The 69821-nt window shown below is 49.2% G+C and overlaps 4 protein-coding genes across 5 annotated transcripts in view; 3 read left to right on the top strand and 1 right to left on the bottom strand.

Annotated features, from left to right (window-relative positions):
- Positions 1–2286, top strand: part of LOC124227464 (2'-5'-oligoadenylate synthase-like protein 2) — an 11565-nt gene extending 9279 nt beyond the window's left edge. The window contains exon 6 of the mRNA XM_046641511.1: positions 1608–2286. Coding sequence (XP_046497467.1) covers positions 1608–2123 — 516 coding nt within the window. The 3' untranslated portion in view covers positions 2124–2286. The remainder of the gene's footprint in view (positions 1–1607) is intronic.
- Positions 2287–14350: 12064 nt separating this feature from the next.
- Positions 14351–30896, top strand: OASL (2'-5'-oligoadenylate synthetase like). Its single transcript, XM_046638976.1, has 6 exons — positions 14351–14548; positions 17622–17904; positions 19041–19216; positions 25406–25647; positions 27734–27878; positions 29192–30896. The coding sequence occupies exons 1-6, from the start codon at positions 14351–14353 to the stop codon at positions 29690–29692; spliced, it is 1545 nt and encodes a 514-aa protein (XP_046494932.1). The 3' UTR covers positions 29693–30896.
- Positions 30897–32389: 1493 nt separating this feature from the next.
- Positions 32390–41865, top strand: C15H12orf43 (chromosome 15 C12orf43 homolog). Of its 2 annotated transcripts, none has more exons than XM_046641209.1 (6): positions 32390–32532; positions 36867–36909; positions 37090–37188; positions 39646–39719; positions 40299–40389; positions 40888–41865. In XM_046641209.1, exons 1-6 carry the CDS (start codon positions 32391–32393, stop codon positions 41237–41239), a joined length of 801 nt encoding a protein of 266 aa, XP_046497165.1. In that variant the 5' UTR covers position 32390; the 3' UTR covers positions 41240–41865. The 2 variants fall into 2 exon arrangements, with proteins under 2 accessions (XP_046497165.1, XP_046497164.1); XM_046641208.1 differs by having other exon boundaries at positions 40885–41865.
- A 132-nt stretch (positions 41866–41997) lies between these two features.
- HNF1A (HNF1 homeobox A) lies at positions 41998–65927 on the bottom strand. The gene is made up of 10 exons (XM_046641206.1): positions 63231–65927; positions 56302–56501; positions 49491–49677; positions 48804–49045; positions 47743–47894; positions 47449–47650; positions 46552–46743; positions 45271–45392; positions 45043–45187; positions 41998–43621 (listed from the first exon to the last, which is right to left on the bottom strand). The coding sequence occupies exons 1-10, from the start codon at positions 63554–63556 to the stop codon at positions 43494–43496; spliced, it is 1896 nt and encodes a 631-aa protein (XP_046497162.1). The 5' UTR covers positions 63557–65927; the 3' UTR covers positions 41998–43493.
- Positions 65928–69821: the final 3894 nt, after the last annotated feature.

Here is a 69821-nt window from a genome sequence, read left to right as displayed (position 1 = left end):
CAACCAGGTGTGCATTTCTTCCCCCTCTGCTCCGTCTGCACCTCAGTTCTTTCATCTGTATGATGAGCAAGCAATTTCTGCCCTGCTCTGTAGCCGTTTGAGGGATACAGTCAAAGGATATATTCATATACATACATCCTGTGGGGTAACGTTTCCTCTATTGCGGGTTGTCGAAAGCTCAACTTCTTGCTATGAAAACAAGAGATTTAGCACGTGTCTAAAAACAATCAGTGAGGAGCATAGGATTCCACTGCAATGAGCAAGCCCAGGGGCACAGCCCCCTGCACATGGTGTTTCCCGCACAGATCACAACACTAAATAGGAATCCAGGGTTCAGAGACCAGGACTCTGCTATGAGCTCACTGAGAGATCTGATTTCCCCAGCCCGCTACTCCTGGAGAAATCTTGTCACAGTCCCACTTTTCATTTCCTGCACACAAATTCTCAGTCTGGCACCCAAGGCAACCCTGAAGCAAATAAGGGACAGAACCAACCTATCAGCGGGACCCACCACTTAGCCACGTCCCATTGGCTGGAATATCCAGAAGACTGGGATTCCTGGGAGACAAGAGTCATGGAACAGTCTTCCAACTCTTGCCAGGACCCCTCCCAGTGATTACTATTATCATTTTATGTTTTGTGAAAAGGCAACACACTTTCATAGCCCAAAAAAGCAAACTGTTGGAAAAAAGCACACAATTAAAATCAGTCTCCCTCCCCTCCCAATGCCCAGTCTGTCAGTTCTGCCCCGTTCTTGGCGTCCACTTATCAATTTCTTGCATCTCCTTCCATGGATGTGCCACACAAGCACATGCCTGTGTCTGTACAACCTATTTTTTGCATCTTTACTTTTATTTTCTTAAATTATTAGGTCATTCAGTTACTCAATTAAATTATCTGCAAGACAATCCCATATCCACACATATAGGCCTAAAAGGCATAACCATATAACAAAGTTCAAACCAGGATATTTCTGAACATGCAATGGGGTGATGTTAATTATGCCAGGACAAGGGGCGTACACCAGGACTGCCCTAGACTAACGAGAACATCAAGTCATTCTGAATCAATAGCTAGATCATAATCCAATGAATAAAAGTAACTTAACATATAATCAGTGCCCTACTGATAGATTTTTTAAGATGCTTTCAGACTTTGGCTATTACAGTGAATATCCTTGAACATCCATCTCAGTGCCTGACATACATTGAATCATTTAGCCTACAACAGCCCTATCTATGACGGACTTCTGGAGAAGGTGCTAATGTTATCCCCATGTGACATGTGGGGAATCTGAGTAGGTCCATATAGACGGAGTGGTTATTTGGAGAGCAGTTGCCAGTTGTCACTCTGGTTGGGGTGAGTCAGAGGACAGAGGATGACCCAGTGGTCCTGTAAGCCTAGGATGACCAAATGTTCTGCTTTGCCTGGAACAATCTTGGTTCATACTTGTTGGCTGAGAGAATTATTGACTGCATCTCCTTTTACTTTTAAATGTGCCTCAGTAGGCAACAAATTATATCATCAGTAGCCAGAAGAGGGGGGATTTTGAGACAACAGACAGCCATGCCATCAGATACCTTAATCTGCTCCCTGCTCCCTTCCAGCCAGCAAGGGACGTCCAGGTGATAGTGAAACACACAGGGTGGGAGCCCTGGACACTCTCAGTGGACCCCTACAGCCCCATCTGGAAGATGAAAGTGGAGATCAAGAGTAGGTGTCGCCTCCAGGGACAGCAGCGTCTCTCCTTCCAGGAGCCAGGAGGAGATCGGCAACTGCTCAGTAGCCGGCGGACCCTGGCAGATTACGGGATCTTCTCTAAAGTGAACGTCCGGGTGCTGGAGACCTTCCCTCCTGAGATCCAGGTGTTCGTGAAGGACTCCAGCGGCCACACCAAACCTTATGCCATTGACCCTGATAACTCCATCCGTGACTTGAAAGAGAAGATTGAGGAGGCTGGAGGACCTTGCGTGGAGGATCAGATACTAAGGTTCCAGGGTCGGAAACTGTGGAATCATCGCAGCCTCTCAGACCTGCAGATAGAGGACTGTGACACCATCACGCTCATCAGGAAAGACTACAATTCTCCAGTAGTGCCAGTGGTCTGGCCGTTCACGATGTAGACTTCTCTGTCCTGTCCCCCCAGCCCACCTCTTTCTACCCAAACCACTGTGTTCCTTCTGAACATAAATACCCCTCCCCTGCTTAAATCCTCCAATGGCTCCTATCACCTACAGAATAAAGTTCGAGTTCCTTTGCTTGGCATTCAGGGACCTTGACAATTTAGGCCTTGCCTACTCCTCAATCTCTCCTTACCTCGCTCAAAACACACTAGATGTGGCCCAAGCACTTGCAATCCCAGCACACTGAAGGCCAGGTCATAACTTTATCACTTTGAGTCAACTATCCTTTCCCTGCACGTTTTCATCTTTCAATACTCAAATCTCTAGGTCATCGATTCTCAAAGTATGGATCCTAGACCAGCAGAATTAGCATGACCTGGGAACTTTTTTCTTTTTTTCCAAGTAATTTTCTTGAGATCGTAATGGCTCATAACATTGTGTAATTTCAGATGTACATTATTATTTGTCAATTTCTGAATACACTTCATCGTGCTCACCCCTAGTAGTCTGATTTTTGTCCATCACCATACATATATGTCCCTTTATCCCTTTCACCCACCCCCCAATCCCCTTCCCCTCTGGTAAACACTAATCTCTTCTCTTTATCCATGTATTTGTTATCTTCCACACGTGAGTGAAATCAAGCAGTATTTGTCTTTCTCTGGCTTATTTCGCTTAACATCATACCCTCAAGGTCCATCCATGTTGTTGCAAATGGAACGATTTTGTCTTTTTTATGGCTGAGTAGTCTTCCATTGTAGATATATATACCATATCTTCTTTACCCATTCATCAGTCAACGGGCACTTGGGTTGCCTCCACATCTTGGCTATTGTGAATAATGCTGCAATGAACATAGGAGTGCATAAATCTCTTTGGACTGGGAACTTCTTAGAAATGAAAATTCTCAGCAACTATCCCAGATTTATCTGAGTCAGATTGTCTAGTGGTGGGACTCGGTAATGTGTGTCTTAACAAGCCTTCCAAGTAATTCTGATGCACACTCAAGTTTGAGAACCACTGCCATAAGCCCCATACAGCTGACCAAGTCATCTTCTGCCCCTCCCTTCTCCCCGCCCCCAGGTCAGATTTCTGTGAAAGCACTTGGGCCCCTCATGGTGTCCCTTTGTTAGATCATCTATCTCCCTAGTCTAATAAGACTTGACAAGGATAGTGACAAGAAATGGTTTAGAATGGTGCCTGCCTGACACAAATGCTTGGCACGTTCTTGTTGAATAAATGAGTGAACCAATGAATGGCTTTGAATCCTTCACTACTATCTTCATGAAAGTCTCAGTCCAATGCCATTTTGGAGACCACATTGTTTGGGATACCCCCCAGGCCATGTTTCATTCTTTGAAAATGCCCACACTCACCCATCAAGCCCCATGCTGGAGTGCTAGCCCTATGCCATGCTCATACCCAATAGCTTCACCTCTCTGTCCAAACCTAATTGGACCAAAGTGATCAGCTGACCCATAGGTAGAATCCATTCATGGTTGTACTTAGCCTATCAGATTTTGAGTTCTGGGGGCTGGGACCAGGCACGGAGAGCTCTTGGTACTGTTAACTGTGGGTGAACCTCTAAGTAGAAATGCAATCAGAACTGAACAGCCCAAGCGAGAACCCCACCCGATTCCACACATTAGTAAAGAGAGAGCCCTCTGCATAGATAGTGGAGCCACACCTCTCAAGAGATGGAATCAAAAACCCTCAAGCAGCCCCAGGGAGAGAAGCTGCAGGATGCTATTAGACCTGCCCTTTTTTCTATCAAATTCCCCCTGTATCCTTTCATCAACCTAAATTGAATGAGCAGCCACTCACTGAGTGAATCCGAGTGACTTGGGTGTCTTTCCTGCCCCAAGAGCTTTGACGAAGATCTGCTTCGGCAGCTCAAGAAAATTCTTTGTTTCTTTTCCTTTGTAAATTAATAATCCTATGCATCTACATAGCATTTACACCAAGAGTCTTCCTAGACATGATGTCATTTGATTCTTATCCTCACCACTGCCCCACAAGTTAGATGGATGAATAGAATTAACACCCCTTCCTCCTTTTTACAGATGAGAATACCAAGACTTGGAGGATAGGGACTGATGTTCAGAGGGCAGCTTCTGTGGAAGAGGAACCGGGACAAGCTCAGCAGGGACTTCCTGGGGCTCTCATACGTCACCTAGAAGGCACACCTTTCTCTCTCACTTTCTCTGGGCCTCACCCATAGGCACACTCCCTGAGCTCCAGTTTCATCATCCTACTAACCTTCTCCAATCCCTTCAATAATATTGTCCACAGCAAATAACTTCACCTCTGGCCACAGCTGATTGGACCAGGGATGAATCACCTGACCCAAGATAGAATCGATCCATTGGCTGGGCTAAACCAATCCAATCTGAGTTCTGGGACATTGGAAGCTACTATTTCTTGAGCATTTTCTGTTGTGTCAGGTGTAGCACACAACGCTTGGCATCTATTTATCCTCACAATGAGCTTAGGTTGATAACCATTGCCCCCATTTTGTAGTTGAAACAGAAGCTCAGACAGGTTAAGGGTCTGGATCAAAATCACATAGCCATTAAGTAGCAGAGCTGACATTCAAGGTCGTGTATGTCTGACCAGAGACTATGGTCTTTACTACACAATACCGCCTCACTTAGCAGACCTCAGCTCCGCCACTTCCTAGCAGTGGATCCTTGGGCAGGTTTCTCAGTCTCATTGACCTCAGCTTCCTTGTGTACAGAATGGGACATTGACTGTACCACTTATTTCACAAGGTCATTGTGAGGGACACGTGATGAGTGTGAAAGCACTTTATAAACTGTAAAACTCTGCCAACAGGAGCTGACGTGGCACAGAAACAATGGATGGCTGGGGGCTAAGATAAGAAGAGGAACTTACAAGATAGAAACAGCTGCTGTGTGGAACTGGTAGATCCAGCTTTGTTCTACATTCTAGCGTGAGAGATACACTTTATCTAAAAAAAAAAAAAAACAAACCCAAAAGATAGGCTTTGGCTCAAAAAGAGCATAATTTTGATAAGGACTATAAAAGAAGCAGCTTGAGAAGGGTAGACCTGGAGGGAGTTGGCTCCTGACAACCCAGGAGAGAGGAAAGAGCTTGACATGGTCAAAAACTGATGGAATGGGTTTCAGGGCAGGAGGGCAGGGGGAGAGACTGGCTTTAGAAGCCGGTTGCCAGCATCCAGGGAGAGGTGATGCTGGTTTGGGCTGGGGATGGGAGTGGAGATGGAAAGAAGCAGATAGATTCAAGGTCCATCTTGCTGATGGGTAGAACGTGGGCTCCCAGTTACCTTTACAGGGTTATTGATGGGGAGGGGGCTTAAGGGACCCTGCTGGACTGCTAGAAATGTTCTATTATCTCCATCTGGGTGGTGGTTGCAGGGGCATACGCAAACGCAAAAACTTTATCCAGCCGTGCATTTAGGTGTCTCAGATCAGCTTCCCAGAGAAGCAGATTCTGAGATGGAGATGTATGTACAGGAGGTCGATTAGGGAGTAGTTCTCAGGACCAACATCTGTAAAGAAGTGAAGGCACTGGGACTGAACAGAGAGAAAAGCTGGACTGTGATGCAGTCACTATAAAGACTTCGGCAAACCCCACGGGGAGCTCTGGAGCTGTGATGGCCCCTCAGAGTTGTCCCCAAGTGAAGCAGGGGATCAGGCCTCTGTACAGCGCCCCTCCCCCTCCCCCCACATCAGTCAGTCACTGAATACAAGCAGCCCCACGGAAGAGGGTGGAATCTTGGGCGAAGCCTCCCTCTGTCTGAAGCCAATGCTCAAGCAAGGACTCAGCTGAGAGTTTTCAGCAGCAACACTCCCAGCAGCTGGGGAAATGGGTTCAATGGTCATGAAGGGGCATCTTGGTGGCACACGACAGTATCCACTACACTTCGGGTCTGAGCACTTTATTGTGTGTAAGTTACATCTCGACGGAATAATCAAGGAAAAAGAATGACACTCAGATTTCTAGCCACCTCTGGTGGATGGTGTACCCTGCACTTCTTGCTATTCACATTCATCTCATTAGCAATTATGATTTGAGATTCATCTCCCCCATTATAATAATAGGTAACATTTATTGAGCACCAACTATGTACCAGGCACTGAGCTGAATATTTTTCATCCATCATTTCATTGGAGCATCGTAGTAGCCCTAGGATGTAGGTACTGTCATTATCCCCATTTTACAGGTGGGAAAACTGAGGCGCAGTTAGTTTGAGTGACTTGCACATTTTCTTTTTTTGAGGAAGATTAGCCCTGAGCTAACATCTGCTGTCAATCCTCCCCTCCCTTGTTTTTTTTTTTTTTTTGCTGAGGAAGACTGGCCCTGAGCTAACATCCATGCCCATCTTCCTCTACTTTATACGTGGGATGCCTACCACAGCATGGCTTACCAAGTGGTGCCATGTCCGCACCCAGGATCCAAACCTGCTCACTTAAACACTGCACCACTTGGGCCGGCCCCAAGTGACTTGCACATTCACATGACTAATAAGTTAGGATTTGAACACAGGTATACTGGCTCCAAAGCTTGTGCTGTGACCCCTTTGTTATGTTGTAAACTCAGCAAGACTGGAGGATTCTGTCTTATTCACCATCCTCCCCAGTGCCTAACATAGGGGCTGACACATAATGGGCACTCAGTAAATGTGTGTTGACTGAATGGATGAATCTTGTAGGGATTAACTGCAGTCTTGTACGAGGACTAGAAGGACAGAATGGATGTGAAATGCTTCACCCAGCACCTGAGACACAGTGAGTGCTCAAAAAATGTAGCAGATACCAGCTGTTATTAGTTCCTTCTCCTGCCCCTCCAAGCTCTCTTTCACATCCCAGGGCAGAGGTAGAGGGATTTCTAAAGAGCTGAATCCTCTCTGGCCCTGACAGTTCCCTCACTCCTAGTCCTATACTGGGCCCAAACTGCAAAAACGGAGAATGCATGTTGTAGAAGCAATTGCTGTCTCCTCCAATATCCTTTCTCCTCTTCCTCAACAGCAACAGAATTTTTAGCTAGGCATATGGCCAAAGGCTAAAGACTACATTTCCCAATCTCCTTTGCAGCTGGGTGTGGCCATGTGATTAAATTACAACCGATGGAGTTCATTTGTATTTCATGCACAAATTTGCATGTTCATCCCAGACAACCTTGATTCGTCTATTGAGTTCAGATTTCCCGGGAGTTGTCTCCCCTCTGCTTTATATCCAGGAAAGAGGATGGAGAAAATGTCATAATATTAGGCATTTGGGGACATTTTTGTGAAAATTTCTGTCCTTTGGATAGGCTTAAGACTGGTTGTAGCTTTTTCTTCCATGGTACCCCAGATATCACAAGGAGAAAGCTCCTAAGATCCGCAAGCCCAATTGAGCTCTGTCTTGCTGGAATACAAGACGGATCATGATGACGATCAGGGACGGGGCTCCCTAGTTTGCCTGCCTTTAAATCGGGGGCATTCACAGCTCTGTGGACTTCTGGGGGCCTGTGGGAAACAGGCTGATATGAGGTAATGAAATCAGCCTTACTGAGGGAGACCAGGAGGAAACGATGAATTTGACCCTGTTACAAGAAGAGATTCAGAGAAGGAAACCCTATGGTTTCATGAAGGAAGGACCTTGAACTACTGACCCTTCCACTTCCTCTCCACCCTGGATTTACTTCCTTTTCTATCCAGCCTACCCCCCAAAGTCAAGTCTATCAGTCACTCACTAGTCAATGTCTTCATCTTTCCTGCCCATTTGTCCATACAGTCCATTCAGTCTTGGATCATCAAGGACACTTTTTGCTGCAAGTGACAGAGACACAATTCAAATTAGTTTAAGCAAAAATAAGTGGAATGTAATGGCCCATAAGAGTCCAAGGGTAGCTTATATCAGGCACAGCTGGATCAAGGAATCCAAATGACGCCAGAAGTTATGTCAACTTGTTTACATCATGTAACAAACCATCCCCCAACACCCATTTATTTGCTCGTGGTTCTGTGAATTGGCTGAGCAGTTCTTCTGCTCTGAGCTGGCTCCCTGAAGCTGGAGGTCCACAGCATCCTCACTCACATGTCTGGCAGTTGGCTCAATATCAGCTGGAAAAATAAGAATCCCTTAACCACGTGTTTCTCATTATCCAACAGGCTGGTCTGAGGTTATTCACAGGGTTACTGGGTTCTAAACTTAGCAAGAGGAAGGGCAAGCCCTGATACGCGCTCACTTTTTTAGCCTCTGTTTGCATCATGTTTGCTAAAATCTTATTGGTCAAAACAAGTCACATGGCCCAAGCTGTGTTTCAAGGGAGAAATAGGTTCCACCTCTTGATGGAAGGAACTGCAAAGTCAGCATTGCAGAGGGGCGTGCATATGGGGGATGGGAAAAATTTGAGAGCATTGTTTTAGATTTTCTTGGATAATCTCTCCATGTGGCAGGGAAAATGGCCCTGTCTCTACCAGGGCATTCTCTGCTGCCCCATACAGAACCTTTGTGGTCACCTGCTCAGCCATTATAAAGCATGAGCAAACATGGAAGTTCAAGGGAGTTAACACCCCAGGGGACAACCTTTGACTAATGGAAAGACAGAAACCAGTGGATGGGAACTCTCCTCTTCCACCTTTTGGATGGATAATTTTGAGGGACATTCTACACAGCTCCTCAGAGGGTCCTCAGTGAAATAAGACCCAAGCTGCCCACAGCTGAGGGTCAATTTAATAATCAATTAATAATATTGATCAATTTAATAATATTCATTGAATTGGTTTTCCCTCCTTCTCAATCCACTACACCCGTCCCTTGAGATCATTTCCCATATCAAGTCATCTTCACACAAGCCCTTGTCCCATGCTCTGCTTTTGGGGGAACCCAAGCTAAAGGCAACACCCAACTTAGTGTGTCTTCCTTCTGCCTAAAACCTCACCCACCCCCTTCCTATCCACAGGCTCTTCTCTCTCCCCACAGAAATGTGCTCAACAGGGCAGCATTTTGTCTTCTGCTATTTTGTATGTGGGTCACCACCACAGCATGGCCCCTGATGAGTGGTGTAGGTCCGCACGCAGGAACCAAACCCAGGCCACAAAGCAGAGCACACCAAACTTAACCACTAGGCCACTGAGCCAGCCCCCCTTTTCCCTTTTTAAATCTTCAAATGTCATCCACTGTATTAGTGATCAAATAATTAAAAGTTGCTCAACTGTCAGAGATTTCATGAAGCTGAGTAAGAACTAACATGTAAGGTCTGTTTATTGTTTGAATAACTTTCACATTGTCTTGAAGTTCATTATCCATCATCATGAACATATGGCAAATGTTTAGAGTCTTACTTTATTGTTGACTTAGGTTTGCAAAACTGCCCCTGCTGTTTAAACTGTTATAATATGGGACTATTTAAGAACCAGGCACTACCAAACATTGGAAATATGGGGACTTTTCAAATTTATGTAATTAAAAATGTGATGCTTTCCATCTGGTGTTAGCCAGTTTGAAAGTTTAAACTGAAATGTGTCATGACTGAGGGGTTTTTTCCCCCTAGAATTATACGTAAAATAATAAACACTTTCCACCCTACCACCTCCTCGAGCTCACACCCTGTCTTTCTCCTCCCTTTGACAACAAACTTCTTGAAAGGGTCAGCTACACTGCTGTCTCCATTCTCCTCACCACACTTAGTCCTTGACCCATCCTAATCTGGCTTCTGCTCCCAGCTCTCCCTTACACTGCACCCACCATGGTCACCAGTGGCTTCTTGGGTACTTCTCAGACCTATATTTCCCACTTAGAAGCATTAGGCAATGTGAACAGCTTTTTTTGCTCTCTGCCTTTGTCCCACCTCTTTCACCACCCCATCTAGTACTGTGAGTTTCACTTCCTATGTGCATCATTTAAATTTTGGCATTGGTCATCCTTCTCCAAGGCACCAACAACCATCTCCGTGCTGAGGAAATCAAAATTTGTCTTCACATGGAGCTGCTTACTCCCCTTATTATCTATGGGTAGCTCCAAGTCATCATTCCGGATCTCCACCATTCTCATTCCTCCTTCTGTCTTCCTTTCTTGTTAATAGTGACCCCTCACCAGTTACTCAAGGCCCCATGCCAGAGAGCTGATAACTATCCCTGCCGTCTCCCTCTTCCTCACCTTCTACCTGTAGTCACCAAGTCCTGCCTACCCATCTGCCAAAATAGACCTAGAATCCAGCCCTTTCTCTCTACCTCCACTGCTTGCAGCCTAGTCCAAGCCACCGTTATCTCTCACCACTATGGACACTTCACACTGTCCTGATACATCCTGACACGTCTCCCTGAATCTACTCTTGCCTCCTACAATCCAGCCTCACTACAGAAGTAGCCAGACCAATCTTTCCAGAATGCTAACTTCATCACTGGTCACTCCTCTGATTTGCCCTCAGGACAAAGTCAGAGCAGATTGACCAGGCATTTGACCCAGTGGATCACTTCTTAAAACGATGTCTTCACTTGTCACACCACTCCCAATATTTCTTCCACCTCCCTGGCTACTTCTGATTTTTCTTTGCTGGACTCTTGCAACTCCTCAACCTCTTAATACTATTAATACTATTAAGAGCTTCAGGGCTCAGTCCTTTTCAAAGTTTCTTGCTTTGTACTCACTCCCTTGGTGATCTCATCCAGCTTTAAATATCTCTACACTAGTGATTCCCAAATTTGTATCTCAATCCCACCCAGAATCTTCCCTGAAATCCAGACTCACACATCCATCTCCTTACTGATACTGACCCTGATATTGGTTCCCCCACATTAAACCCAGCTTACATGGAGTTAAAACCAAAATACTCATTCGCTGTTTACTCCCTGGCTTCCTGGCTCCAGAATCCGCTATCCTCCATGGAGACAGACACAGCCAAGGACAAGCACCTGGATTCGCTATCTCCTCCTTGCAAGGAGGTACAGCTGGTGGGAAAGCTGCTGACCAGCAGGGCCATATGTTCCCCCTCCTCTCCCTAAAATCCCAAATAAAAACCCTTCCTTTTAGCTTTTCAGGGAGTTTGGGATTTCAGCGTTAGCTGCCCTTTCTCCTTGCTCAGTGCTGTGCAATAATAAAATTCCTACTTTCTTCCACTACACCCGGTGTCAGAGATTGGCTTGCTGCACAATGGGTAAGCGAACTCACTTCAGGTTCGATATCACTACTCTACTTGGATCTCTATTAGACCCTCAAATTTCAGTTCCCAAACTGAGCTCCTGATCTTCATCCTACACTGCACCCTTCCTCAGTCTCTCCTGTCTCAGTTAAGGACAAGTCCATCCTTCCAGTTGCCAAGGTCAAAAGCCTTGGAATAGTCCTTGGCTCCAATCTTTCTCTCACATCATACATTTATATTCAAAATATATCCAGTGAAATGATATGATGTCTGGTATTCAATTCCAAATAATACAGGAGAGGAGATGTGGATGGGGGTATAACTGAAACAAGATTGTCTTCAGGTTGATAATTGTTGAAGCTAGGTGATGGTACATGGAGGTTCATTATATTATTCCACTTTGGTTTATGTTTGAAATTTTCCATAATAAAAAAAAAATTTATACTACTTCTCCCTACTTTCGCTGCTACCATCCTGATCCAAGCCACCATATCTCTTGTCTGGACTGTCTCGGTAGCTTCTTACCTGGACTTCTGCTTACCCTCTGTGATAAGAAAAACAATTTTTACTTTTCTGAATTGCTGCCTAGGCATTTTACGCTATGACAACCCTACTCACACCCAGAATCTGGACATTTAGACAAGGACTTGAGTTTTAGATGCCCACCATAGATTCCCACTTTGGTTTTTCCCAGGTCACCTTTTAAAATAACGACTTAGAGCTGAGCCCACAGGAAATTATTGACCTCTGCCCCAACCGCCTTCTAGGTAGTGGGTGCTTGCTACCGTGCTCTCTATCTCCTGCTCACTCGTGACCTGGGAGGGAGGACTCCCCCAGCTCAATTGTGCCCCCTCACTTCTGGGATCTGTAAGTAGTAAACCTTGTGACTCTACTTCCTTTGTGTGGGGGTATCGAAACTACACTATGACTGACCACGGGGATTTCACTTCCCCAAAGTGGGAGCTCCAATGCTAAGGGGGCTGTCTGCTGCCGCCATGTGGGTGGCTCGTGCCTCCTCATTCAGCAGATTATAATCTACATATTCTTAATTTAATATACCAGCTCCAACTTCTCAAGACACCCTCACACCTCCACCCCCCACCCCCGCTCTGCCACTCTCTCTGCTTTTAATCTAATCTTCCCCCAGCAGCCAGTGTGATCCTGTTAAAAGAAAAATCAGAGCATGTCTCTCCTCTGCTTAAAAGTCTCCAATGGCTCCCCATTTCCTTCCAGTCAAAGTCTTAGTAGTCTTCAAGATCCCACACCATTTGCCCCTCACGCTTTGCCACTCAAACCTCATCCTCTCCCACTCTCCCTCCTTGATCATTCCATTCCAGTCACACTGCTGCTCCTCAGACACACCAGGTACACTGCCACCTCAGGACCTTTGCACTTGCTATTCCTTCTGTCATGAATGATCCTTCTCCCTCAGACATATATATGGCTCACTCTTCACCTCCTTCGTGTCTTTGCTCAAATGTCTCCTTTTCAGGCCTTTCCAATGGTTATCTGAGACTGAACCCTTAAACATACACACCATGTGGGCACACACAGTACCTCTTAACCTTTTTCCCTGCTTTATTTTTCTGCTTAGCACTTAACCATAACTTTACTTATTTATCCTGTTTATTGTCTGTCTCCACTATCAGAATGTAAGTCCTCTGCAGGCAGAGATTTTTGCCTCTTCACTGCTGTATCTCCAGCACCTGCCCGGCACATAGTGGGCAGCTGACATATTTCTGTTGAATGAATAAGTGAACAGCGCTCCAAGATTCAACCCCAGCTCACCTGTCCAGGTACATCTCTGCCCTCTCCCCTCCTTATCCTCCATGCCAGGGCATATTTGACAACTGAGTCCCTGGCACACACCAGGATGGTCCACACTCCTCAACTTCTACCCATGTTGTGCCCTCTTCCTCCTGGCTGCATCCCCAGTCTTTTAAGACTCATCCCAAGCAGGTGTCCACTGACACCTCAGGTGACCCAAAATAAACTCTTCTGCCCAGCTTTCCACCAGGTTTCTGTGCCCTTTTTTCCACCTAGCACATATCACGCTGGACTCTTGGTGTCTCTTGTCTGTCTGCCCCACTGCTCCAGGAGCCCCGTCGGGCAGGAATCATGTCTTATTTTATCTTCTGAGCACAATGTCTGACACCTAGCAGGCACTCAATAGATGTTTAGTGAACGACTAATAATACTTGCATTTACTGAGTGCTTTCTCTGCTCAATGTTCTCATGCTTAATCCACACACAACCTATGGGGTCGGGTGTTATTATTAAACCCACTTTATGGCAAACTATGGGAGAGTCAGAGAGATTAAGAGTCTGGTGGGGTCAGCCCAGTGGCACAGCGGTTAAGTGAGCATGTTCCGCTTTAGTGGCCCTAGGTTCGCAGGTTCGGATCCCGGGTGCGGACATGGCACCGCTTGGCATGCCATGCTGTGGCAGGCATCCCACATATAAAATAGAGGAAGATGGGCACACATGTTAGCTCAGGGCCCGTCCTTCTCAGCAAAAAGAAGAGGATTGGCAGTAGATGTTAGCTCAGGGCTAATCTTCCTTAAAAAAAAAAAAAAAAAGTCTGGTAAAGGGCCAACTGGAATTCAAAGTCTCTGCTGTTGGACTCTAGAGTTCCCACTGCTCACCCCAACCATGAGCAAGTCCCTTCTCTCTCTGAGCCTCAGTTTCTTACGGCAAGGTAGGGTGACAGGATTGACAGATACCACCCGACCCCGTCCTACTGGGAGATTTGACTCCTCTAGGGTCAATCTCAAACCAATTTCAGTTTCCAAACGTCATAAAAAGGAAACTCTGAAAGCTGAGAATCGAAAGCAAGAGCAGAAAAGTTGGCTGGAAGCCAGGCCTCTTAAGGTGGCCCTAGACCTTCCGGCCTTGGCTCAGCATCCCTCAGTGCCCCTGCCACAGCAAGGGGTCTCCAAGAAGGGGAGCCCCAGGTCTGCCAGTCACCCTTGGTTTCCTCTCCACTCTGGTCCTTTATCCCATATGGTGCTGGAGATCAGCTGAGAAGGAACCCCCTTAAAGAAGGGGGTGTGTCCCAGGAGCTGGGTAGGTGTGTGCTTATATATCTGTCCAGCAGCTATACTCTCAAGACAGAGATGGCACTGACCCCGGAGCTGTATGACACTCCTGCCTCCAGGCTGGACTCCTTTGTGGCCCAGTGGCTACAGCCCAGCCGGGAATGGAAAGAAGAGGTGCTGGAGGCAGTGCGGACCCTGGAGCAGTTCCTGAGGGAGCAGCACTTCTATGGGCAGCGTGGGCTGGACCAGGAGGTGCAGGTGCTGAAGGTGGTCAAGGTGAGACTGGTCCCCTCCATCGCTGGGCCAGGGCTGGGCAGAGCCCAGCACAAGGATCCACGTCCCTAAGGATGCTGGGGACTCCTCACCTCGTTATCTCTAGTCCCCGCTGCTCACATCTCAGGACACCCCACTGCACTGCTGCCTTGAGCACAATGAGTCCGATAAGGGAGCTAATAATAATAGTTCACTTTTTGGGGTACACTGGCCTAACCCCTAATGTATATTATCTCCAATCTGTGCCCCTGTGAGGTAGGCACTATTCTTTTCCCATTTTACAGATGAGCAGAATGGAAGCTCAGAGACTTAAGATTCACAACAACTAAATGCAATGCCAGGTCTGTGATTGGATGTTGGTATGAATAGACCATCTGTAAAATACGGTTTGGGGACAACTTGGGAAATTTTAATATGGTCTGGTTGTCGGAAATGTAAGGGAATCATAGTTGATTTTGTTAGGTGTAATAGTTTTGTGGGTTTTGGGGGAAATGTTCACTTTTCTTGGACACAAATGCTCAAGTATTTCAGGACAAAATTCCTTGGTGTCTGTAGTTTACTTTAAAGTGGTTTAGATGAGGCGAATATGGCAAGGAGTTTAGACTCGTTGAATCTAACTGGTCGGATATATGAGTGTTGTTGTATTCTCTGTTTTTCTAGGTTTTAAATTTTTGTTAATAAAAAGTTTTTTTAATGGAAGCTTGGAGAGGTGGGGTGACTTGCCTAAGGTCACACAACTAGTTGTAGAGCTGGAATTTGAACCAGGATCTACCTGACTCCACAGCCAGTCCTCCAGGCTGCCCCCAATGAGATTTCCCCCCACCCCCAAACCCTTCCTCCAGCTTCCTCATGTCACCTCCTGTACTGGCTAGCATCAAAATTCAAGAGGGTCAAAGATAGTAAGGCCCAGAGAATCTGACAGTCTCAGTCAATCTTTCATTTAAACATTAAGGAAACAGGCACAGAGAGAGTGAGAGATGTCCCCAGCTTATGCAGCAAGCTAGTGGTAAAGGCAAAATCAGAATTAGGATTCCTGACTCCCAGCCCACTGCTCTAGTCCCCGCTCTGGGGGGCAGCTACAGGGAAGGATTTAGCAGTCTCAGGCCCCTATCTGTTCTTTACACCACTCCCCAGCCTCTGGGACCTGAGGCCATGTGATTTGGAAGTGAGAAACCACAAGTTTTGACATCAGACAGACATGGGTTTGACTCTTGTCTCCTTCCCTTCCTGGCTGTGTGACCTTAGGCTTGCTGTCTTATCTCTCAAATCCTCCGTCTTCTCATCTGCAGTTGGGGCAACATCATCATCATCATCTCTCCCTCATCAAGCAAATGGGGCAATGCCGGCTCAATGATTAGTGCATGATAATTGCTCAAAAACAAAAGCGTGGTTATAGATTCTCTCCCAAGCTCTCTTCTGGGTCTGGAGCACCAGTGTGAGTCAGGCAGACCCTCCTGAACTGGCACCCTGACAACCTGAGAATGAAGCAGAAGGAACAGGAAAAGTCGGAGTTCTCCCCTTAAGCCACTAAATAATAGCGATACCGAAAGAGCAATGGCCAATGAGAAATAATACTTTATTCGAGCTCTAAACCCTCCTCCAGCCCTGAAAATCTGGGGAGTTGGGCTGGTCCACAGCTTGAGTGGATGATTGTCCTCCAATGAGTTGGGTTTAAATGGTTCAAACTGAAGCCAAGTCATGAAGTCTATTCTAGAATGTTCTTTCCTCTCTGCCTAGGTCTTACCTCTGGGAAAGGTGGGAAGGGCAGTCTAGGTTCAGCCTTCAAGGGCATGTGACCTTCGTCCACATGCAGGGTGCTATCCCCAACTCTCTCACTGGGGCTGAGGCATTGAGTCTGAATGTAGGTGGAAAAGAGAATGGAAAAGGAGGGCAAAAGATGGCGGGTCTCCTCCTCAGAAGCAGGGTGTGGCTCACAGACTTGAGTCAAGAGGAAGAAAGAGGTAGAAGAACCACGCCTGTGTTCTGACTCTATCTGACTCCTGGCTATGAGTCATGGTAAGTTGGTTAACACCTCACTGCCTCAGTTTTCTCATCTGTACACTGGGGATAATTACACTTCGATCAGTGGGTGTGAAGATTAAAACGTACTGTATGCAGAAAGTGCTTTCAGTGCTGCCAGACACAGTGAGTGCTCAACCCATGATACCCAGATTATAATCAGAGTGCACCAACAATGTGACTCCACCCACAGAAGCGGTAGCCAACCTGAGGTCCGATGCATCCCCAGTAATTCTACTCTCGACCCAGAGAGAGAAAGAGGAAAGGCCAGAGAGTTGTGGGGCTTTGTACACAGAGGCGATATGGGCTAGAGAGCAAATCTAGACTCTTAGAACATCAAAAAGACCCCTTCAAAATCATCCAGCTCAGGCTCCTTCCATCAGATGGGGAAACTGAATCCCAGGCAGCCAAAGGATGATCCAAGTCAACTAGACGAAGAGGAGGAAGAGAAATAAATTGCTGACTACCTGTGTGCCAGGCACCCCGGCAAGCCTTAGCGCACATTATCTCACCTAATCCTCCCAATAACCCCATGACTCTGCTCCATCATCACTCTCATTTTGCAGATGAGGAACTTAAGGCACAGGATAATCACACAGCTAAGAAACAAGGGCAAGATCAAGGTCAAAGTCAGGCTGCCTCATTCCACAGCCCACGGCTCTTAGCCACCAGGCAATTCTGCGACCCCCTTTTTAATGTCACGAAATGACTCAGACCCCCCAGAATTCTCAGACAACCCTGTGGAGTAGACATTACTATTTCCTTGAAGTGGGCATTTCTCTGCAGATGAGAAGATTACGGCTCAGAGCAATGCAGTGCAGTAAATCAGAAGATTGGGCTGGGGAGTGGGGCTGCCGAGTTCAAACCCAGCCTCTACCATGAGTACCCTAGGTGACTCGCTAACCGTCTTGACATCTCAGCTTTCTCACCTGTAAAGAGGAGATATTAATACCACCCACCCTTCCCTCAGTATTGTGTGTGACAATCCACATAAAGAGCCTCAGGGATTGCCCAGCACAGGCAGTGGCCTCCGGGTGACGGGCTCTGTGTTCTGCAGGTGGGCTCCTTCGGGAATGGCACAGTGCTCAGGAACACCACGGAGGTGGAGCTGGTAGTGTTCCTGAGCTGTTTCCACAGCTTCCAGGAGGAGGCCGAGTACCACCGATCCGTTCTAAGCCTGATGCGGAAAAAGCTGTGGAGTTGCCAGGACCTGCTAGACCTCAGGCTCGAGGAGCTGAGGGTGGCCCAGGGAGTCCCCGATGCTCTCGTCTTCACCATCCAGACCTGGGGGACGGCGGAGCCCATCGCTGTCACCATGGTGCCTGCCTACAAAGCCCTGGGTAAGGAGAGGGGAAGCCCACCTGACTCATACCCCTGCCCTCCTGGGAAACTTGCACCTCCCCCACCTCTCATTCATGGCTACACACAGACACCTGCACTTGTCCATTCAATCCACGTCCTGTGCTGGGTGCTGGGCAACCACAGGGTGCCGGACTGAGCCAACTCTAGCTGTCATGTGGCTCAACTTGGGAAACAGATTTATCAAGGAATCACGCAGATAAATATATGATCATGAGAGGAAGGGAGACCCACAGAGAGAAAGAAGTTAGAAGGGTAACCTCAGATGCTTTTGTAGCTCTTACCATGGGTGCAGGGGCCTGTCATTGTTCAGGCTTTTCCAGAAGCAGATGCTGAGATGAGGGTTTGAGGACAAGGAGTCCCAGGAAACGCTGGCAGGGATAGTAGGGAAGTGAGACAGGGAAGGGAGGGGCGTCACAAAGTGCATAGGGAGCAAGTCACCATGGTGAGCAGCTGGGCTTCATGACCCTGGAGAATTCTAGGCAACAGCGTCAAGCACGCCTCAATTGGAGTGTTCATCCCCCAACTTCCCACCAGCCACGGGCTGAGGGCTGCTGCCTGGGAGAATTAACTCACCAGGTTTGTCTCCAGGCAGAGTCCTCGGTGTTTAAAGTAAACAGTATCAGCCACAAGCCCAGACAACACAGGTTTCACCTCGTGTGCCAGCTCCTATCACCTAGAGTGGCTGCAGGGAGTTGCTCTGTGGAGAAGGAGTCAGAAATGGGCTCTCATCTGAGCAACAGAGAGACTGCCCGGCTGCCTTAGGGCTGCGTGCTGGGAAGGACACGCTTCGGCTTTCTTGTCTGGAATCAGTTCTCCTCTTCGGGTGTCAGGAGGTTGAGAAAGAGATCCAAAACAGACAGTAAGGGAGACCAAGGGTGTTGGGGACATCAAAAGAAGACAACAGTCCTTGAGTGGCCTGAGGTCTGGAAATCCCACTTTCAGGTCTCCAGAAAGACAATCAAGCAAGGCAAACCTTTATTCTCTTAGGCTATGAGGTCTCAGGCTCCCCTGGAGAGAGACCCCCAGCGCGTTAGCAGACTCCCTCCCACAGACTACTTATCAATCTGGGGCCTCCTAAATCCCCACTCTCTCCCTTTTCTTCCTCTCACCTCAGGGCCCTCTGGTCCCAACTCTCGGCCACACCCTGAGGTCTACGAGAGCCTGATTGAGGCCAACGGTTACCCTGGAAATTTCTCCCCATCCTTCAGCGAGCTGCAGAGAAACTTCGTGAAGCATCGGCCAACCAAGCTGAAGAGCCTCCTGCGGCTGGTAAAACACTGGTACCTGCAGGTGAGGGGGCTGCCAGGATGGGGACAGGAGTGGGAGACGGAGGGGCGGGGGAAGAAAAGGCAGGAGCCAGATTTGTCATCTCAGGAAACTGTATAAAGGGGAAATGGAGGTCATGGGGACAGAGTGCTGGTCTTTTGAGCTGTAAAGTAAAACGACGACGAAGATGGAGAAGGAGAAGGAGGGAGAGGAGAATGAGAGACGGAGACGGAAGGAAAAAAATAAGGACCAAATAGTATTTCAGTAAACAAGAGCTTGTCATGCTCTGGTTACTGGCTAATGTCAATTTCACCGGGTTCTCTGGATGGTCATCTCAGCTGATTAAGGAATGACAAGAGGGAAGATTAATTTAATTCCACCCTGCACCACTTCCCCCTCCAAATGATCCAGTTCCTGAGTATCAGGACCATTACTGAGTAAATACATTCGTAGTAGCTACTTTTTAGATTTCACACGTAATGTCTGCATGGTACCCAGTATACTTCAAAATATCCGGATGAACAGAGTCATCTAAACTTATGAAAGGAAGGCTCAGAAACAAACACAAAAATTAGAAAGAAAATGCTTTATTTAAAAGGGAAAAAGAGTCAGATTTTAGAAAGATTGGCTCAGTTAAAAAAGAAACAAATATTTAAACATAAAAATCAGAAAATTACCACGGTTATTAAGTTTACAGTTAGTCCGTTTATGGTGGGGAAACAGCAATTTTCTTGCATGACTATCATATCAACCAAGGTCGTCGTATGTCTTCAGACATTAGCATCACCACAGCCAAGAATAAAATTGTTTTTGTTGTAAGTCAGCCGCTTACAGGAAATGATCCAGGTTTTGCGGATTTGGAGAACTAGAACTCAACAGCATGATCCGTTTGCTTGCTTTGTTTGTTTGTTTCAGGGTGCAAAGTGTTTTCCTCCTGCATATGATACGCGCTTTTATTTGTAACGCCCACAGGACAATATTTCAGCTTTACTTATATAGCCATTCCTTTTGTTCAAGTCTCTGCCCCTAAGATAACAATTTGACCACATGTGGCTTTTTGAAACAGTTTTTGATTCAGTATTATTAATTTGATGTTTTCTCTTATTTGACAAGTTGTATTCAGTTATGTGTTACAAGATGTGTTGATCAATACATACGGACATAAAGAGCTCATAGCGTATGGTGAACAAGACGCGAGCCCCATGATGCTAAGAAGGTTAATAGTTCTCTTTTGTCTGGAGGATTTGTCAAGTCCCTGGAGTCATCCTTTACTTTCATGGCTCAGAAGTATTTTCTTGCTCTTATCAGTTCAGCTACTGGGGTCAGGGACCAAGGCACATCGATTTAGCTTCTCCAGGTTTCAGCGGTCAAATTTTAACTGTAAGGATATCACAGAGCACAGAGATGTCCACGTTAGTTAATGCTGTGGCCTGCCAAAGAAGTGTTGTTTTTACTCCCTGTAATGCTGGGTTTTCCTCAGCCTTCCAACAGTATCAGATCAGATTCTAGGAGGGACTTGATAAACGTCATTTCCACGAAAGAAAAGACGTCCTTGATTTTGTTTTTTTATTTACCAACAAATGAATGTTTATTTTTTCTATTTTGGAGTACTTAATTCAATGCACTTCTGGGAATGAGATGGGACTTTCCCCAGTGTTTCGGTTGAGGTTTTGACATAAGTTCTTTGTCTGTTTGTTTTAGGGGTTTTTTTTTTTTTTTTTTTGCCATTTTAACTGTATAATTCAGTAGCATTAATTACTGTCACATTGTTGTGTAAACATCACCACTATCTATTTCCAGAACTATTTCATCATTGCAAACAGAAACTCTGTACCCACTAAACATTAACTCCCCACTCTACCCTCTCCCCAGCCCCAGGCAACCACCATTCTACTTTCTCTCCTGTTTTTAAAAAAGAAATAGGCCCAAAATGGAGTCACTTGTGCTAAGCCCCACCTCAGCAAACCAAGACTTAATACCAACCTAACTGCAGTTTCAGCCGCTTCCAGGAGTCTAACCTTTAACCAGTCAATCTGGAATTATCTGGTCAGTGCTAGTGAGGTCATCTGCCTGATAGACCCAAAAATCCCCCAAAGGAGGGTGACCTTGCCTGAAACAATCCACTCTTTGCTGGAATAACTTCCTTCCTTATTCCTAGAATAACTTTTTAACACTATGAATCTCCCTATTCTAAGTCCCTTGTATGAGCGGAATCATACGATAACTGTCTTTTTGGTTGGTCTTAATCTGTCCTTGATTCTTAACATTGGGATTATCATACCTAACTGAGTGAGATTTCTGGCATGAATACAAATTTTTTTACAAATTTGATTTATTATTACTGATTTGTTGATAAACTAATTTATCTAATTCTATCCTGGTAGGAAGGAGGACGAATTGTTATTGAACTTGTGTAAATATGACATAGTCATGAAAAAGAAATTAACAAATTCACTTTGTGAATGTTTAACTGCCATGCTGAATAGTTTGTAAGCAGGGCCAATTTCTATATGTTATTATTTTACAGAATAATTATCGTTTTTCTGAGGATTTGTTAGTTTATAATCTATAGTAGGAATTTTTTTATTCTGAGGTGTCAGTTAGAATAGTTTAATATTCCAATAAAATATCCAAAAAAAATCATTTAAAGAATGTTTAATCTTAGTTTGCACAATTATAGCCCTATATTGAAGACAGTAGATAGATTAAGAAGAAAGAAAGTGTTTTTTTCTCACATAGACATCAAAAATAGAACATTAACTTGGGAATTAATTCTTGCTTTGTTGATCTTTTTTTAAGCAATCGGCTTTTAGGAAGTCATCTGCTTCTGGAATAAAAGAGTTTGGTGAAATTCTGACTCAGTTCCCTTTGGTGAGGATATGAGCCTTCACCCATGAATTTGTTCCCAGTTACGCTCCATAAATTTCCTATAGTGGAGTGGGGAGAAAGGGATCTGCCCACAGATAGATTATATTGTAATCAGATAATTCTTTTGTAGAATGCTCTTTTCATTTACATACATAAAGACCAAAAGAACTGGCAGCTTTGGATGTATCGCTTTAATTATGGGTCAAAACTAAACACAACGGAAAATCCACCTTTCAGGCAGCTCCTAATCTCATAGGGGTGTTTTCTAGGAGTCGCGGACACACGCTGTTGCCCGTGTGTGTCCATGTATGTGCGTGCTCATGTGCACAAACACACACACAGACAAGTTTATGAGTGACTTAAATTCATAATAGCATGCAAGACAACAGTAGTGAGGCCCCCGGGAGATAGCCCAGAGTTCTCAAGACAAACAGACCAAAAGAGAGAGAGAGAAAAACAAAAAATACGATCAAACTTGGTAATTGACTGTTTGCCACCCAGCAGAGAATAGATTCCTGCGGTTTGTCTGCCAATAGAGACCGCCAGATGTCAAACCATAAAACCAGATTCACGGATTGTTGTCACCAACAGGGACATAAGTGGCCCTCTATAGATAAGAACAAGAACGAGAATTAGACTCGGCTAAGAATCAAATTTAATCCAGAATCAGAAACAGAAGCAGAGTTTGTGGTGGGGGGGAGGAGAGAAACATCAGCAGGAGTCGAAGCTGTTGCCATAAAAGGCTCACCCTCAGAGTTGCACAAGGGGCACATCCGAGTGTAAACAGCCACGCGATGCATTTCTCCAGCAGCACAATTTCGTCAGTTCTGGAAATACGTCCCCCTGGACAATCTCAGTGAGACCTCCAACTGCACTGAGAAACTAAGAGACAAAAACCATTTATTAAATAAGAACTTGCAGAGAAATTGCAAGGGAATCAGACTGCAGAAATTAAGGCTTAATCCATGGGTATTTAAAGAAAAAACGATTACCAAGATTACTGGGTTTAAAGTTAGTCTCTGTTAATGGTGGGAAAATACCAATTTCCTCACACACTTACCTTATCCAGAAAGGTCATGATGCATCTTCAGACAAACAACATTGCAGAGGCAGAGAAATCCAAAATGTGAAGAAATCAGAGCATCCCTGAACATCAGCACTGGAAGGGAACATAAGTCTTTTCTTCTGGGTTTTTTGTTTGTTTGTTTTTCTGTGTGTGTGTGAGGAAGATTGGCCCTGAGCTAACATCTGTTGCCAATCTTCCTCTTTTTGTTTTTTCTCCCCAAAGCCCCAGTACATAGTTGTATATCTTAGTCGTAAGTCATTCTTGTTCTTCTATGTGGGACGCCACCACAGCATGGCTTGGTGAGCAGTATGTAGGCCTGTGCCCAGGATCCCAACAGGCAAGCCCTGGGCCACCAAAGTGGAGCATGTGAACTTAACCCCTCGGCCATGGGGCTGGCCCCCCTGGTTTGTTTCTTTTGTTTATCATTTAGATAGTCTATTGAAGACCCTGAAAGAAATTAAGGGCTCATTTTTCCTAAGGCTTACATCTTAGGATTTATTTTTTTCCTAAAGTTTTTTAGCTTACTAAATTTCATTTCTCTTCTATTCTGATTCATAACTAACATACATACCACCATACTCCCAACTTTATCATCAGTGTACTTATTTTGTTTTTTTTTCTGAGGAGGATCATCCCTGAGCTAACATCTGTGCCAGTCCTCCTCTACTTTGCATGTGGGACGCTTCCACAGCTTGGCTGATGAGTAGAGTAGGTCTACACCCTGGATCTAATCCACCAACCCAAGCCACTGAAGTGGGACGTGCAGACCTTTAACCCCTTGTCCACGGGGCTGGCCCCCAGGATTTATTTTTATCTGCATTTTATGTATCATCTAAGTTTTATGAATCCCACTAATAAAATCCCACTAGTACTGGAGAAAATAAATTGTATTGCTATGAGTTTAAATTCTTGACAAAATTATAATTCTGTTACTTAAGATTTACAGTATGAAATGTGAATTCACAAAATGTTACAAAAACTTGTTATACAATAATTTTTATAAAATTTTATTAAAAATTTATAAATAAATTTGAATTCAATTAAAAAAATCTTGTTAAGTCAAGGATAAATTTGCTTTTAGTGAGTCAATGACTTATAGGAAAGCTCAAAGCTTCATTTATTTTGGGGGCTAGAACTAAACAAGATGACCCTGTTTTTGTTTGTTTCGAGGTCAAAGTGAGTTTTTTTCCCTTTGACTGTGGAGTGTGATATAATACTTATTTATAATGGCCACAGGACAAGATGTCAATTTTGCTTCCACAAACCAAATAGCTGGATATTTGACAGAAATTTTCACTTTCTAGCTGAATAACAGAAAGGTTCCTAAGACAGGAAGTGACTGGCCTCAGTTAAGATGCTTTCTTTTGCAGCTAACAGAAAAACCAACTCAAACTGGTTTAACCAATAAAGAGAATTATCAGCTCATGTGTGAAAACCCGTAACAATGGGGAGGGAGTTTCAGGCACTGTTTGGTGAGGGCTCCGGCTCTGTTTCTCTATAATGCTCTCAGCTTCTCTCAACGCTGTGTTAGCTTTGTCCTCAGGCTGGTTTCCCTCATGGTGGCAAAATGGCCATAGCTGTTCCTGCCTTCACATCCACACATAAGAGAGGACTTTTCTTTCAACCACTGAACAAAAGAACTAGGCTTTCCTCAAATTGAGCCAACTTAGGTCACATGGCTTCTCTTGAACCAATCATTTGGCAAGGGGCATAGGTTTATACTGATGGCCCTGACGAGTCAGGGTCCACCCTGGAGTTGAGGGTGGCGTCAATCCCATCCAAACAGCATGGCTACTATACAATGGAGAAGGAAGAAATGCCTGCTAGAGAGGCAACCCCAGTGATCACCCCAGAATCTCAGCTATTACCTAATCCTATAGTTCCCTGCTCCCATCGCTTTTTTTCTCTTTAGCTAAGAAGCCTTTTCTTTAAAGGAAACTCTTCAGAAGCCCAATACATTAAAATAGATTAAAATGGAGCTGATTGGGCTGGAATGCTGGTGGTGAGCCCATCCTGCTCGCTCCTTGGGACACATCTTCATAACTCCATTCCAGGAATTATGTCAAGCACAGTTTGAAACCCACTGGACTAACGCAGACCTTTAATTCTAAAATGGGAAAACTCATTTAGGGCCAGAGAGGGAAAGTAACTTGGCCAAGATTACACAGCCAGTGGGTGACAGAGCTGAGACAAGAACTTGGACTTTCTGGTTTCTGGTCCATTGCCATCCTTAGAGAGAATCTTGGGGTCTCTCTCTCTCTCCCCATCTCTTTCAACAGTATGTGAAAGCCAGGTGCCCCAGGGCTGCGCTGCCCCCTCTCTATGCTCTGGAGCTACTGACTGTCTACGCCTGGGAACTGGGTACTGAAGAGAATGAGAATTTCAGGTTGGATGAAGGCTTCGCCACTGTGATGGAGCTGCTCCAGGAGTATGAGTTCATCTGCATCTATTGGACCAAGTACTACACGTTCCAGAACCCAATCATCGAGAACTTTGTCAGAAAACAGCTCAAAAAAGAGAGGTACTGGGCCACTGCTTGCCCACCACGTCTCACAGAGAAAAGGAAGAGAATGGAGGGAAAGGTGGGACGGGGTTTTATGGGTGGGCTTTATTAAGGAGTGAAGCTGCACTGAGATCTCATACTGACACAGCTGACGTCCCAAGTTGGCCACCTTTCAAAATCACCAGGGACCTTAGGGGCTCTAAGCCTTTTCCTTATCCCTCAAGCCACACTCCACTCTAGCTTAGCCCTCTGTCCCCAGAAGACTATTGCAGTGCTTTTTAGTGACAGCATGGGAAAATAGAAAGATTCACAGAGACCCGCGTCTAAGCCCAGCTCTGCCGTTTTCTCATCTTTGTGAGCCTCAGTTCCTCATCTGTAAAACAGGAGTAACTGGCACCAACAATGCCAGCCTGTTGTGCGGGGCAGAGAAAATACAGGTGAAGGGCCTGAGGTATCTAGCCCATGGTATATGCTGGAGAAATGCTCACCACTGTAGCACGTGCTGCCAGTGCCCCTCCACATCCCCTGGGCACTTACCATTTCAGTCAAGGCTGGCTCGACCTCCACTGTCTCTACCTGCATCCCTTTGCCTGCGGGTTTTCAGCCTCCCCCAATGACTGGTGGAAGCTGGTGGATAAATACCCCAGCTCCCTCCCATCTCAGATGCAAGGACTCTCTCTGGGTCATGCGAGCTTCACTGTTTCCCAGGTCCCCCCAGCAGGACTAACTCCAGTTGCCCACAATGGTAATCACCCTGGATACACACACTGGCATCCTTCCCTTCCCACCTCACTTTCCCACTCCCTCCTTGGTACTCCTGGCATCTCCTTCTGAATGAACCACTTGCACTCAAATCCTCGTCTTGGGATGTAGGGGAACCCAGCCTGAGACAACTCTTCATGTTAGGAGCTCTAGGTCAGTGCAAACAACATCACAAGAATGGTTCCCTTATGTAAGTGCTGGGTCTTTTTTTACAAGGAAGAAAAACCCGGCCTCCTTATGGAAAGAGTTTTATTATAAGGATGCTCAGAAAAATGAGGTTGGAAAAGCATCGGGACCTGAGGCAAACCTATAGAGATTCACTCTTTCTCTGTCGCTCTTCCTCATTGCCCCCAAGCCCTCTTCCCTCTCACAGCCTCTGCTTCTCTCTCCACATCTGCCCTGCTCCCCTCTTACTCCCAGTTAGCTCCATCATGCTTGGTCCAAATGCCAGAGGGAACCAATCTGATCACCAGGCACATGCCCAGCATATCGGGTCATCTCAAGGGTCATTTTAGGTCAGGTGATCCCATCCCATAGAACAGCTTGGCGCTGCTCCCTAAATATTTCAGACAGGACTATTTCTGGAAGCCAAGGATGTTGGAAGTGGCAAGTATGGATCTTAAAGTGTCCAGTTCATTCCAATAGCTTGTCACATGTTGTCACATAGGTAAGCCGCAGCTGCCTCCTAAGTCAAAAGCTTTTGGAGTGCAAGGGTCAGGTCTTGATCCTGGGCTTGGCATCCAACACACAGGTCACCCCAAGCAACCCAAGGAGGCTATCAGACCCTTTCAAGCCAATATTCTTGAAAATATTCATTTGACATTTATACAGGAGAGACACCTGAAGGCAGCTCAACCTCTGCTCTGTTGAGGCAGAGGAGATGGGCAAGAATCCCATGTGCTGGCTGTGAGAACTTAAAGAGGTCTGTGCCTCAGTTTTCTCATCTGTAAAATGGGGGCAACAACAACAGTAATAATAGCCACCACCTTATAGAAGTGTTATAAGGATTAAAATAAGTTCATTCACATAGCCTTTGGCTCAGTGCCCACCTGAGCGGGCATCTGTTGTTGCTTCAGTATGCCTTTTGGGGTCTCACCACCCCCACCCCCAAAATCCCTTGCCAACACCTAGAGTACTCTCCTAAAGAGGAATTCTTGGAAATATACTCGTTTCCATCTTGCTACTCTCTGGCAATGTTTTTGGGCCCTCCTTGACTGATGGTTCAGGACTCTGGTCATGGCAGATGCTAGTGGCTTGAAGAGATGGCTGCTGAGAGGGCTTTTTTCTGGCTCGCAGGCCTCCAAACCACAAAGGGCCTGGGTACCCTCTCCCTGTGTTGCAGGCCCATCATCCTGGATCCAGCTGACCCCACCCACAACGTGGCGGAAGCGTACAGATGGGACATAGTCGCTCAGAGGGCCTGCCAGTGCCTGAAGCAGGACTGTTGCTATGACAGGGAGAACCCGGTCCCCAGCTGGAACGTGGAGGTAATGGTCCCTCTCCGGGCTGCCAGGGGCTTGCAGCTCAGAACGAGATAACTGCATTGTGTTTCCTTATTTATTTCTGCGTCAGTGGAGTCAACAGGGCATTAAAGTCAGACAGTTGTGTTTTTTTTCTTTTAAAGATTTTATTTTTTTTTCCTTTTTCTCCCCAAAGCCCCCTAGTACATAGTTGTATATTCTTCGTTGTGGGTCCTTCTAGTTGTGAAAGTCAGACAGTTTGAGGCCTGGCTGCACCATCCACCAGCTCTGTGAACTTGGGGAAATTATCCAACTCTCTGAGCCTCATATTCCTTAGCTTCAAATTCTTGTTTCCCTTTTCTTTCATCTTCCTATAACCTACTAGAAAATCAGTTCCGTGCTCTTGCTACTTCTTTGCATGAGCTGAGCCCAGGCAAGTCAGTCCAGCAGCTGTTTTGTGCCAGCACTGGGCTTGGGGCTGGTGAGGTCGCCAAGAGGGCAATAGTGGTACAGAAATAAGACATGCCCCTACCATCAAGAAATTCACCAGATTTCGCTAGGAAGCAAGTCCTTGAAACAAATTTGCACAAAACTGCTAGAAAGAATGACCAGAGAAGATACTCAGAAAACAAAAAATGCTAAATAATAGTATAATGTGATACCAAGCCTATGGTACAGGCAAAGATCACAATAATCAATTTTATTCACATTGTACTTTACAATTTACAAACCGCTCGACTAGGGACAATTCTGTAAAGTAGAACGTTCAAGTATTATTATTATCATGATCTTTATCTTTATCATTATCATCCCCATTTTACAGATGAGGAAATCGAGGCTCAGAGAGGTTAAGTTAATTAACTAAGGTCACACTGCTAAGGGGCAGCAGAATTCACACCCAGGTCTTTGTGGGCTGTGGAAACAGAAAATAAATATTATCTGGAATAAATATTATCTGAAATATTCTCTGGAATATCACCAGAGAAGCCTCCTTGAAAAAGACTGGGTTTGAAGTGGGCCCTAAAAGCCAAGGAGGGATGCAGACACTCAGAACAGAAGGCATTCCATCCAGGTAGAGGGTTGGCTGGGAGATGAGGGGCAAAGGAATGGAGGTGTTCCCTGGAACAAAAGACTGGCCTGCTTGGAGCAGAGACAGACGCAGAATCAGAGGCTCTCTGATAAGGTGCGGAGATTACAAACAGGGAGACCACCAGCCAAATGAAGCCCACAGATGGGCTGAAAAGTATATGCTTCTGGATTTTCCCTGAATGTAAAAACCATCATGCAAAGATTTTTATCTTCGGACTTAATGCAACCCCTCTCTCTCCTCTCCCTTCCAGAGGGCACGAGACATCCAAGTGACAGTGGAGCAATGGGGTTACCCAGACTTGATTCTCACGGTGAACCCTTATGAGCTCATAAGGCAGGTTAAAGAGAAGATCCGGTGGAGAAGAGGCTACTCGGGCGTGCAACGTCTGTCCTTCCAGGAGCCCGACGGCCAGCGGCAGCTCCTCAGCAGCCACTGCTCCCTGGCCTATTACGGGATCTTCTCCAACACTTGCATCTGTCTGCTGGAGACCATCTCCCCCGAGATCCAGGTCTTTGTGATGAATCCTGATGGTGGGAGCCACGCTTATGCCATCGACCCCAACAGCTCCATCCTGGGCCTGAAGCAGCAGATTGAAGACAAGCAGGGGCTGCCCATGAGGCAGCAACAGCTAGAGTTTCGAGGCCAAGTCCTGCAGGATTGGCTAGGTTTGGGGAGCTATGGTGTCCAAGACAGCAACACCCTCGTCCTCTCCAAGAAGAAAGCCAGAGGGACTCCGTTTCTACCCAGTTAGTTTCCTCTGGGAAACCTCTCTATGCATTTCTGCCATCTCATCTGGGACTTATTCTGTCAACCACTCCTTCCAGCTTTCTGCTGTGAGGTCCCATGTCTTCACCAACTTTGTAAATGGTTATCCTAGCCCTGATAGTGGAGGACTAAGGAGGGGTGTGAGAGACTAGACATACAAATGGACAATGGCCAGACCATATATGACAATAGAATACTGACCCACAATCTTTGCAGCCACCAGCCAGGAAGCCAAACCACAACCTGTGCAGCAAGCAACTCAAAACAGTGAGGACTTGGTCAATAACTGGGAGCTTCCCTAACCAAGCCCCTTCCAATTTAGGACCAACCGGAGAAAGCCAAACAAGCTCCCTAACCAATCACATGGGATGCTCTGCTTCTAGGTAGCCCACCTCCAGTTTCTCTGCACCAACAACCTCACAGGCTTCCCTGAAGCCTTCTCTTTTGTCCACCACAAAGCTTCCCCATGACCCTGCCTGCCTCTGAGCCTCTGACAAATGCAACGGATGGTGGCTCACTCCCTTGCTATAGCAAGTGGGAATAAATAATCTTTGTTTGTTCTCTACTGGGTGGTCTTCATGTCTTTCCACAGATGCTAATGCTATCCTTGTGGCTGTTGCTTAATCATTTGAGCCCCTCTCAACTCTGGGAAGTGAGGACTGTAGGGAAACTGAGATGAAGATAGGCAAAGTGTGGGAGAGCAAGAATGACGCAGTGTAAAAACATCCCCTCAATTCCTGAAACACACACACAAACAGTACCTAGTGGTCCAAGGACTTTAGGAAAATGACAGCATCTTTAATTATCAAAGAACATCATATTACCAGGTTTACTCCAACTAACCAATAAAAAGTTTCCTTTTTCCCCTCCCCTCTTGCCCTGCTTTCTGATGGACTACTTACCATAGAATATTCAATGCACTTCATAATTGGTTCTCAACAGCCTCTGGACAATTTATCAATAGTAACCAATTTCCCACCTCTTCTTGCCTTCAGGGGCAGAAAGAGTGCCTCCTTTCCGCAGGAGAGACAGGACAGTCCACCCTACATCTTTTATCCTTTATAATGCTGGATACAGCCAAGTTGTAGGTGGTGGGCAAATTCTTGTTTAGAAAAAGGAATAAGTTGATGTGGATCAAGGCTGCCCCAGGGAAAGAAGCCCAAGGTGTCCTGGCTGACATGCCGATCTATATGACCCAATACATATCTAAAGTTATATGACCACACAATAACCAGACCCCACCTGCACTGATACCATTTAATGACTTTTTACATCATCTTTCCATTGTCTTGTAAAGAAATAACTCACATACCTATGCCTTATAAACTTAGCTTTAACCCTCAACACATTGCAGCTCTTTACTGCCCATGGGTCCTGTCCCCATGCTACTCCATGCTATTCTCTGAATAAAAGAGCACTACCGCCAGACCTTGAGAGTCCAAGAAATCTTTCTTTCAACTCCTCGACTCACCGAGCCGCATCAAAGTCACCCTCCACTCTTTCGTAATAAAAAAGACCAAGGTCAGAGAGTTTATTTTAGTAAAATTTTGACACACTCAGCTTCAAAGATAAAACATGAAGCATTCCAAAAACAAAAGTAATTTTGTTCATCCTTCATGTGAAGCATCTTTTTGTTTGTTTGTTTGTTTGAGGAAGATTAGCCCTGAGCTAACTGCTGCCCATCCTCCTCTTTTTTCTGAGGAAGACTGGCCCTGAGCTAACATAAATGCCCATCTTCCTCTTCTTGATATGTGGGATGCCTATCACATGTGCCAAGCGGTGCCATGTCCGCACCCGGGATCCAGGTCTGTGACCCCCGGGCCGCCGAAGCGGAACGTGTGCACTTAACCGCTGCGCCACTGGGCCGGCCCTCATGTGGAGAATCTTAACCGCAGAGATTCTAATGTGTTGGCCTTGGGCAGTCCTAGGAGTCAGTATTTAAAAGTTCCCCAAACGTTTCCAATGTGCAGGCAGAGAGAAGTCCTGAGCTATAAAAATGCAGAATGTGTCCCATACCAAACCGGGCATCAGAATATCCTAGGATAGTGCCTCTCAAATTTCAATGAGCACGCGAATCACCTGGAGATCTTGTTTAAATGCAGGTTCTGATTGAGTCAGTGTGGACCACAGCCAAGACTCTGCATTTCTAACAAGCTCCCCAGTGTTGTCAGTGCCGCTGATTCACGGTTTTAACCCCGAGTAGTAGCAAGGCCCTAGGATATTGGAGGAAATACAGATTCCTGAGTCCCACCTCTCAGAGATTCCGATTCGGTTAGTTTTCAGTTAAGCCCAACAATCTGCATTTTAACAAGCTCCCTAAGGTGTTTCTGACACCCAGATGGATTTCAGAATTACTGGAATAAATAAACAATATTGAAACCACACTGGATCAAAATTTGGGAACCAATCCTGGTTCTCTCATTAACCCCTTGTGTGATCTTAGGCAATTCCTTCCCCTCTGCAGATTTCATTTTCCTCATCAAGAAAAGGATGGAGAAATTCATCGCTGATGCTTTTCTAGCTCTCGCATTTGAGGAAACCCCCAGGACACCTCAGGGCCCATGGCGGCCTGAGTCCGAGAACTACAATCCCCACAAAGCCCTGCGCTCCCCCGCTCTCACGTGGGGTCGTGGAAGCGGGTCATTAGCGGAGGCGCTCCCCACAAGCCTTCGCGGTGGTTCAAGATGGCGGCGCCCAGTGGCGCCGTGAGCGATGTGGAGAGCAGCAGCAGTAGCGATGCAGAGGAGCTGGCACGGTGCCGCGAGGCGGCGATGCCGGCGTGGGGCTTGGAGCAGCGCCCGAGGGGGCCGGAGAAGCCAAGAGCCGGTAGGGCACTGTGTTAAGGAGTATGGCCGAAGAGCGTGGGATCTTTCCCTGGGGCCTGAGAGAATGGGTGGTGAGGAGGGGGTCACCGGGACGCGACTTCTTACTCCGAAAGAAATCCAGGGACTGGGTGGGGTTCAGATTCAAAGCGCGAGCAAGTGCAGCAGGAAGGGTTCCATTATCCCAGTAAGGGAAACTGAAGCACCTGAATATTTCTTGATTCTGCTTCCTTCGGTCCATCCTCTGTCGCACACTGGGCAGCCCGTCACCTCTCCGAGACGTCTGCGACATGCGCCTTCCTGGATTCTCGCATCCAGCCTGTCCCGCCTCCAACACATTTTCACACCCTGGGGCTGCCAGCGAGCTGTGTCCAACACGTAATTCTGACCGTCACTCCCTAATGCCCTGGGAATAAATCCAAACCCTCTCATCACAGGGGTACGTAATGTTGCATAGAATCCAGAGGGTCTATGAATTTGGAATGGGAAAAATATTTTATCTTTACTTCGGTTAATCTCTATTTGAAATTTAGCATCTCTTTCCATCATGCATGTGAGCAGCAAGCTACAGTAGCTTTGGCAATTCCTGTCACTTTGTCCTGTCAAAAGTGACTGATTTTCACATCCCTTTACAGTCTTTGCAGATCTATCAAAGTATTTTATTCACAACAAAATATTGGGAAAAAATTATTTACATTCATCTCTCCCTTAAAATCACAGTAAATTTTAGATCTGTCAGTATATCTTATTTAATGCATTAATAAGCATATATTGTTAATATCTCAAACTTGGTTTTTTCTATTAATGATTACTGAATTTTGTATGATTAGTTTTCTTTGTAATCCTATATGTTGTATTTTATGCCTTTAAAACATTATTCTGAGAAGGGATCCAGGCTTTACTGGACTGCCAGAGCAGGCCATGGCAAAGCAAAGTTAAAAACCCCTGTTTTTCTTTAGAAGGACTTAGAAGCCCTTTGGTAATCCATTCCCTGCTTGCCTCTCCCTTCCTGCCCTCCTACCACACCGCACTTTCCATAGTAGGCTCCAGCCCATACTATGCCATCTCATCTCTGGGCACCATCTCTGCAGTTTTCTCTTCAGGGTCTATATACAGATCTGCCTTTCCATCTCCATCACTCTCTAGCAGTGAGAATTTGGGCAAGGTTCTTAAATCTCACTGTACCTAAATTTCCTCATCTGTAAAATGGGGATAATGGTAGTACCCACCCCGTAAAGTTGAGAAGTAACTGAGACCATGCATCTACACTGCTTGGCACGTATTACAGTCCCAATGAATGGCAGCAATTACGTGGCTGGTCTCTCTACACAGACTGCTTTCCCCCTCCTGCCTACTCTTCACTCTTCCTTTGATGCAGCTGAGACCCCACCTCTTCAGGAAGGCTGGGTTACATGCCTTGTCTGCGCCGCCATTGTACCTTGTGTGATTCCCTTCATAGAGAGTGCTTTCCTTTCTTCCTTCAGTTGCTTCCTTACTTGCCTTGTCTTTTCCCTTTTCATCCCTGCATCCCAGCACCTTGAGTCAACCCTGGCCCCTCCTTGTTCCACAAATATTTATCGAGTGAGAGGTTCCATGATGTGAACTTCATGAAGGCTGTCATCTGGCCTGTCCCTTCACCGTGGTGTCCCCAGGGCCTAGCACAGTGCTCAGGAAGATAGTTCTTGAATGAATGAACTTGCCAGAAAGTCACCTCTCTGATGAATGTGGGGGCTGAGGCTGCAGCCAGACTCCCAGCGCAGTTGCTTCTGCCTTGGCAGAATGGATTCTTCTGTGGCAGTGGGAGAAGGACTTGATGTGAAGTGCCAGCTCGGATGCTGGTCCTAGACAAGTCACATAGCTTCTGGGAGCCACAGTTTCCTCATCTGGAAAATGCCTGACTCCTAGGCTTGCTGTGAGTCTCAAATATGAACGAGTTTTGCCCAACCTATGAAGAGGTACACATGTGAGAAGTGGCACACACACCCCATTGTTTTGTGACATCATAAAGCCCCTGCTGATCAAAGTAGATGTAGCTGCTGATAATAAATGCTGTCATTTATTGAGTGACTACTGTGTGCCAGGCGAGATACTGGACATTTGATGTACATTCTTGGGCAATTCTAATAATAACGGCCACCAGGAGTTGAGCACTCACTGTGTGCCCTGCGTTCTAAATTCTTTGCATTTGTTTTCTAGAGTAATTTTCCCAGCAATACCACAAAGAGGGAATTTTTAGCCCCATTTTACAGATGAGAAAGCTGATGCTCATAAAGGTGAAGTAACTCGGCTAAGGTCATCCAGCTTGTAAGTGGCAGAACTAGGCATAAATCTGGGTCTCTCTGACTCCAAGTCCATGCTGTTAACTGCTCTTAGCCACTCCCTACTACAGACAAGTGCCTATTGTAGGCAAAACTCCCACCCTTTGGTCCATGACTGTGGGCATGTGGGTCATTATTTTATTAGTGTAACCCGTGATACAGCTCCTGGATCCAGCGATAGGAACTGGTCACTCAGACCCTCAAACGACTTTAATTTTAGGGCAACATACACTTTGACTCCTTTATGCAACATTTATTTCACACCAAGGCACTATGCCAAGAGCTGGAGATAGAAAGACAAAAAGAGGCAGACCATGTTCTCCAGTAGCTTACAAATCCAGGGAGATGACATGCAAACCAAGTGCCCGAACAGTATAAAACTTCATTGTCCTCACTCTGAAAAGTTGATAATCCTATCCCCATTTTATGGGCTTGGGGAGCTAAAGTGACTGCCCAGGGTCACACAGCTTGTCATTGGAAGAGCCAGGGCTCAACTGAACTCTGTCTTCTGGGGCCTGGGGTCTAATACTGCTTCTGTTCCCTGATGGCACCTCCCATGCACTGCTCTGCAGTCATGATGGAGGAAATCCTCCTCTTCCTTGCTGTTGTCTGCTCAACGAGAGGGACCAGGTCTTTCAAGGCTGTCCATCCCGGGCCTCCATGTTACCCAACTCCAGGAGCATCGGGCACTTGGCCTTCTGTGTTGTGCTCCAGAGTACAGTGACACAGACCACAAAGTGAACTGTGTCCCCTGGAGTTGTTTCATGCACAGTGGCCCTGCATTGGGTCCAGAGTCACCAAGCATCCATTTTGTTCAATTGGCCCCTTAAATAGACAGGCACATTTGGTCCCGCGACTTGAGTCAAAAACCTCAGAACCATCTTTCCTTCATCTGTCACACCGTCCATCGGCAGAGTCCTGTTGACTCTGTCTTCAGAACGCACACACCCGGAGTCCTGTCACTTCTCACATGTCAGTGATCGCCACGGTCTCCCTGCTCCTGCCCTTGCCCCACTGCACTCCGTCTCCACACAGCAGCCAGAGAGTCTGTAAAATCCTAAGTCCACTTAAGGTCCCTCCTCCCCTCCCTCAAGGCCCAGGTCCTCACAGTGGCCCATCAGGCCCTTCGTGATCTGGCCCCCACAAGTCCCCCATTTCTACTGCTCCCCCAGCTCACTGGGTCCAGCCGCACTGACCTCCTCACTGGTTCTAAAACGCACCAGACAGGCTTCTGCCTCAGGGCCTTTGCAGATGCTCTTCCCTCTCCCAGGAAGACTCTTCCCCAGATATCCACTTGACCCACTCCCTCACCTCTCACATCTCTGTTCAGATGTCACCTGTCGGTGAAGCCCTCCCTGCCCAACCTTTATGAAATGACCCCCCACCCAGTGCTCCCCACCGCCTTCCCCTGCTTTGCTTTTTCCCCTAAACTTACCATTATCTAATTTTATATTTTAAGTGTGTGTGTTGTCATCTGTCTCCACCAACTAGAATGTAAGCTCCCTGAGGGGTGGGATCTTCGTCTAAATTGTTCAGCACCTAGAATACCACTGGCTAAGGTTAGACCTTGAGTGTGTGGTGGAGTGAGTGCCCGCCAGGCCAGGCATCCCCAGTGTCTTAGCTTGAAAATGTGATCAGCATAAGTGAGCCAACTTCTCTTCTCCAGCAGCACCTAGCGCACAGCCAGTCGCAAGGTAGGGGCTCAGGAAATGCTGGGATCAAGTTACACTGGACTTGCCCATTTGTGGTGGTTAAGTGGGGGGCTCTGGAGCCAGATGGCCTGGGTCTTCATCCCAACCCTGTCACTTATTAACTGTTTGACTCTGGCTAAGGTATCTTACATCTCCTCACTTCAGTTTCCTGTTCTGCAAAATGGAGATAATGGTGACCCCTCTAATGGGGTTATTGGGAAGATTCAATGAGTTGTACATGTAAATTACTGAAAATCGCGCATGACACACAACAGATACTGTTATTGCCGTTCCCTCTATAAATGCTTCAATTCTCATTATTTCCACAGATGCGGCAAATAATCAGTTGCCAGCCACCCAGCCAAGCCTCAGGTACTGTGCACTTTGGGTTCAAGTTTCATCCATTCATTCAACAAATATCGATCCTCTGCTGTGTGCCAGATGCTAGGTCAGACCCCGCGACATCAGAGTGAATGAGACACACGTAGTCCCTGCCCCACAGGGGCTGCGTCCAAGCCAGCAGGAAGTGAGGGCCTTTTGTGTGTGTTGTAGGCATAAGGTGGATGAGCACGACCAAGATGGCAACGAGCTTCAGACCACTCCCGAGTTCCGAGCCCACGTAGCCAAGAAGCTGGGAGCCCTACTGGACAGGTAACCAGAAGTGCCCCTTCTCTTCTCCGCACTCACGAATGCGAACAGTAATGGCCCACATTGGCTGGGGGCTCAGGATGCAGGACGACACCGTGGCAAGCACATGGCGTACGTCACCTCGTTGCATTCAGTCACCCTACCACGTAGGTCGGGTCCTTGTCCTTATTCTCCAGGTGAGGAAACAGGAAGGAGTATTTGCTTGAAGTCACGAGGAGTAAGGAGCAGAGCTGGGGCTCGAACCCAAGTGCGTTTGGCTCCAGAGGCCACGCTCCTAACCGCTGTGCTATCCTGCTGCTGTGAGAATGAGAGGGACCCCGAGAAGCAGGAGCTCATTCCCACCACAAGGGGGCACGAGACAGGCGGGGTTACTATTTCTTGGGAGCTTTCTATGTGCCAGGCACTGTGCCAGTCGCCTTCTTGCATGTAGGGATACAGTCTGTAAAGATCCAGGTCAGCATTGCGAAATTCAGTGCCACGGAGTACTAGTCCAAATGTAGCTCCAGCAAAAAGAGGTCCAACGGCAGAGAAGCTGGGAAACACTGCAGCCTACATACTTCCCCTGAGCCCTTGGAAATTTAGATTCATGATGGTATATTCAAGGCTCTGAGAAGGCCTGCAGTAAACAGACCTTGTGTAACTTTGGTTAGCCCCACATTTCCAAACTTACTTGGCCACAGTGCCTTTGTTTCATAGAAGACTGATAATGTAGCAGGGAATGTGCATTGGCATGCACTGCGCTAGCTCCATTCGTGATTGGCAGAGCCCTAGAAGGTTCTGAAAGGGAGAGAGGGGGTTCGGGCCATAGTCCTTCAATTTGAAGGAGACATCAAAGAGGACAAACAAGCCTTCCCAAAGTGCACCAGCTGCTCCTCTGAGACAGAATGCTGGACCAGACCTCAGCAGCCTGACCCACTGCAGCATTAGTGCCAGACCCCCAACCTGAGAGTGGAGGACGTGTTTGGGGAGGTCAGCTGGCATTTCAGCCTGTGGGAGCAGTTTTTCTTCGTGGCTGTTCAGCTCCAGAGTGAACGAGGCCGCCTGACGCTGCAGTGCTCCACGGTGGACATCTGCCCGGGAGGTTAACCACAGTCGGGTATTCCCTGCAATGTTTCCGTGCTTCTCTCTGAAGAGACTTAAGTGACACTCCAGCTGGTCCCTTGTGTTAGATCAGGGTTTCTCAGCCTTGGCACTGTGGACATGTTGGACTGGATCGTTCTTGGTTGTGGGGGGCTGTCCGGTGTATTGTAGGATGGTTATCAGCATCCCTGGCCTCCACCCATTAGAAGCTTGGGACAGCATCGTCCCCTCCCTCTCCCCAGATTGCTTGCCTGCACAGGGCTGTGAGGGAAGCCTTGGCATATAGGAAGGCAGTGAGGAGAAAGCGCCCAGCGCATCACCAGGTCTGCTGCAAGGATGGTGTTGAGAGTGTTGTTCTCTGTAGGGTATGGTGACTTCTCCATCAGCGTTCACCGGAGTCACACTGCCTGGTCTCGGCAGTTCTCCTTGCTCTCTCTGCTTCTAGAGGGATGTGGTTTATTTTTATGTTAGAGGGCCTGTGAAGTTTGTTGCTTATCTTGATGACAGTAATCATCTTCATCCCCATCGTAGCGTGGGGCCAGCCTCTGTGTGAAGTGCTTCATATCCACTATCTCCTTTAATCCTTGTGATGACCCTCAGAGGCAGGGACTCTTGCCGTTCCCGTTGAGGCTCAGAGAGATGAAGTCACTTGCCAAAGAGGACACAGCTAGGAAGTGACAAAGCCAGCATTCAAAACCCAAGTCTCTGAAATTCTGAATAAAATAAATAAGGTCAATGGATTATATCTCTGTCAGTTTCCTGGTTGTGACATTGGACTATAGTTATGCATAGTGCTACCATAGGGAGAAACTGGGCAAAGGGTTTATGGGATCTCTCTCTATTATTTCTTGCAGCTGCCTATCAGTCTATAATTATCTCAATTTGTTTTTAATTTGAAAAAAAAGATTTGCCCTGCTCTAGAAATGATCTCTGAACAATCTCTGTAGACTGGTCATATTGCCCTTTTCATGCTTGCTACCAGGAAGCTCAGAGAAAACTATGTACCCTCTCTCTAGCAAGTGTATAGGACTTTCTGACCACACTTCTGGCTCTTTCTGTCACTCCTTCCCTTATTTTCTCTTTGTCCTGTTTGAAATTGTATTCATTTTGTTGTACTGTGAATATCTTTAAAACTTCCTCAACACTTTTGGAATAAAGTGGGTTTAAACAAATGAAGCACTGCAGTTGGAGCTGGCAGGGGCCGTTCAGCATGTTATGGCTGTAGGCATTAGCATTCTCATCAGGCCAGTGTGCTGTCTGCTATTGCACTTAAGGTCACATGCCCATACCCCTCCACTTAAAAAAATAATTGTTTTAATTTTGTTGCAGTTGTTGTTACCCAAAATCTTATCGTAAATCAACCATCTCCTCTTCCCTTAGCTCCATTACCATCTCAGAAGTAGTGAAGGAGCCGAGGAAGGCTGAGGTACAGAGGGTCGCCCCAGAGGATGACGGTGAGTGGTTGCACCATTAATATCAACTTCCGTTTTTTAAGTGCCTGCTGTGAGTCTGGGGCTGGGCAATGCAGTTTCGGTGTATCCTCTCCTTTCGTCTGCACAGCCCCGCTCTGAGGCAGGCGTTATGGTGATGCCGCCATTCACAGGGGAACCGGGAGGGAAGCTGGGGCTCTGAGAAACAAAGTCCCCTGCCTGAGGTCGCTCTGTCTGTGTGGCCCTCAGCGGGAGCTCCTTACACCACACTGCACAGCCTCTCCCCTCTGCTCTCTGGCCCACGCCCAAAACATTTGCTGCTTTGGAAGCTGCCTTATGCAGGAGGCTCAACTGCTGACTTCTGGAAGCCGCTGAGGGCTTGCTGACCTGGTGTGGCAGCCGCGTCTCTGCAGCAACCCAGCCTCCGCCTCCAGCAGGCATCAGGCGTGCCCCTCCTCATACAGGCAACATCCTGGAGTTGGACCAGCGATGCCCGGGCCTTTGCCTCTGGACCCGGAGCTCCTTGAGGCGGAGGCAGGGCAGCCTCGGCTCCCAGGAGGAGGGCCGGCCCCGGCAGCGCTGACTCTGCCCTCTGCGTTTTAGGCTTCCGTCTTTTCTTCACCTCCATCCCCGGAGGCCCTGAGAAGAGAGCTGCTCCCCAGCCCCGCCGGAAGCGATCGCCTTCCAGCTCCAGGTGAGATCGCACACCCTCGCCTCAAGTTCCCTCCTTTCCGCCCGTTTTCTGTCTTGGCCAGTCCCAAGGCAGAGCCAAGCAGACTCCAGTCAGGCCCAGGCCAAGAAGGAGCACCGTCAGGTAGCCAGGAAAATAGTGCACTCGTGGGAGGGGGTGAGGTTCTACTGGGAGTGGGCTGTGGACGTTTACTGCTTTTTGAGCACCCATCTTGTGCTGGACACCTCACTCCTAGGACATCACTGTGAGGCCTGGGCTTAGTTAAGATCTCCATTTTATAGATGAAGACACTGAGGGTCAGAGAGGTTAAGTCTCTTAATGAGGTCACACAGCTGGAAGAAGCCAGTATTGGAATGCATGTGAGCCTCGCTCCTAAGCCTGAGCTCTCTGACTGCCTCCCTCTGTGGCCTCTTTCTGGTGGCTTGGACTCAGGCAGCGAGAGGCGGCTTTGGGGCCCCGTCCTGACTCCCGCTGACCCAGGCTGTCCTCCCCTTACAGCAGCGAGGACAGCGACGAGGAGTGGCAACGGTGCCAGGAGGCAGCTGTGTCAGCCTCTGACATTCTCCAGGAGTCTGCCATCCACGGCCCTGTCAGAGTGGAGACGGAGGAAAAGAAGAAGAAAAGGAAGCTGAAAAAGAAAGCCAAGAAGGAGGCCACTGCCGCCTCGGCCACAGCCGCCACCACCACAAGCAAGGCCGCCGTCGGGAAGCGGGAAAAGGAGTCGGCCGAGCTCAATGGAGACCAGGCATCTCTTGGGACCAAAAAGAAGAAAAGGAAGAAAAAGGCAAAGAAAGCCAGCGAGGCTTCCCTGTTCCCACCAGCAAAGAACGCAGCAGCCAGGCCTGCAAACTGACCCCAGCCCCTGGGCATGGGGCCCAACTCACCCTGAGGACGAGGGGCCCATGGGGACAGGGCGTTTCCAAGCCCCGCCTCCCTCTCCAAGTTCAAGGACTTGGCTGGCGAGTCCAGACCCTGCCCCTGATTGGGGCTTGCCCAGGGGCTGGGGTGTCGAAGTGGTTGTGGGGTGAGAAGCCTAAGCAAGGCCTGCCCTTCTGTGCTCCCACTGGGGCTGGAGCAGACCTGTGGTACCAGCACATTCCGCAGCCTCAGGAAGAAGGAGCCTTCAGTTACTCGAGACTGATGGCAGGTGGTAAAGCTTCCATCACCCCAGGACAGTCTGCGGTAAGCAAGTGAAGGGACCTTTCCCTTCCCCTCCGCCGCCTCAGCCTGGTGTGGGAGGCAGTCTTCAGGAAATGAGGGAAGGGGTCCCCCACATGCCAAGGCCCGGGAAGGGTTTTGTACTTCTCCCTCCAGGCCACACAGACTTGATAGAACATTGTCCGAAAAAGAAGGAGAGATTTTTTACCCCCTAGTTTTCCAGAATTTTCTTTCTCTGCATTTGTGAATATACCACACGCAATCACGTCTCTGAGCCAACCAGGTTATCGAAAATAAATTGTCAAGAGACCCAAAACGTAACAAAGTGGTTTGGATGCTGCCTCCCGGTCAGTGCTGAATCTGGATGAGACATTCTACATAAGCATCGCATGGGTGGGGTCCTCCTGCACCCCAACTTCGGGACTTCGGGGAGGGTCACAGCACCTGTGGCCTGGGTTCCGTGCCCCAGGGGGTCTTGTGCAGGAAGGAGCAGAAGCTCAAGGTTAAGGTGAAACTCTGGCTCCACCACCTGGCCTCAGAGATTCAGCAGGGCAGGACAGGCGCTGTGACGTGTGTGCTGGGGCCCATCTCTCCTCAGGCCCCTGGCCCACCTTGGCCTCCCCCTGCCTGCCCAACACCCTCTGGGTGGTGTGTGGACAAGCAAGAAGTGTCCAGTACGTTCCTCATTTACTTTACTGAAAGTTAAATAAATGTACAGGTGCGCCCTTAGCTGGCTGCCAGCTGCAGTGGGTACTGGTTCTCCCCTGGCCGCTTCCTCAATCCCAGGATGGAGGTAGGCCACTGAGGGCCGGGTTATCTGCGGCAGCCCCAGGGAGAAGAGGATACGGGTGCCTTGTCCCTCCCCGTGCTGCTCAGGGCCTCGGGCTCCTCAGGGTGGCTGCAGACCGCCTGGCTCCCCATCCACAGCCAGCTGGGCTCCCAAGCTTCCAGGCGTCACAGGTGGCTCTGCTCCCTCTGGGTCCCTCAGTTCTGTGGCTGCTTAGGCCTTGCTGCCTTCTGAGCTCAGCAGCTTCTCCCCCAAACCAGGGAAGGGTCTGCAGGGCCCCAGAAGCCAGAGGTGCTGCTGCCCCAAGACCTGGGCTCAGCACCAGGCACAGAGTCACGAGGCTCCCGCAGGAGCACGGACAACTTCCTGGCCCTGAGGGGGGGCTTCCCAGTAGAGGCAAGATGCCAGGCTGGCGTAAGAAGGCGTGATGCTCAGGAAGATGAATGTCCAAGAAAACTGGAGGTCGTGGGGGCCGAGAAGAGGGGATGGCTCAGGACGAGGGAAATTGGGAGAGCCCTGCGTGCCCTCCTTGTTAGCCTGAGCTCCCCTGGGGCTGGCATGGGAGCCCAGGTCCTGGCACAGAGGAGCCACGAGGACAGCTTAGGCAAGTGGGGGACGGGTGGGTGTAAATGGGCATGTGGATCAGTAGCTGGAAGGGGGCAGAGTGGAGTGGCCTGGTCGGGGCATAGGTGACAGAACGGTTCACGTTGATCTCGGGCCTCTCTCGGAGCTCAGCGACTCACAGCTACGCAAGCTTGTGTCCTGAGAAGTGTGGCTGCCAGAGTTTCCTTCGGGATGCTGGGCTCTCCACAGATTCAGGCTGGGGCTGCCAGAGTCCAAAGGCTGCCCCTTTCTGCTCCAAGTGACAAGATTTACCTGAGCAGCAGGGACAGTCCCTCCCGTGTCCTGCTAGGAACAAGCTCTGCCTCCCAGCTCTCCACGGTCCCCTCTTGTGCAACGGAAGCAGCCCTCAGGTGCGGGTGCCTCAGAATGCTCCCTTTCTGGCGCCAGCAGACCAGGGTGGGGACCGAGGCACCGTTTTCCAGGGAAAGGCAGCAACCCCGTGGCAGCAAAAGTTTCTTAGGCTCAAATGTCCTCGTCACCCCCCAAGCAGGCCATGCAGGCCCCAGGGCCCAGCCCCTCCGGGAGGCGGTTGCCATGGTTACTGGGAGGAAGAGGCCATCTGCGTGGAGATGAAGGTCTCGATGACGCTGTGGTTCGAGGGCAGCAGATGGCTGTGCCCATTGGAGGAGTCGGAGCTCTGGTACAACACCAGGCTGCTGGAGGACACTGCGGAGGCAAACAAGGCTGCTGGCTGCCTGCCAACCCGCCCCAACCCCACCTGTCCCTAGTGTCCTTGGGACAGGGGCAGTGGGGCCTCGCCACGTCCTGAATCACAGCAGATAACAGGAACCCCAAAGTCAGACCTACCCTCGGGTCGTCTGATCCCCCAGGCAGGCTCCAGGACCAACCAGGGAGTGGCCTCCTCAGGACATTTTGGTGGGAGCGTTAGAGAAGCCGTGGTGAGGGGGTGTGGTGGTGGTTTGCTTTAGGCGCCAACTCGGCTAGGCGGGAGTACCCAGTCACTGAAGCAAACACTGATCTAAGTGTTGCTCTGAAGGTGTGCACATGGTTTACACCTACAGTCAGTTGATTTTAAGTAAAGATTTCCCTCCATAATGTGGGTGGGCCTTATCCAATCAGTTGAAGGCCTTAAGAGCAGAAGCTGAGGTTTCCTAGAGAAGAAGGAATTCCACCTCAAGACTGCAGCATTAATTCCTGCCCTGTCACCAGCCTGCTGGCCTGCCCTACAGCTTTCAGACTTGCCAGTGTACCCCCACAGTCATGTGAGCTCATTCATTAAATATATAAACATTCCTATTGGGTCACCATCTCAGGAGAGCCCTGCCTGAGATGGTGAAGAGAAAGGCCTTTGAGTTTGGACCTAGTAGCTGTCGGAGGCAAGGCCGAGGCCCTCCGCTCCTTGAGTGTCTGCTTTCTCATCTATAAAATGGGCTGATGAAGTGTGCCTCATGGGTAAGCATGGGGCCTGGACCGTGAGCCCTCAGGAACCGTCACTGCAGCCACCAGGGCCGGATGGAGGAAGCTGAGGCCCACAGATGGGGAGCAGCTTGCCTAAAGTCGCACACTTGGCAAGCGGCTGCCCCAGGCCTCAGAGCCCAGCAGCCTGACTCCAGGGTGCCCGCCCTTCACCATGACAAGGTGGGTCACAGACTCAGGTCCTCAGAGAAAGGAAATGAAGGGCTGAGTGGGACGTGGTGGCCTGGAGAGTGCACGCTCCGTTGTTGCTGTGTGGGAACACGAGTCCTTCCAATATTGCAAGAGAAGCCAGAGAGCTGGTCTTTATGCAAGCTCCTGATTTCAACATTGGCACTGAATTCAAAGCGTGCTAAACCCTGAGCAAACCACCGCCTCCGTGAGCCACTTGCGGCCACAACAAGCCCACTTCCCTCATTATTAGCCCCCGCTGCCTCTCGCCATTACTTAATCTTTTTCCTCACCCGAGTCACCGAGATGTTCCTGTAAGATGTGCCCATTTTCCTGTGGTTTCACACCCCGCCTCGCTCAGTTTAGAGGAGCCCAGGGTGCCCTCCAATGCGGGTCTGGGGCCGCCTCCCATTGAGCCCCAGCTGCCGCATACCTTTCCCCCTGACTGGGCAGCGAGCAGGGAGCAGGGAAGGGCTGCTCACCGGTAGGGCTGGTGCTGAGCCGATGGGCAGGCTGCAGGTGCTGGATGCCCGCAGAGTCCTGGCTGGGGATGTGGATGGTGGTGGCCTGTGACACCGGAGGATGAAGCCCGGACTCGCTGGAGGCCTCAGTGTCTGTGGTGAAGACCTGGGAAAACAGCAGCCTCCTGAGCCACCGGCTGTGCTCTGGGGAGGGGCCCGAGGAGGGTCGAGGGCAGGCCTGGGCCTTACCTGCTTGGTGGGTGTGAGGCTGGCGAGGGCGCTCAGGTTGGTGGTGTCGGTGATGAGCATGGTCTGCGGAAGCAGGCCCGTGTGGGTGTACTGGGCCACCTCAGGCTTGTGGCTATAGAGGGCTGGCCAGGAGGGAGGAGAGAGAGGAGGACACGACATGGCACCCTGGGCTGAGCTGGAGCCCTCCCAGGAGGGCCTCAAGGCTGGGTGCTCTGGGGGAAGTGGGGTGTGGGCCTTGGTGAATGGCCCGATGGGGCACTGGCTGAGGACTCAGGGCTGATTCCCAAAACTGGGAGCTCCAGACAGAGGGATTGGACCCTCTCCCCAGCTACAGGAGCCTGCTCAGCCTGGCTTGATGGAGAGAAGCCGGGGGGAGGCCAGCACCCAAACCTAGCTCCTCCCGTCACCTGGAGATGACATGTGAAAGGGAGTAGGAGGCACAGGTGCTGCTGTGCCAAGTACAGGCTCGGGGGGAAGGGCGGTGCCCCTGCTAGGGTGGGCAGGGCAGAGGGCAGCACATCTCCGCCTCCAGGACCCCTCTCCGAAATGTAACCCAGAGTGCCACCTACAGCCCCCACCCCCACAAAAACGCCCACGGACACCAGCAGGAAAACACACCAACCACACATTCTCACGCTGCGTCAGATAAAGCCATAACCACCCACATACACACTCAACCAAATACACACAGTTACACAGATCCACAGCCCCTTCTCCCCAGTTCCAAATGCCAGAAAGGTCTGGAAACCAACAGGTTTTCCTAAGGTTGGCACTGGAGCTCATTGGGTGGCAAAGTGTGACCTGAACCTGACGTGAGGTGATGCAAGTCTGTATTAACCTGCCTTGTGGAATTCTACCTTTTGCCGCAGAGATAGCAGAGCTGCCCCAAACCCTGCTGGGAGTCTTATGTAATCCATGGTCTGGCCACCACGTTACATTTCCAAACCCTGAGAATACTGAATTCGGAAATACGTGTGGCCCCAAGGCTTTCAGAGAAAGGACTGGGACCTGTACTCCCACTCGTGAGCGTGCACACGCAAACACCCGGGTGTGCCCACTCATACAAACCTGCACACACGCGTGGCCACACATATTCACACACTGAAACGTTTTCTGGTCACAGACACTCATCTGAGCACCCGCAGACCACCCCATCACAGAAGCACCTACATTAGTACCAGACACACACGGAGACCACAGTATCTGCTCAGCCGCCCTTCCCCCGTCCACATCACCAGCCAACCTCTCCCCCCACCCCCGGCCTGGGGCCGGGGCGCTCACCGTGGGGGCTCTGCAGCTGGGCCATGGTGGCCATGAAGGGGCTCTGGGCCACGTGGCTCTGCACAGGGGGCATGAGTGGCTGCTGGTAGGAAGGGTGCAGCGGCTGAGAGAACTGGACCGGCTGCAGGGTGGTCAGGCTGCTGCCCATGCTGTTGATGACCGGCACGCTCTGTGCCTGCGTGGAGGCCAGGCCTGGGGCAGGAGGGGCAGGAGTCAGCCAGGCCTCCTGCCATCTCCACTGGCTCCCCAGGCCCAGCCCAGACCCTTGGTGGCACCATCCCTCCCTCCCTGAGCCAGTGAGTTGCAGGAGGGGACAAGGCAGACAGGAAATACCTTTGGGTTAGGACCTGTCACTAACTTACGTGGCCTTGGCAAGTCACTCCCTGTCTCTGAGTCTCTAGCTCATTATATGGGCAAGGAGTATGTCAAACTAGGTTCCCTGGAGCCCTGGGGTTCCACAGCAGTGCAAAGGCCCTGGGGCTTAACTCTCTGTTCCCCTCTCCCAGCAGCTTCCTATCTGTTTCATATATTGAGCTTCTGTACAATAGTTCCTGCAAATAAAGTCTTCCTGGGCTTTAAAAAAAACCCTAAAACCTAGAAAATTGTGACCCCCCCCCTTCCCTGCTCTGTTTTTCCCACAGACTTGTGCCTCCTAAAGCACTATATACTGTCTGCGTTATGTTCACTGTCTGCCTCCCCACTGGGTCGCTGAGATCTTGGTGAGTTTGTTGCGCTTGTATATCCCTGAGGTAGCACAGAGCCTGGCACAGAGGAGGCACTCAACAAAAGCATGAATGAATGAATGAATGAATGAGTCCCAGGGGCTCTTCCAGCTCCTGGATTCTGTAGGAGCCCCATGAACCCCCTACTCAGATGCCCTCCATCCCCACAGCTTACCAATGACCAGGGTGGAGGCACCCGTGTTGGTGAACGTGGGGCCGAGGGAGGCAGGCTCCCCAGGCCCAATGGCCATCACCCCAGGAAGCGAGGCCATGATGAGGTTCTGGGGCTGCTGGTTGAGGCCTGGGGATGTCTGCTCCAAGCTGTGCAGTGCTGTCAGGGTGCTGACAGGAGGCAGGGGGCCCCCAGTTGCTGAGACCTTGGAGGGGAAACCAAGCTGAGTCAAGGTGGGGCCTCAGCCGAAGGAAGATGGGATTGGAAGGGCCTTCCTCCACTGGGGGGAGCACTCACCAGCTTGGCTTCAGTGCTCAGCAGGCTGTGACTGGGCTCCAGGCCTGTAGGGGACACTTGGTGCAGGGGTGCAGACACTGTCACCAAGGGACCGCCGCTGCTTGAGGGCACTTCTGCCCCCTCACTGGTTGCAGGCTGTCCATAGCGCACACCTGGAGTGGGAATAGTGTCCAACCTCAGCACCCCACTTTCCTGCTCACCTCCCAGGTCCTCATCACCCCAAACCACTTCAGTTTGCTTAGGCCACTCGCGCTATCTTTATGCAGCCAGCACATTCTGCTTGAGTGACCACCTCCTGCCAGACCTTGCGTTGGCTGCTTCCAACTCCTTGAACACAAGGGCTAAATTTTATTAGTTCTGCACCCCCACACCCACCCCCACACCCACTGCCTAGTGCTACACCTGATATGCAGTAGGTACACAATAAAAGACAACTGAACCAAACTAAACTGAGGCTAATAAAATTAAACTGCAGTGATCTGAGTTGAATAGAACGAACTTGAATTAGTTGAATGAAACTGAATCTAGTTGAATTGAACCTGAAGTGAATTGAGTTGAATTGAATCAAATTGAATTGGATTGAATGGAACTGAGCTATACAAAATTAGCTGAATTTTCTTGAATTACATCTAATCAAACTGAATCAATTGGGAATTGGATTGGATTAAACTGTACCAAATTTAAATGAACTAAATTGGATTATAATGAGTTGAACAGAATTGAGTTGAGTAGAGTTGAACTAAAATGAATTGAGTTTGTTTGATCTGAAATGAATGGATTGAATTGAAGTAACCCAAATCAAGCTAGGTTGGAGTGGATGGAATGGAGTGGATGGAGTAGAGTAGACGGAGTTGAGTGGGGTGGAAGGAGTGGAGTGGAGTGGATGGAACAGAATGGTCAGTGGAGTGGATGGGGAGTAGTGTAAACAGAGTGGAGCAGAACCAAACTGCTGTGCTAAGAGGCTGGGCAGCTGCAGCCACTGGGGTGCTCCCCAACTTTCCCACCTACCGCCATGTCCCCTCTGCCCACAGTCCCAATCCCCCTGCCCATATAGCACTCACCATGGACCTTACTAGGGGAGAGGGCAGGTGGGGGCAGGCCCGGGGAGCTGTGGGCAGGCAGCGCAGGGCCCGGGCCTGGTCCCGGTGGCGGCCCACTGTATGTGTCCATGGCCAGCTTGTGCCGAAAGGCTTCTTCCTTGCGCCTATTGGCAAACCAGTTGTAGACACGCACCTCCGTGACGAGGTTGGAGCCCAGGCCCTGTGCCTGCGACGGTGACACCCCCCTCTGGATGCACTCCGCCCTGCAGAAATGGCCACTTGTGAGCCTCCAGACCAGGCACAAAGGAGCCCTCTCTTGGGGCTGCGGGGAAGGCTCTGGGAAGTGGGGCTCTACCTGAGCGTTTGAGGAGGCAGACCTGGGTTCCAGTCCCAGTTCTGCTGTGTGACGTTGAGCAAGTGACTTAGCCTCTCTGAGTCCCTCCAATCATAAAGTGAGCAAAATAGCCATAGGGTTTAGTGAGGATGAATGAGATGAGCAGCCACTCAAGGGTTGCTTGGGTTGGAGGGGGCTGAGTGCCAGGAATGGAGCTAGGTTTCAGACACTGAGCAGGAGTTGAGAACTCCTGGGCCAACAACAGGATCTCTCAGGACTGGGGAGTCTCCCCCAGGACCCAGAGCCACCCTCCCCTTCCCCAGCCTGGCCCCAGCCCAGGCCAAACCAGCCCTGCCAACCGCCAGCCGTTCTACCTGTTGCACTCCTCCACCAACGCCTCTCGCTCCTCCTTGCTGGGGTTCTTCTGCCTCTCGTAGGCCTGGAACAGGATCTGCTGGGATGCTGGGCCCCATTTGAAACGATTTCTCCGCCCCTTCTTGGTTGGTAGCTCATCGCCCGTGGGCTCTTCAATCAGCCCCCCCTGCCCTGCGTGGGTGAACTCTGTAGGCACAGAGAGCCATAAGCAGGGCATCAGCCACTCCCACCCTCCCACATCAGTTCATCTGACCATGCCCCTGATTCTTTCTCATTCCCAGGGTGCTGAGCCAGAGGAGCTTCCAGCTAGAACTTAGAATATCATTTAATCCAGTGATGGCAAACACACAGCACACTTGCCACCCCTTTCTTAACATGTGTCCAAGGCAGACATCACTAATCAAGCCCCGCACACTTTTCTACTGAGCCAAGATATAAACTCACAATCCTTCTCAAAACAAGGCTCCAGGTAAGAATCACCATTTGTTCACATTTGACAATATGCCATCCCATTTTACAGATACGGAAGCTGAGGTTTAGAGAGGTTAAATATTTTTCCATGGTCACACAGTAGACCAGAACCTTGAACCATATCCCCTGAGTAGATTCAGAGCTATTTTCAACGTTCCAGACTTGGAAATCCAGGTTAAAGTGCAAGTGTTAGCCAGGAGAGAAGAGACCCACCCAGCCCTTGTCAGCTTCTTCCACTTTAATGGAAACTAGTTTATCATTATCTCTGAGCAGGCCACCAAGCGTATGGGACAGCCAAGTGCCAGGACAGAAGGAAGATTCTGAGTCAGGGGCATAGCAGCAGGAGTGCCCTTGCCATCTGAGTGCCAAGAGCAGAAGCAGGCACCAATGCTCCAGCGGGGTTAGACCCATCAAAAGCCAAACTGAGAAGACACTAGAAGCCCGCTTGGCACAGATTCTATCACTCTCAGCAGCTGTGGCTTGAGCACCTGCTCATGCTGACTCTCAGTTGGCCATCTTGCCCGGCAGGGGGCTGGCCCAAGATCTGGAGTACAGGACACTATGACTTAGCCCAAAAAACTAAAATATTTCAGCTTAAAAAAATTACCCTGTCGTTAATCTCCAAAATATATGATGAACTCACACAACCGAACAACAAAAAACAAACAGCCCAATCAAAAAATGGGCAGAGGATATGAACAGACCTTTTTCCAAAGAAGATATACAGATGGCCAATGAGCACATGAAAAGATGTTCAACATCATTAATCATCAGGGAAATGCAAATCAAAACTACACTAAGATACCACCTTATGCCTGTTAAAAAGGCTATAATCACTAAGACTAAAAATAAGAAATGTTGGAGAGGGTGTGGAGAGAAGGGAACCCTCATACCCTGCTGGTGGGAATGCAAACTGGTGCAGCCACTATGGAAAACAGTATGGAGATTCCTCAAAAAACTAAAAATAGAACTACCATATGATCCAGCTATCCCACTACTGGGTGTCTACCCATCAACTTGAAATCAACAATCCAAAGTAACATATGCACCCCTATGTTTATTGCAGCATTATTCACAATAGCCAAGACGCGGAAGCAACCCAAGTGCCCATCGACTGATTGGATAAAGAAGACGCAGTATATATATATACAATGGAATACTACTCAGCCATAAAAAAAGACAAAATCATCCCATTTGCAACAACATGGATGGGCCTGGAGGGTATTATGCTAAGTGAAATAAGCCAGACTGAGAAAGACAAACACCGTATGATTTCACTCATGTGTGGAATATAAACAAACACTTGGACAAACAGAACAGTTCAGGGGTTACCAGGGGAAAGGGGGGTGGAGAGTGGGCCCAGGGGGTGAAGGGGAGCACTTATATGGTGACAGACAAGAAATAATGTACAACTGAAATCTCACAATGATGTAAACTATTATGAACTCAATAAGAAAAAAGTTACCCTGCCAAGGTCATGAAAAATAAGGAAAATCTGAGAAACTGTCACAACCAAGAAGAGACTAAGAAGGCACAACTAGATGTAATATGTCTACAACTGGATGGGATCCTGGACCAGAAAAAGGACATTAGGGATAAACTGAGGAAATCCGAATAAGGTATGGACTTTACTTAATAATAACGTATCATGTGGGTTTGTTAATTGTGAGAAATGTACCTACTAATGTTAATAATAGGGAAAACTGGGTCTGGGGTATATGGGAATTCTCTGTACCATCTGCCCAGTAGTCCTGAAAATCTAGATTTATTCTAAAATTAAAAGTTTTTTTTTAACTGCCAAACATGCAAAGCAGATAACTTACCCCGTCGGGGATTTGATGGGAGAAGTTCAGAGAACACCTGGCAAGAAAATTACATATAGCAGCAACAGCTAATGCTTTTGCTTTCTCAATGCCAGGCATTTCTACAAATTGCACCTTCAGGGCAGCTCCACAGAGTAGATGCTATTTTATCCCGACTACATGGATGGGGGAACTGAGTCACAGAAAGGATAAACAACTTTTCCAAGGCCACACAGCTGACAAGTGGCAGAGCCAGGATTTGAAGCCAGGCAGCCTGGTTCCAGAACCCTACACTTAGCCACTATACCACACTGCCCCTTCTTGAATAGGGCCCTTCTCATTCAGTTCAACATCTGTTCATTCTCTGAGAATTCCCCAGTGGCAGGCACCTGCTTTGCCCGCATAGCATCGTTTCCTCCTTCTTCAGAAACAGCACCCTGATTCTCTTTGGGGCTCCCTCTCCTCCCTTCCCAGCCCATCTGGGTAAGGTGAGGTGACCTCACTCTGGCCAAGAAGAACACCACATCCCCCTGGCCACTGTGATTGGTTCATGGATCTTCTCAATAAATGGTGCTGGGTAGTCAGTTACACAGGAGAGGAAATGAATTTGGGCACCAGTACCTCCATCTGTAAACTGAATCGAAAGCAACTTGTAAAAAAAAAACCACAGGGGCCAGCCCCTTGGCCGAGTGGTTAAGTTCGCGTGCTCCGCTTCGGCGGCCCAGGGTTTCACCAGTTCAGATCCTGGGCACAGACATGACACTGCTCATCAGGCCATGCTGAGGCAGCATCCCACATGCCACAACTAGAAGGACCCACAACTAAAATATACATCTATGTACTGCGGGGATTTGGGGAGAAAAAGCAGGAAAAAAAAAGAAGATTGGCAACAGTTGTTAGCTCAGGTGTCAATCTTAAAAAAAAAACAACAAAACCATGAATCCCGACTCTACCTCCTGCTGTACACAAAAATCAATTCCAGCTGGACTGCACCTCTAAATGTGGAAAGTAAAACAAAGCTGTTAGGATAAAATATAGGAGACCATGTTCATGACCTTGGGTTAGACAGAGATTTCTTAAACAGGACAGGAAAAGCGCTAACCATAAAGAAAAAAATTAAGAACTTCTGTTCATCAAAAGATATCATTTCAAATATATAAAGCAACCCACAGTGTAGGAGAATATATTTACAATGCATACACTTGAAAAAGAACTTGCAGTGTATTTTTTTAAACTTTTACAAATCAATAAGAAAAAAGTAGACAATCTGAAAGAAAGATGGGTAATCTTGTACAGGCACTTTTTTTTTGGAGGAAGATTAGCCGTGAGCTAACATCTGCCGCCAATCCTCCTCTTTTTGCTGAGGAAGACTGGCCCTGAGCTAACATCCGTGCCCATTTTCCTCTACTTTCTATGTGGGACACCTACCACAGCATGGCTTGCCAAGTGGTGCCATGTCCACACCCGGAATCCGAACCAGCAAACCCCGGGCCACCGCAGCGGGACGTGCGCACTTAACTGCTGCACCACTGGGCCGGCCCCCTAGAATAGGCACTTCTTAAAAAGGCTTTCCAAGTGTCCAATAACCATATGAAAAGATACTCAACATAAGGAGTCATCAAGGAAATGAAAATTAAAACCACCATGCAATAGCACCACACATCCAGCATGGCTAAAATAAAAATGACGTTACCAAGTGTCGGCAAAGCTGTGGAGCTCCTGGAATTCTCAAACACTGCTAGTGGGAGTGCAAATTGATGACCATTTGGCACTACGTACTCAAGCTGAACTTATGTATATTCTTTGATTCAGTGATTCCACACCTAACAGAAATATATATACACATTCAGTGAAAGACGTGTCCTGGAATGTTCACAGCAGCACTGCCGGCAATAGCAAAAACTCAGAAGCCATCCAAGTGTCCATCAAAGAAGAAATAATACGTACATTGTACTCACACAATGGAATATTCACATGCAGCGATGAGAATGGCCGACCTACAATGACATGGAACCGCACAGAGGGATCCCACAAACGTAATGTTGAATGAAAGAAGGCACTGCATGACTATATGACTGAGTTTATATGAACTTCAAAAACAGTCATAGTTAGCCCGCGATGCTAGAAGTCAGGATAGTGATTGTTCCTGCTGGTGGGAGGGGGGCTTCTGGGGGCCTGGTAATAGTCTCTCTCTTACCTGATTGGGAGTTACATCAGTGTGCTCGCTTTGTGAAAATTCATTAATCTGTACCCTTAGGATTTGTGCACTTTTCATATGTTAGACTTTATTTAAACTTTACATTATTAAAAAAAAAACTCATTCAGCTGGAAAGAGCTAAAAAGAGGTGCACATTTCCCCCTGAGGTTGCTAAGCTGGCAGGATGGCAGCCCAGAGCTCCCAGGGCCATCTTTGCCTACGGGAAGAGAGCCTGTCTGAGAATGAGGCCAACATAAAAGACAACAGAGCCTAGAGATGCTGGATCCAGCCATGCCTGAAGAAGCCATGGACTCTTCATATCCAAGAGCCAATAAGTTCCCTTTTTTGCTTATATCAGTTTGAGAAGGGGTTCTGTCCCTTGTTACCAAGAGTCCTAATACTTCAGTCATATCTTGAATGTTCTGCATCTGGAATTTTCCAATGTCTCCTTTAAAGTTAAAAATTCTCAGGGGAAGGCTATTTGGGCCACAGTGTGCTTCTTGATTCCCAGCTCTGGGCTGAATCTTTGATTGCATTTCGAACAGTTCTCTCAGTAACACATATGCGTTTAATTGAACATTGTCAATTTCTTCCAGTGACGGTCTGGGGAGGAGACAACCCCCTCCGAAGCAAAACCTAGTTCTAACGGATTTTCAAAATAAGTCTTTATTGTTCTCAGACAAATTATAACAGTACGAAAGTGAACTTTTTTGGTAAGTTTTTTCTGAGTGTGTATTCCAGCACAGTAGGAGGTGGACATGCCAATCATTGGGGTGAGGGCCAGGCGTGCAGTAAGGATGAGAGATGTCTACGGTGTGCATTATTTTTTTTCCAACAGTGATTTTTACTGTTAGTGGGAGTGTAAATTGTCACCACGGCCTTGTAAGGAACTATGGGAACATCTATCAAAGATTTTAAAGTACCTACTGTGTGACCCAGTTTTCCACCTCCAGGAATTCATCCTGTAGACACACTCTCATGTGAGCGCGAACGTATCCAGAGAAGGATGTTCTTTGAAGCAGTTGTTTCTAATAGAAGATTGGAAAAACCCTAAAAGTCCTTCAGTAGGGAGCCAGTTAAACAAATAATGGCGCCCCCAAGTAACAGAATAGCTAGCAGCCCGCCCAAGAGTAGGGGAAGATTATCTATATTATATATTACTAGCCGATGCTTAAAATATCTCTGAAAGGATCCATGTGACGGTGGGAATGCCAGTGGCTGCTTTAGAAGAAGGACACCTAACTTTTATTGGAAAAGCTTTATTTTTTTCTTTTTTTAACTGAGTATATATTGTCTTTTTATTTTTTATTTATTTATTTTTTTTTTCTAAAGATTGGCACCTGGGCTAACAACTGTTGCCAATCTTTTTTTTTTTTTTCTGCTTTATCTCCCCAAACCCCGCCTGTACACAGTTGTATATCTTAGTTGCAGGTCCTTCTAGTTTTGGGATGTGGGACGCTGCTTCAACGTGGCCTGACGAGCAGTGCCATGTCCGCACCCAGGATCCGAACCCTGGGCCACCGCAGCGGAGCACGAGAACTTAACCACTCAGCCACGGAGCCGGCCCCTATATTGTCTTTTTAAAAACCTGGATAATTAATTTAAAAATTATCAAAAAAATGTTTACACATAGACAAGCTCAAAAGTGTGAACACGTCCTTGGGATTTTGTGGGGTGTGAGGCTTGAGTAAGGAAACCCACCATTCCCTGAATAATAGTGTGCCCAGGTCTTCCCGGGTCTGCAGTGGAGGATTCCCTGAGTGTACACCTCGCCTCTGAGCCTTTACTCATGCTGTTCCTTCTGCCTGAAACACCCTTCCGTGCATCTCCATGGGTCAAAATTCGACTCACACTTTAAGACTTCGTCACTAGGTCATACGTACTTCTAATGTGATCCTCCCTGATGCCCCTCCCTCCCTGAGGAAGAATAGATGACTCTCGCCTCCTGCGCCAGCTCAACACTTTGAAAGGCCTTACGGAGTACGCTGTGCTGGGCCTGCACACAGTGAGTGCTCCCGAGACACTAGCGCTTGTTGTTGTTATCACATTATAACTCACGTCTCACTGTATCATCCTGATTTTTTCTCCTGCTTCCCCTCTACACAGAGGGCTCCTGGAAAAGCCGGGACCCAGTTCGTGCATCTCTGGATGCCCAAGACCAGCCCTCCTCGCCCAGGGGGCCTGGTGCAGAAGAGGTAATAGACGCTGGTGGGGTACCGCTGCCTTCCTCTGTCTGCCAGTCCGAGCGACGGGGCAGGGAAGCTTCTGGCCCCCACCCTCGAGCTGCGGAGAGCCCCGAGCCCTGCCGGGGAAGACGGGCTGCGGTCGGTCATTACTTACGCTGGGCCACCTCTCGCTGCTTGCGGACATACCAGGTGTACAGGGCGGCTCGCTTCTGCGTCTTCATGGGGGTGCCCTTGTTGAGGTGCTGGGACAGGTGGGACTGGTTGAGGCCGGTGGTGTCGACCACCTCCCGCTGTGGGATGTTATGCTGCTGCAGGTAGGACTTGACCATCTTCGCCACGCGCCACGGGTCCTCCCTGGGAAGAGGGCAAGGATAGGGCTGCTCAGGTGGGGCTGGGGTTCCGGGGGCTGGGAGCCCTGTGCTCCTGGGGGTAGGGATTGTGAATGAAAGCGGCCGTGGAGCCCAGGGGCCTGCACCCTCACTCAGGGACAGGGAGGTATGGGCACTCGTGCCAGGACACAGACACACGGATATGGGGATAGAGACTGGCAGACATGTGGTCACAGGCCCCAACTAGTCCCACACAGACATGGGAACAGATAAAAGTTTAGAAACATGGACACGCAGACACATCTGTATGTAGACAGGAACAGACTCCCACTGGAAGCTGCAGAAGCCAGATGGGGAGGGTCCTCGCCTTTGTGCCTCCTTTAAAGATCCTCCCCTCGTCCTACCTGGAAATGTTATTTGTGGCTGTGTCATAGCCACTGGGAGAGCCTGTAAACACCTTGAGGGAAGGAACTTGTGGTTTTCAGCACCCAAAATAGCCCTGACATAGAGAATGCCCTTGATGAATGCATGAACCGATGAGTGGATGGAGGGATGATAAAGTGGATGGGTGGATGGATGGATAAATAGGATGCTGGATGGGTAGGTGGTAGATGATGGATGGGTAGATGGATGGATGGTAAGGTGGATGGATGACAGAGACCTACTGAGTCTGAAAACAAGGAGAGAAACACGATTCTCCCACTTTACCGGGGCCGCTGAGGCAAAGAGCATTTGCGTTGTATCTCTTGCCCAAGGTCACAGGGCCAGCCTAACAGCCCCATCCCACCTGAGGGATTCAGTTCTAAGTTAGCCCATCAGGTAAAAATCACTTAGGGTCAAAATGCCTCCTGAAAATCAGCACTGAACCCTGGGCAGTGGCCCAACCAGCTTCCCCACAGCACTGGGGCAAGTGGCTGGTTTTTCAACAGAGTCCCAGGTGAAGAGTTAGAGGTTGGCATTCAGAGGCCTTGTTGGATGGAATATGGGAGCATCTAAGTACCAGAAGGGCACTTTGGGCTGAGAGTCCCTCACTAGAGAGACTCAGGGACCTGGGGCCATCTATACTCATGGCCTGTCCTCCGCTCAGTGTGGGGGTGAATTGCCTGTACTGTATAAATCCTTCTCTCTCTCCTTCTCTTGCTCTGTCTCAACCCTCTCTTCACCATCCTCTCCTGAGCTTATATTACAAATGTGTGTCCAATAAATGCAGCTCAGGACAAGTGTTGAAACTGGCAGAACCAGGATTTGAACCCACATCTCTGCGATTCCAGAGCCTGTGCTCTCACCCCCTCGACTCAGCAATTTCCTTCTAGAATTTGAGTCTTCTGCTGTTTGCATGTGTGACAAGTGTAGGAGGCGATTCGTGCCACGATGCTTGCCACAGCAAAAGACTGGAAACAACCAAAGTATTCAGCGAAAGGGCGCTGATTAACCAAATCATGGCGCCTCCGGATGATGCAACCGCAGAAACCCACTGAGAAAGCTCTGCGTGCGCCCAGACGGAACGGAGTTTGTCTGGTGGGTTTGCTGTGCTGCTATTTGCATAAAATTTAAAGTGGGATGAAAGAAGATTTCTACATCTTTGCTTGTGTTCACATGAAATGCCGGAAGGACACAGAAAGAACTGGCGAAGCGTCCACAAAAGGGGAATTGGGTGCTGGGGACAGGGGAAGAGGAACGGTGTTCCCTGTTACTCTTCTGTGCTTTTTAATGATGTAGTATAGCATAATATTATGTAATATACTACATATGCATAAATGATACTTAAAACTGAGTTGTAAAACACTGAAAGCAAATAACCCCCCAGCGCTCTGAAGTCCTCGCACACTGCCTGCCCCTGGCCCCTCTCTACCTGCTCAGAGAACCAGCCTCGGGTCACCTGCTGACAGTGCTCTTCTCAGACACCAGCACACGGAGCCTTCATCAGCTTCGGCGCTCTGACTTCCTCCTTTTTTATCAGCACTTCCCATAGAGGCAGGGAGGCTGGAGGGTGGGGACAGATACGTCTAAATGGTCAGCACGCAGCACAGCAAAGTCCCATTGGTGCGAGAATGACAGCCGTGGGGATGAATGTTCCCTGAGTGTTAACTGTGGGCCAGGCACTGTGCTAAGAGCTTGTCACATAAATCTTACAATAATCCTAGGAACTAGGTACTACTTGTATGCCCATTTCACAGGGGAGAAAACTGAGGCTCAGAAAGATGGCCACTTGCAAGGGGACCTGGTTGGGACTCAAGAATACTTCACTTTGCTGGGGCCCCCAGACCTCTCCCGAGTTCCTGTCTCCCCAGCTCTCAGGGGCCCCACGGTTCCTCTCCTCTCTGCCTCCCCCGCTCCCTGGGTGCCAGTCGGAGCTGGGAGGGAAGGGCAGTACAAAGTCCAGCCTTGTGCTTCGTGGCAAACATGTTTATCTGATTCTGGAGCTGGGCTGCCCGATGGCCCCCTCCTCCCCCAACCACAGTCTCACCCTCCTGAGCATTCCTCCCTCCCTCCCGGCTCTCTTCTCCAGAGAGAATAAGCTCCATCTGCCTCTCAGCAGGGCCTCTCCGGGCTCAGACTAAAGATGCACTATCTGTCACTGTCCATCTGACTCCCTGTGTCTGTCTGTCTTTGTGTCTCTTTCTCTGCCTTCTTCTCTCTGTGTCTCTCTTGTTCTGTCTCTGTGTGTGTCTCTCTGTTGTTCGCTCTGTCTCTTTCTCCTCCCCCTATTATTCACACACGCACACGCAGACGCACACACACTCGGTCTCCAAGGACCTGACTCTTTTCAGGACAGTTTCCCCAACTCAGAACTGACAGGCCACGTCTCCAGGTATCTCCTGCTTTCGCTCTCGTGGGTTTGAGAGTCAAGCCAACCTGGGTTCACATCCCACCACTGCAACTTCACACGTGATGTGTGCAAGCCCCACATCTTCCTGGTAATACGGCGGTAAACCCACGCCTGCCTCGCAGTACTCCCGGGAGAACTGAATGGGTTTCAAATAGGAGTGAAACTAGCGCAGGGCCTGGCACACAGGAAAGGCTCAGTAAGTGGAACGATATTGTCATCATCATCATCCAGGATGTAGTCTTGGGACCCCCGGACCCACAGCAGAGGGGAGGGGGCCCAGGAGAGGCGAAGACCTGCCCATATCTCCCTCCTCCCGTCTCCTGCCAGTTCTGGGGTCAATCACAGGTACAATGTTTGGCCTTTTGCTCGCTGGCCCCTGGGGTTTCAGGGAGTCCAAGGGTGTGGAGCTGGGAGACCAGCTTGCAGAGCTTCATCTGCAAGGGGGAGCTGAGTTTGAAGCCCAGCCCTGCCACTCACTGTCCAGGTGGCCTTGGGAACTTGCTTAACCTCCCCGTGCCTCAGCTTCCTCGACTGTGACATGGGCAGATCATATTTGAGAGGTTGTCAGGAGGAGAAAAAGGGTTGCGTGCCTTTGCAGGCCCCCCGCCAGCTCTAGAGCCCTGCATGGAAGTGAGTCGATGGTGACATCAGCAGTGCGAAGGACTGGGGAGGCTGACGGGAGAGAGAAACCTATCAAGGACAGGCCTGCAAACTCAAGGGCACCGTGCAGACTGTGGGCTCAGGAGGACCTGCGTCTTAGTCCTGGTCTTACTACTTTGTAAAGTGCCTCGGGCAAGTCGCTTTGCCTCTCTGAGCCCTCATTTGCTCCTCTGTAAAACGGGACCACTGTTAATAACATCCGTTTATTGCACTTATGTGCTATTCAACCCTGTGGGGCCCTGCAGAGGACACTGGGGCCCAGAAAAGTGAAATCCCTGCCCAAGCTAGGAGGAGGCAGAGCTGGGATTCAAACCAGGATCCCAGAGCCAAGATTCGGCAGGATGGCCTCAGTCAGGGATGTCAGATTGTCCCACCTTGGCCACTGTTTTCCTGGGTCTCAGGGCCCAATGGGGAGGATCAGAGAGCCTCAGGGTTGAAGTTTGAGCTGCTCCGGGACAGGGAGGACCTAGGAGGACCCCCAGGAAGGAGGTACAGATTCCTCCCTTGGCCATAGCCACAAATGTCCCCAGGCCTCAGAGAATCCTAGTCACTCATTCACCCACTGGGCTGGATATCAGGGGTAAGAGTGGTGAACAAGGCCACACGGGCGGGCCCTGCCCTTGAAGAGCTTCTATTTCACAGCAGGAGATAGAAAATAAACAGATAAACTAATAAGATCATCCTAAGTAATGATAAGGGACAGGAGAAAGTAAATGAAAGTAATGGACGAGAGAGTGACTGGAGTGGGCCTACCTTTAAATGGGGTGGTTTAGATGGCCACCCTGAGGAGATGACATTTGAGCAAAAGGAGGAGAAGAAATCAGCCATGGGAAGATCTGGAAAGAGGGTTCCAGGCAGAAGGAACAGCACGGGCAAAGGCCCTGAGGTGGGAATCAGCAAAGTCAATGTGACCGGCAGAAAGAGGGTGACCTCAGGAAGAGGTCAGGAAACAAGGGCAGGGAGTTTGAATTTTATTCATTGTCCAGGTAGGGAAACTGAGGCAGAAGGTGGAGAAGAAACTTGCCCAAGGTCACAGAGTGAACCAAGGATGGCGATCTGAGGGGAGCGCTCAGGTTCCTGCTGTGGCCTCAGGCATAGGGCACCCCAGGGAGGCCTGGGACCCAGACCCACCCCTGCCTCTTCCCAGGCACTGTCTTCTCCAGAGAAGTGGCTTCCACTAGAAGTCCTGCCTGGGCATCATCCTTTCCAGCCTCAACCTCTCTCACGGCCCAGGCCTTCAGCGGGGTCCCCCACCCCTCTCCTTCCGGTGCCCTGAAGCTAGAGGCCCCACTTTTTTCCCTCGGGGCGTTTTCAGATCCCTTTTGTTACCTGAACAATAAGTAACCCAGGTAGTTAGTTATAAACTCCGCAGGAACAAGGAGCTGGTTGATAATTTATAGCAACATCTCAAATTTAAATGGAAAGTAAATAGCATGCTGTTAGCATTAAAGAAAACCCAATCGGGGCAGGCGGGAAGCACTCCAGCCTCCTCTCGGCTTGGGGCGCCTCAGTCTCTCCCGAGCCCCTTCTCCCAGCTGGGTGTGAGCCCCTCTCCCCTCCCGGCCTTCTGCTCAGCTCTGCCGCTCCAGGCCTCTCTCTCCATCTCCCCCGACATCCTCTCTCCTCCTCCTTGTCTCCCCTCTCTCCCTCGGCTTCCAGGTTTCTGCTGGTCCCCAGGGAGCCCTCTGACCTCTGCTCCCCCATCAAGTGCTGTGGATCAAGTCTTCCCCTCACCCACCATCCCACCAAAGGGGCCGCCGATCAAGAGGCCCCGTCCCACCAGGTAAGAAAGGCCCCGGGCTCCCCCTGCCTCCGCTCCCACTAGAAAGCCCCCATCCCTTCTGGGGCCTCAGCAGATCTGGCCCAGCCCCACCCTGCCAGGGTGGCCCTCGTCCTGGGTCTGGCGATGCCTGACACTTTGCCCCTCCCCTGCAGCCAGCGGGGCCCTTTGCCCTCCTCTTCCTGCCAAGTCAGGGGGCCCTGGCTGCTCCCCTGCCCGCTGCCCGGGACCTCACGAGGCCTGGCAGACCCTGAGGGCTCCCTGAGGCAGGATCCAGCCCTCCCCCACCCCAAGCTGGGATCAGGACCTTGGACAGAAAAGACATGGTCCCCTGGAGAGGGGCTCTTTCTCAGACACCTCCCCCAGGCACCCCGGTGGCCCCTGGACCCCAGTCTTGGCAACTGAGGGCACCAGAGTGGGTGTGGAATCCCAGCTGGGTGGCCTTAGTCAAGCTACTTCCCCTCTCTGGGCCTCAGTTTTCTCATCTGTGAAGCAGAGTTATCCATAGCCCTCCCAGGGTTCACCTCGACATTACCTGAAATTATACACGTGAAACCTCAGCACAGAGCCCAGGTGTTAGGATGGAGGTTAGAGAGCCTTTGGGGAGGGGCGGTCCCTGAGCCCCTGGGCCCCCCTTCCTCCATCCCCACATTCCCCATCCCCCACCCTACTGGGTGGGAGGTTGGTTGACCCAGGCCTCCCCAGGCCACCGTCCCTACAAGTTAATGATCACAGGCCTTATCAGAGCCTTTTGCCGTTTATAAATTTATAAAACAAAAGAGAAATAATAAAGCCCGTGGGTAATTAGTAACCAGGTTAGCTCTGCTGAGGAGAGGGGAGGCATTGGGCTCAGACCCACCCAGTTCTGTGGGAGATGGGGAGCCAGCCAACGGATGGGGGTACAGAGCAGAAGGCCTCTAATGGTGCCTGAGGCTGTGCAGGAAAGGGGAGCAGCTCCCGCCCTGAGGTTCCATCCCCCTCAGGTAAGAAAGATCTGGGCTTTCTCCACTGAATGCTTGAGTGCCCAGGTCCCAGGGGAGTCCCTAAAACCCCGGCCTCAGCGCCCCCCCTCCCCAGCAGTGTATCCTGGCCCTTAGCAGAGGAGTTAGGGTTTGGGGACTAGAAGTGGCCGTGGCGGCTAAAACTTCCCACTGGCCTCCATCTCTCCAGGCGCTTACATTGTGGACTCTCTCGCTTTTTCCGATCTTGGAGCTCCCCTGGGGCATGTCCCCACTTCCCAAGCCCTGGGCTGAAAGCCGTGGCTCAGAGGGACTCAGACTCCGCAGAGGGCCAGCTAGGGGGCGGGAGGCTCCAACCTCTGAGCAAGGACCCCCCAACCCCCCACAAGCTCTCATGGGCCCTGTTTCCCTTCCCAACAACTAGGCTCAAGGCCACCTCTCATGGAACTCCAGCCTCAGAAGGGCTGGTCAGGAGCAGAGGGTGGGCGCCTTGGGAGCACGACTCAGGGAAGGGGGGGTCCTTACTGCAGCAGGGTCTCCACCACGGCTTTCTGGTGGGCCGCCTCCTCGGGGCTGAGGTTCTCCAGCTCTTTGAGGATGGGTGGCGTGAAGTCTTCCCCATCGTCGTCCGTCTCGTCCTCGGAGCCCCTCGTCTCCCCAAGCCCATTGGGCAGCTCGGCCAGCTCCCCTCGGCCTCCGCCGCAGGACTCCCCCTTGTCCAGGGGGCCATCTCCAGCCAGCAGGTAGGGCCCTGGCTCACCCAACGCCTGGATCAGCGCCTCCTTGCTCAGGCCAGACTCGAGCAGGGCGGCCAGGAGCTCCGTCTGCAGCTGGCTCAGTTTGGAAACCATGGCTCCACCACCCCTGGACCATGCGGCCCAGGGCCACCGAGCTGGCCGCCTCCCCCACCGTGGGGGCCGTCTCCTCGCCCGGCGGCCAGCAGGCAGGCACCAACCAGGCTCCTTGCACCCACTGTCCCCCCAAACCCCACCAGCCAAGCCCTGTGGGCACCCCCAACCCCCAAGGCTGGCCCCAGCGGCCAGTGAATCAGGGCCCCTGCCCGCTCTGTTTACATTGGAGCTGGGGAAATTCTCCAAGGTTCATATTCATCCGTGTGCTTAGCGAAGGCACTGGACTTTGGACTTCAGCCCTGCAGAGTGCAGGCCTCATGGCAGCGCGCAGGGCCGGGAGCCGCGGCCTGCAGTGGGAGTGGGCAGAGTGGAGGGTGGGGGAGGCGGCGGTGGGGGCCCGGGCAGCTGGGATGGAAGGTGCTGGGAGCCCAGGCGGCCTTCGGGTGAGCAGCTCCAGATCTCACCCCCGGGACCTTGTAGGGGCGTCAGGCCGAGGCAGGAGAGCAGAAACAGCATGTTTACCCGGGGAACAGGAGCAGCAAGGCATTCTAGGCAGGTGGGCCAGCTCTCCTCAAGGGCAAGGCTAGGTCACATCCATCTTGTGACCCACCCTCAGGCCCCGAACCAGGCCTCCCCATCAGAAGAACTGTTGACTGGCACAAGTCTACTGAGTGCCAGGGATGTGCTCATCTGTAACGTGCGTCATGAGCTCATTGTGTCCCCTAACAGCTGTGAGTAGGTACAGGGACTATCCCCATTTCACAGAGGAGGAAACTGAGGCCCTGAGAGGGTAAGCAACTTGCCCAAAATCACACAGCTAGCAAGGGGCAAGAGGCAGGATGGGAACAGGGTGAGGCCAGGTCAGGCACTCGACTCAGGGGTGAATTTTAAGGGGGTGCCAAAAAACTCAGTAATCGAGAAAAATACTTTGATACACTATATTAAAAAATCTAAATGAATGCAAAACCCAAAAGAATTAAAAACATACGCTCCCACAGAAATTTGCACATGAATGTTCATAGCAGCATTATTCACAATAGCCAAAAAGTAGAAAAAACATAAATATCAACAGATGAATGGATAATTAAAATGTGGGCTATCCATGCAATGGTGCCTTATTCGGCCATAAAAAGGAAGGCAGTACTGATCCGTGCTACAACGTGGATGAACCTCGAAGATGTTATGCTGAGGGAAATAAGCCAGACACAAAAGGCCACATATTGTGAGTCCATTTACATGAAATGTCCAGAATGGGCAAGTCCGTAGAGACAGAAAGTAGATGAGTGGCTGTCAGGGGGTGGGGGGCAGGGGGAACGGGGAGTGGCTGCTTAACAGGTATGGGGTGACTTTGGGGATAATGAAAATGTTCCAGAATTGATTAGGTGATGTTACCCAACTCTGTGACTCTACTAAAAAAGACTGAATTGTGCACTTTTAAAGGGTGAATTTTATGATATATCAATCAATAAAAAATATTTTTTAATTAATGCAAAAATTCTGTGATGAACAAAATATCAACATTTTAAATAAAGACAGGCTCCGGCCCTCACTACCCTCCCCCTAATCCCAGCCTAATCCCTGGGTGAGTGCTGGTCCCTCACACCCCCACCCACCCCTTCCCTCCTCCAGAGCCTTGATAAAATTTCTGCACGTGTCCCCTCCGGTGGCCCTAAGCCCCCAGAACAGAGGCCGCACACCACTTCCTGGAGTAGGCAGGGTCATGCTGAGGGGCCGCCCCCCAGGCTGGGGCATGTCCAAAAGTTCCGTATCTGTCAGGAGTCTGTAGAACCAGGGTCACGGCTGGCGACAGAGGAAGGGTGAAGGTGCTATTGGCCAGAAAACTCTCGCACAGCCAGGCAAGTCCAGCAGGGAGGAAAGGGAGCTGGTTGACAATGATAACTGAGCTCTCCGTCAGCTCAAATCCACCTTCTCAGTCTGTCCGCTCCCACACCTGGTGCTCCAGCTCCCCTCACCCCAAATTACATCTTCATTTCTGCACACACCTTCTAACATGCTGGGCAACTGCGCGGCCCAGCACAGCAGCCACTAGCCACGTGTGGCTACCGAGCACTGGAAATGTGGCTAACGCCTTCTGGTTGAAATGATAAAGTTTTGGATATATTGAGGAACATTTAAAAATTTTAAAGTAAAATTTAAAAATTTTTTATGTTAAAAATTAGAAAAATTGATTTCATCCATTTCTTTTTACCTTTGAAATGGTACTTCCAGAAAATTTCAAATTACATACGTGGCTCACATGATATTTCAGGCGGACAGCACTGCTGTATAATGTACTTACATATTATGTTTGTCATTCATGGTTCGTCTCTGTCTGCTAGAAGGTAAGCCCCCTGAGGGCAGGGTTCTTGTCTGTCTCGTTCACTGCTGTATTCCCAATGCCTAGATATTGCCTCGTATGTATATAGTAGGTGCTCAATAAATATTTGTGGAATAAATGAATGAATAGCTCAATTTCATTGCACACTGACCATGTATACTTAACTCTGTGCTAAGCTTTGTCATGTATTAAATTCTCAGAACGACTCTGTGAAGTAGGTAGTTATTCCCATTTTGCGGAAGAGGACACAGAGGCTCAGAGTCCCCCAGGATGATACTGATAGTTGACCCTTGGTAAAGTGGGACCCCCCACTTTTCTTCCAGTGCTTTCTTTTTCCTCCGGTGCGAGTCACTTTGGGGTCAGACGGCTCACTGCTGGGGGCAGACTTCTCAAGTTCAGGCTGAAGGACAGGAGGAAGCTGTGTCCTGTCCCTTTGCAGTTTCCTGGCTCTCCTGCTTGCTGTACCCCGCCAGGAGGCTGTCCCTCGGGTGACTTTTCACCTAGAAGAGGGAACCAGGAGGCGGGAGAAGGGTGGGGCTGGATCCTTTGCACAGCTTTTTAACTCATTAATTGCAAGGTCCTCTGGCAGCCGCGGTGCCTCCGGGACTGAGGGTGGATTTGGTTGGGAAGTGGACCAGCGGTGGGTCGGGGGAGAGCCTCAGTGGGCCCAAGAAGAGAGGCCCCCCCCAGAGCCCAACTCCAGCTCCCAGGACACACAGGGGCTACTGTTCTGGTCCCCCTTAGTGGGGCCCCCTCTGATGAAAGAGAAAGGAAGTCAGGAGCCTGGCCCTGCTTCTCCGCAGACATGGAGGCACACAGGCAGACAGGGCCGCCCTGGCCCACAGTCGGGACAGATCTGAACTGACTCCGGGTCGGGAGAGCAGTTCACCCTCCGAGAATCACGCGGGACCTAGTTTGAATTTCACTGTCCCCACACCCCGCCCCACCCCAACTCCCACTGAGTGGCTTCAGGCAAGTGAGTGAGCCTTTCTGGACCCATCTATAAATAGAGGCGTGGATCTGCTAGGGCTGTAAAGAGCGTGATGGGGAAATTCCAAACTTCCTCCATTGGCGCCACCCTTAACGTCTCCGTAACGTTTCCACCGCACCTCCTGCCTCTGTGAAAAAACTAACAGCTATGTTTACTACGCAGTGAAGTCAAAACAACTAATAAGTATTTATGTGTTAACAACTTAGTAGCCTTTTGAAAACTGCACATAAATTGAAAGGAAAAAATGACATTTCCATTCCTTCCTAAATAATCATCACTAGTGGGTGGGCGGGCTTGTGGGGCTCCACACAACTGCTCGGACCTTGGAGTTAGACTGGACGGCACCGCCCTCACTTTTGGTTCCACGACGATTTGTGCACGATGCTTGCTTTTCCTCAGACCTGCCACAAACCCAGCTTTGCAAAGCGATGACGTCATCTGAAGGAAGGAAGCTCCGTCTGACGCTCAAACCGCGAACCACCTCGAGCTGGTAGTTTACAAGGCGTCCGGCAGATGTCGCTGTGATCCCCTCAAAAATGCTCTGAAACAGTCCGCGGCGCCCAGGGGCACCTCGGCGCACCGTTTGGGACCCGCGGTCCTAATGGGTCTCCTGGGACGCAGCCGATGTCCCGTCACTGGTGGTGCTGAGTTTCGTCCCCATTCTCTCCTACCAGGCGAGCAGCTGTTTGCAAGGCCAAAGTTCAGGCAAGGCGTAAGGCTTCTTGGCCTTGGGAGGCAGCGCAAAGCACCGTGAGCCGGACTCAGACTCTTGGAATTCGATTACCACCACCCCCACCCCACCTCGGGCCCACCTGTGTTCAGACTCGGACTGTGCTTCCTCCCAGTCCCATTGCCCTTTAAACCTGTAGTAAACAGTCGCTGGCATATGCAATTTTCATCCGTCTCATTTAACAGCTCAGCAGCCTCAGGAGGTAGGTAATTCTATCCTATTTTCTTCTGTTTTGTTTTCTTTCTTTCTTTCTTTTTTTTTTTGAGGAAGACTGGCCGTGAGCTAACATCCGTGCCCATCTTCCTCTACTTTCTATGTGGGACGCCTACCACAGCATGGCGTGCCGAGCAGTGCCATGTCCGCACCTGGGATCCGACCCTGCGAACCCCGGACTGCCGAAGCAGAATGTGCGCACTTAACCGCTGCGGCACCGGACAGGCCCCTCTATCCCATTTTACAGATGAGAAAACTGAGGCTCTAAGAAGATGTGGATCCTGCCCAGTTAATGTGTGGCAGAGCTAGGATGGGAACCCAGACCTCTCTGATGCCAGAATCCAAGCCCTTGACTGCTAGTCCATGTACCTCTTTCTTTGAGGCAGTTCATTCTCACTAAATACTTGTTACTATTACTTTTTCTTGTTGTTGTCCTGGGTAAGTGTAACTCTGCCCATTGGCCTTGTCACCTCTGTGCTGGTTTTGCAGATAAAGAAACTAAGGCGCCAAGGGAAGAAAACACAATGGTTAAGAGCACAGGCTCAAGCCAGAGTGCCTGGATTTGAGCTTGGCCCTGCCACTTGCCAGCTGTGTGACCTTGGGCAAGTTGCTTAACCTCTCTGTGCCTCAGTATCCTCTTCTCTAAAATGGGGATGAAAATACTGTCTGCCTCATGGGTTGTTAGGAGGATTAATGAGGTAATACACATAAAGACTGTGCCTGGCACATTGTAAGCGCTCCCTACTGTTGAATGATTATTGTTACGTGATTTTTAACAAGACTGTCCCACTCCTCTTGGCCAGGCTGAGTTCCCTTCTTTTGCAAAAGTGCTGCCACCATTCCATTTGACTCTTAAGCCCTGATTCTGGCGTTCAAGGTCATCAATACCTCAACTCCGCTCTCTAACCAGAAGCATACCTGGAATCTCTCTCATCTAGGCTTTTGCACAAGCAGTTTCCTCCACTGGAGACCTCCGCCTGTTAACCTGCCCTCAGATCCTCCTGGATCTTTTTCTGACCCCTTCTCTTACCCACAGCAGCATGAGTCTTCACTAGCCAGCCTTCCCTAACTCACTAGAGCAGGGCCAGCAGTACCAGAAAGCCCTGGACTGAGGGTTAGAAATACAGATTCCTGGCTCCATGCTCAAGGATTTAATTTAATAGGTCTGGAGTGAGGCCAAAGGGTGCAAGCTCCTTGCATCCAAGAGCAGAGGACCGAATATCGTTCTCTGTAAAACAGCAATAAATGTGTTTCTATGTGCATATTTGAGAAAGACGTGGAAGGACATGCTCCAAGCTGTCGACATCAGTTACCTTTGGCAGGGAGGTATGCACAAACAGAAACAAAAACAATAGCCGGGGAGGGGGAAAAAGTAAAGAAGCCTCAAAAAAAAAGAAGAAAAATTGTAACTTTGGGAGGTGATGGATGTTAACTAAACTTATTGTGGTAATCATTTCACAGTATATACATACATTAAATCATTAGATTGTATGCCGTAAACGAATATAATGTTATATGTCACTTATATCTCAATAAAACTGGAAAAAAATTGTGATGATTGCACAACCCTGATAATATACTAAAACCGTTGAACTGACACTTTAAATGGGTGAGTTATATGGTATATGAATTATATCTCAATAAAGCTCTTAATATAAAAAGCAAGAAAAGAAGCCTCAAGAAAACATTGCTTGTATAATGAAGTGATTCTGTGTGCGTCCGTGTGTCGGTATAAACCACAGTGAGCCACAAAGAAAGGTGTCTCCTACTACGTGCTGGAATTTCAGGGGATTTTTACTTTCTGGCTTATTCTTTTCTGTATTATTTGAATAGTTTAACATGAATATTTATTTTCATAAATATGAAACAAACAAAAAAGTTATTTTTATTTGAGTGGCACCTCCTTTCAGCCCCCTAGAATGAGCCAGGATCTCCAGGCAACGGTGGCGCCCACGGTTCTGTTCCCCACCTCAGGTGTTGTCCCTGGATCCCC

This window comes from Equus quagga, chromosome 15, assembly GCF_021613505.1.
Source record: "Equus quagga isolate Etosha38 chromosome 15, UCLA_HA_Equagga_1.0, whole genome shotgun sequence".
NCBI lineage: Eukaryota > Metazoa > Chordata > Mammalia > Perissodactyla > Equidae > Equus > Equus quagga.
This window is presented reverse-complemented; position numbering and strand designations above follow the sequence as displayed.

Excerpts from the sequence above, each read along its gene's own strand:
- C15H12orf43 (XM_046641208.1), top strand. The coding sequence starts at position 32,391 with ATGGCGGCGCCCAGTGGCGCCGTGAGCGATGTGGAGAGCAGCAGCAGT. Across the intron at positions 32,533-36,866 it reads GCCGGAGAAGCCAAGAGCCG|ATGCGGCAAATAATCAGTTG; the intron begins GTAGGGCACTGT and ends TTATTTCCACAG. Across the intron at positions 36,910-37,089 it reads GCCACCCAGCCAAGCCTCAG|GCATAAGGTGGATGAGCACG; the intron begins GTACTGTGCACT and ends TGTGTGTTGTAG.
- HNF1A (XM_046641206.1), bottom strand. The coding sequence starts at position 63,556 with ATGGTTTCCAAACTGAGCCAGCTGCAGACGGAGCTCCTGGCCGCCCTG. Across the intron at positions 56,502-63,230 it reads GTGGTGGAGACCCTGCTGCA|GGAGGACCCGTGGCGCGTGG; the intron begins GTAAGGACCCCC and ends CCCTCTTCCCAG. Across the intron at positions 47,651-47,742 it reads TGAGCACTGAAGCCAAGCTG|GTCTCAGCAACTGGGGGCCC; the intron begins GTGAGTGCTCCC and ends TTCCCCTCCAAG.
- OASL (XM_046638976.1), top strand. The coding sequence starts at position 14,351 with ATGGCACTGACCCCGGAGCTGTATGACACTCCTGCCTCCAGGCTGGAC. Across the intron at positions 14,549-17,621 it reads AGGTGCTGAAGGTGGTCAAG|GTGGGCTCCTTCGGGAATGG; the intron begins GTGAGACTGGTC and ends TGTGTTCTGCAG. Across the intron at positions 27,879-29,191 it reads TCCCCAGCTGGAACGTGGAG|AGGGCACGAGACATCCAAGT; the intron begins GTAATGGTCCCT and ends TCTCCCTTCCAG.